General features: G+C 43.0%; 2 protein-coding genes across 3 annotated transcripts; both read left to right on the top strand.

Annotated features, from left to right (window-relative positions):
* Nucleotides 1-30992: 30992 nt before the first annotated feature.
* Nucleotides 30993-33649, top strand: LOC135975257 (uncharacterized). Its single transcript, XM_065565451.1, has 2 exons — nucleotides 30993-31967; nucleotides 32962-33649. Exons 1-2 carry the CDS (start codon nucleotides 31391-31393, stop codon nucleotides 33435-33437), a joined length of 1053 nt encoding a protein of 350 aa, XP_065421523.1. The 5' UTR covers nucleotides 30993-31390; the 3' UTR covers nucleotides 33438-33649.
* A 2227-nt stretch (nucleotides 33650-35876) lies between these two features.
* On the top strand, nucleotides 35877-61739 carry LOC101949272 (cytosolic phospholipase A2 gamma-like). Of its 2 annotated transcripts, none has more exons than XM_065565450.1 (14): nucleotides 35877-36094; nucleotides 37864-38014; nucleotides 39161-39277; nucleotides 44775-44917; nucleotides 48280-48478; nucleotides 49807-49924; nucleotides 51955-52095; nucleotides 53975-54028; nucleotides 55199-55255; nucleotides 55719-55775; nucleotides 57146-57208; nucleotides 58369-58464; nucleotides 60055-60209; nucleotides 61297-61739. In XM_065565450.1, the coding sequence occupies exons 4-14, from the start codon at nucleotides 44826-44828 to the stop codon at nucleotides 61675-61677; spliced, it is 1413 nt and encodes a 470-aa protein (XP_065421522.1). In that variant the 5' UTR covers nucleotides 35877-36094; nucleotides 37864-38014; nucleotides 39161-39277; nucleotides 44775-44825; the 3' UTR covers nucleotides 61678-61739. The 2 variants fall into 2 exon arrangements, with proteins under 2 accessions (XP_065421522.1, XP_065421521.1); XM_065565449.1 differs by lacking the exon at nucleotides 35877-36094 and adding an exon at nucleotides 36907-37405.
* The last annotated feature ends 10350 nt before the right edge of the window (nucleotides 61740-72089 follow it).

Genomic DNA, 72089 nt, shown 5'->3' with positions numbered 1-72089 from the left:
TTGTTCTCAGTTTGAATGAAACTTGATATTTCCCCAGAGTTTTTGGTTCAGCCCCTGAATTAGAAATTACATTATTTTCTCAGCTTTAGTGGTAAGAACTCTGAACTGAGATGCAGTGGTGTGGGGTTGTAGCTGGAGCCTGGGAGGAGAGGACCAATAGCTTCGTAAAGAATGTGAATAGGATTCAAGGAAAGATGTAAAGATGGGACAACATGGATGGCACGAAACTTTATTACTGTAGACACTGTTTGAAGCAAGCTCACATTCCACTGATACTTCCTGCCACCATTCCCCTGATACTCTATCTCCTAATGATGCATCTGCCATCTCAAAACTATTGCTGGGCTTCATTTTCAAACTCTTTCCTTTTATTCTTCAGCAATGAAGCAAGCATACCCATGGAACACTTTGGAAGTGAATACAAGAATGGGAAGCTAAAGAAGCAGAAAGAAGAGAAAAACATGAGTTACCTACAAAGTGAATGCTCATGCCTCTGCTTCTTAGCTGATGGAGATAACTGAGGCTGTTTAGATGGGTAGATATAGAAAGTAAACATTGTAATTATAAAATAAAGTGATATTTCCAAGTAGTATAGAGCAGCCTGGAAAGCATCCAGCTGCACAATCAACCAGCTCTCAATCCATCTACACATAATAGAATCAAAGAATATTAGGGTTCGAAGAGAACAGCCGAACTCCATCCTCTTTAGAACCCCTCTTCAGGTAGTTGAAAGCAGCTATCAAATCCCCCCTCATCCTTCTCTCTGGAGACTAAACAATCCCACTTCCCTCAGCCTCTCCTCATAAGTCATGTGCTCCAGACCCCTAATCATTTTTGTTGCCCTCCGCTGGACTCTTTCCAATTTTTCCACATCCTTCTTGTAGTGTGGGGCCCAAAACTGGACACAGTACTCCAGATGAGGCCTCACCAATGTCGAATAAAGGGGAACAATTACGTTCCTCGATATGCTGGCAATGCCCCCCCTACAGCCCAAAATGCCGTTAGCCTTCTTGGCAACAAGGGCACACTGTTGACTCATATCCAGCTTCTCGTCCACTGTGACCCCTAAGTCTTTTTCTGCAGAACTGCTACCTAACCGTTCGGTCCCTAGTCTGTAGCAGTGCATGGGATTCTTTCGTCCTAAGTGCAGGACTCTGCACTTGTCCTTGTTGAATCTCATCAGTTTTTTTTTGGCCCAATCCTCTAATTTGTCTAGATCCATCTGTATCCGATCCCTACCCTCTAGTCTATCTACCACACCTCCTAGTTTAGTGTCATCTGCAAACTTGCTGAGATTGCAGTCCACACCATCTTCCAGATCATTAATAAAGATATTAAACAAAACCAGCCCCAAGACCAACCTTTGGGGCACTCTGCTTGAAACCGGCTGCCAACTAGACATGGAGACATTGATCACTACCCGTTGAGCCCGACGATCTAGCCAGCTTTCTATCCACCTTACAGTCCATTCATCCAGCCCATACTTCTTTAACTTGCTGGCAAGAATACTGTGGGAGACCATATCAAAAGCTTTGCTAAAGTCAAGGAATAACACATCCACTGCTTTCCCCTCATGCACAGAGCCAGTTATCTCATCATAGAAGGCAATTAGGTTAGTCAGGCACGACTTCCCCCTGGTGAATCCATGCTGACTCTTCCTGATTCCTTTCCTCTCCTCTAAGTGTTTCATAATTGATTCCTTGAGGACCTGCTCCATGATTTTTCCAGGGACTGAGGTGAGGCTGACTGGCCTGTAGTTCCCCGGATCCTCCTTCTTCCCTTTTTTAAAGATGGGCACTACATTAGCTTTTTTCCAGTCATCCGAGACCTCCCCCGATCGCCATGAGTTTTCAAAAATAATGGCCAATGGCTCTGCAATCTCATCCGCCAACTCATTTAGCACCCTTGGATGCAGCACATCCGGCCCCGTGGACTTGTGCTCATCCAGTTTTTCTAAATAGTCCAGAACCACTTCTTTCTCCACAGAGGGCTAGTCACCTTCTCCCCATATTGTGCTGCCCAGTGCAGCAGTCTGGGAGCTGACCTTGTTCGTGAAGACAGAGGCAAAAAAAACATTGAGTACATTAGCTTTTTCCACATCCTCTGTCACTAGGTTGCCTCCCTCATTCAATAAGGGGCCCACACTTTCCTTGACTTTCTTCTTGTTGCTAACATACCTGAAGAAACCCTTCTTGTTGCTCTTAACATCTCTTGCTAGCTGCAACTCCATTTGTGATTTGGCCTTCCTGATTTCACTCCTGCACGCCTGAGCAATATTTTTATATTCCTCCCTGGTCATTTGTCCAATCTTCCACTTCTTGTAAGCTTCTTTTTTGCGTTTAAGATCAGCAAGGATTTCACTGTTTAGCCAAGCTGGTCGCCTGCCATATTTACTATTCTTTCTACACATTGGGATGGTTTGTTCCTGCAACTGCAATAAGGATTCTTTAAAATACAGCCAGCTCTCCTGGACCCCTTTGCCCTTCATGTTATTCTCCCAGGGGATCCTGCCCATCTGTTCCCTGAGGGAGTCAAAGTCTGCTTTTCTGAAATCCAGGGTCCGTATTCTGCTGCTCTCCTTTCTTCCTTGTGTTAGGATCCTGAACTCGACCATCTCATGGTCACTGCCTCCCAGATTCCCATCCACTTTTGCTTCACCTACAAATTCTTCCCTGTTTGTGAGCAGCAGGTCAAGAAAAGCTCTGCCCCTAGTTGGTTCCTCCAGCACTTGCACCAGGAAATTGTCCCCTACACTTTCCAAAAACTTCCTGGATTATCTGTGCACTGCTGTATTGCTCTCCCAGCAGATATCAGGCTGATTAAAGTCTCCCATGAGAACCAGGGCCTGCGATCTAGCAACTTCTGCTAGTTTCCAGAAGAAAGCCTAGTTGAAGGCTGCTATCAAATCCCCCCTCAGTCTTCTCTTCTGCACACTAAATCAGGCCAATACCCTCAGCCTTTTCTCATAAGTCATATGCCCTAGTGCCCTAATCATTTTTGTTGCCCTCCTCTGGACTCTCTCCAATTTGTCCACATCACTTCTGTAGTGGGGGGCCCAAAACTGGATGCAATACTCCAGATGTGGCCTCACCAGGGCCGAGTAGAGGGGAATAATCACTTTCCCCGACCTGCTGGCAACGCTCCTACTAATGCAGCCCAATATACCATTAACTTTCTTGGCTGCAAGGTCACACTGTTGACTCATATCCAGTTTCTCATCCACTGTAATCCCCAGGTCTTTTCTAAAGAAATGCCGCTTAGCCAGTCGATCCCCAGCCTGTAGCAGTGCACGGGATGCTTCCATTCTCTCTGCACTTGTCCTTGTTGAACCTCATCAGATTTCTTTTGGCCCAATCCTCCAATTTGTCTAGGTCACTCTGGACCCTATCCCTACCCTCCAGCATATCTACCTCTCCCCCCAGCTTAGTGTCACCTGCAAACTTGCTGAGAGTGCAATCCATTCCATCATCCAGATCATTAATGAAGATGTTGAATAAAACTGGCCCCAAGATTGACCTCTGGGGAACTCCGCTTGATACTGGCTTCCAACAAGACATCGAACCGTTCATCACTACCCTTTGAGCCTGATGAGCTAGCCAGCTTTGTGTCCACTTTATAGTCCATTCGTCCAATCCATATTTATTTAACTTGCTGGCAAGAATATTGTGGGAGACCGTATCAAAAGCTTTGCTAAAGTCAAGGAATAACACATCCACTGCTTTCCCCTCATCCACGGAGCCAGTTATCTCATTATAGAAGGCAATCAGGTTCGTCAGGCATGACTTTCCCTTGGTGAATCCATGTTGATTGTTTCTGATCACCTTCCTCTCCTCCAAGTGCTTCAAAATGGATTCCTTGAGGACCTGCTCCATGATTTTTCTGGGGACAGAGGTATGGAGTTCCCTGGATTCTCATTCTTCCCTTTTTTAAAGATAGGCAGTATATTTGCCTTTTTCCAATCATCCGGGATCTTCCCCAATCACCACGAGTTTTTAAAGATAATGGCCAATGGCTCCGCAGACAAATCAGCCAACTCCCTCAGCACCCTCGGATGCATTGCATCCAGCACCATGGACTTGTGCATGTCCTGCTTTTCTGTTAAATAGTTTTGGGTAAATATTAACCTGTTCTTTCATCACTGAGGGCTGTTCACCTCCTCACCATACTGTGCTTCCCAGTGCAGCAGGCTGGGAGATGACCTTGTCTGTGAAGACTGAGGCAAAGAAACTATTGAGTACTTCAGCTTTTTCCATAGCATCTGTCACTAGGTTGCCGCCCCCATTCAGTAAGTAATTTGTGTTGCCCTTCCCTATAACTTTTTCCAATTTTAATATATCTTTTTTGAGATGGGGCAACCAGAAATGCATGCAGTATTCAAGGTGTGGGTGAACCATGGATTTATACTATGGCAATATGGATTTTTCTGTCTTAACTATCACTTTCCTAATGGTTCCTAACATCCTGTTAGCTTTTATGACTGTCACTGCATGTTGAGCAGATGTTTTTAGAGAACTATCCATAATGACTGCAAGGTATCTTTCTTGAGTGGTAACAGATAACTTAGATCCTTGTAAGTATAGTTGGGATTATGTTTTCCAAAATTCATAACTTGGCATTTATCAACAATATCAAAATATTTAGTTTCTGTTTTGACCTTTTTTAAAATTTTTATTCTTTCTTTACTATAATTAGATTAAATTTTCAAAAGTGGTTTAAAAACCCCCAAAATTAGAATTTATAAAAAAGTCAAAATAAAAAAATTCATGTAAAGAGAAACATGAAAACTGACTCTTTCCTGGGAACCGTTTAGGTTTTGATGAATTGGAATTTTCTCCCCAAAAGTTTCAGCAGAAAATTTGCAACCAGCTTTAGCACTTTCATCCATAGTTCTCAAAACACTTTTCTGAGTATCAATATGTGCATTCTACAGATAGGGGATAGTGACAAAAGAAGGGAAAGTGACCACTCACAACTGAGACATCACTCAGTGCAGAAATGGGAGATAAAATTTAGGAACCCACATGTCATGACTCTCAGCTTGGTACCCAGTTCACTAGACTATTGTGCCTCCTTTTAGTTGATAACCAATGTCTGCGTTGAATGGCCATTTATGGTCCTTTGAAAATCTAACCTTAACCAAGGAGCTTGCCTTCAGATGTGTGATTTTAAAAGGAGTTAGGTGCCTAAACCTGAAATTTATCTTTTTCTTCTTATTTTCAGGTTTGTGGGGAAGTGCCATTGGGAGCAGAAAGGAAAATGAAAAAATCATAAAAGATATGCAAGTTTCTGTCCTCATACTTAGTGCTGGGTGGCATTCTCCTGAATGCCATGTTCATCATTTTCAGAACAAGCTTCCTAAACAGGTCTGAAATAACCCAGGTCTAGGGACTTTTACAGCACACTGCAAAGTGAATCTCTTTGTGTGTGCTGCTGTGGGTGAGGGTATTTTGTGTTCTGCAGACTGTTTTTATTTATTCTATTTTAATTCATGGCAGAGGTTCTTAAACTGGCTGATAGTTGACTCTTCTTAATTTTATTGAAGGAGATCAGAAAACCACAGATCTTGGTGGGAAACATGCCCAACTTCTTTAGTTGAAAAACAGTAAAATAAGTGTGAAAAAATGGGATTTACTCCACTTTTCTCACATCTTTTTATATCCTGCCCAGCACTTTATCCAATAAGTTTTTTAAAAAAAGAGGATGAGGAGTAAAAAAGGAAGAGAAAGGTTGTAAAATGCAATGAACATCCAAACACCAAAAATAGAAAAATTATATTTTTGTTTATAAAAACTGAAATAAAAGTCTTATTACATTGATTTTTGTTTGTTTGTTTCCTTTCATATTTTCCTACTGGATTTTTTTTTTAAAAAGCTCAAAACTGATATTTTCCTATGGAAAAAGAACAGGAGTACTTGTGGCACCTTAGAGACTAACAGATTTATTAGAGCATAAGCTTTCGTGGACTACAGCCCACTTCTTCGGATGCATATAGAATGGAACATATATTGAAGAGATATATATACACACATACAGAGAGCATAAACAGGTGGGAGTTGTCTTACCAACTCTGAGAGGCCAATTAAGTAAGAGAAAAAAAACTTTTGAAGTGATAATCAAGATAGCCCAGTACAGACAGTTTGATAAGAAGTGTGAGAATACTTACAAGGGGAGATAGATTCAATGTTTGTAATGGCTCAGCCATTCCCAGTCCTTATTCAATCCTTTGTTGATTGTGTCTAGTTTGCATATCAATTCCAGCTCAGCAGTCTCTCGTTGGAGTCTGTTTTTGAAGTTTTTCTGTTGTAATATAGCCACCCGCAGGTCTGTCACTGAATGACCAGACAGGTTAAAGTGTTCTCCCACTGGTTTTTGAGTATTATGATTCCTGATGTCAGATTTGTGTCCATTAATTCTTTTGCGTAGAGACTGTCCTGTTTGGCCAATGTACATGGCAGAGGGGCATTGCTGGCACATGATGGCATATATCACATAGGTAGATGTGCAGGTGAACGAGCCTCTGATGGTATGGCTGATGTGATTAGGTCCTGTGATGATGTCACTTGAATAGATATGTGGACAGAGTTGGCATCGGGGTTTGTTACAAGGATAGGTTCCTGGGTTAGTGGTTTTGTTCAGTGATGTGTGGTTGCTGGTGAGTATTTGCTTTAGGTTGGGGGGTTGTCTGTAAGCGAGGACAGGTCTGTCTCCCAAGATCTGTGAGAGTAAAGGACCATTTTTCAGGATAGGTTGTAGATCTCTGATGATGCGCTGGAGAGGTTTTAGTTGGGGCTGAAGGTGACAGCTAGTGGTGTTCTGTTATTTTCTTTGTTGGGCCTGTCTTGTAGGAGGTGACTTCTGGGTACTCGTCTGGCTCTGTCAATCTGTTTTTTCACTTCAGCAGGTGGGTATTGTAGTTTTAAGAATGCTTGATAGAGATCTTGTAGGTGCTTGTCTCTATCTGAGGGATTGGAGCAAATGCGGTTATATCTTAGAGCTTGGCTGTAGACAATGGATCATGTGGTGTGTCCTGGATGGAAGCTGGAGGCATGTAGGTAAGTGTAGCGGTCAGTAGGTTTCCGGTATAGGGTGGTATTTATGTGACCATCGCTTATTAGCACAGTAGTGTCCAGGAAATGGACCGCTTGTGTGGATTGATCTAGGCTGAGGTTGATGGTGGGATGGAAATTATTGAAATCATGGTGAAATTCCTCAAGGGCTTCTTTTCCATGGGTCCAGATGATGAAGATGTCATCAATGTAGCGCAAGTAGAGTAGAGGCGTTAGGGGACGAGAGCTAAGGAAGCGTTGTTCTAAGTCAGCCATAAAAATGTTGGCATATTGTGGGGCCATGCGGGTACCCATAGCAGTGCCGCTGACTTGAAGGTATATATTGTCCCCAAATGTGAAATAGTTGTGGGTGAGGACAAAATCACAAAGTTCAGCCACCAGGTTAGCTGTGACATTATCAGGGATACTGTTCCTGATAGCTTGTAGTCCAAGTACTCCTGTTCTTTTTGCGGATACAGACTAACACGGCTGCTACTCTGTTTCCTATGGAAGATTTCAACTTTGATGAAGCCACAATTTCAGAGAGGAAAAAAAAATTGGTCAAAATATTTACATCAGTTCTAATTTTATATATTTAAAAAACCTTAATCAATAAATCAAATGGGGGGGGTTAATAAGTTCTAGGTCAGTGGTTCCCAAACTTGTTCCACTGCTTGTGCAGGGAAAGCCCCTGGCGGGCTGGGCCGGTTTGTTTACCTGTCACGTCTGCAGGTTCGGCCAATCGCGGCTCTCATTGGCCTAGAGCAGAGAACTGCAGCCACTGAGAGCCGCGATTGGCCGAAACTGCAGATGTGGCAGGTAAACAAACCGGCCCAGCCCTCCAGGGGCTTTCCCTGCACAAGCAGTGGAACAAGTTTGGGAACCAGTGGTCTAGGTGATGTTTGAGCCCTATGGACAGTCAGGAAGGAATATATAAGCCACTCCGACTCCAACTGTCACTTTATCCCCCTCTAGTTCAACCAGAAACAAAGGTGTGGTGTGGACAACTTCTGTAAGGACACTTCTAGAGCGGAACCTGAGCCAGACTAAGCAAGTGTTTAACATAGCATGAAGAAAATAGTGACAAGATAGAGATTTAATGACAACATTGGTGGGGAGTAGACAGAAATGGATGTGCTATAATTTCATCAATATATTTTTTCTCCTAAATCATTGTGGCATAAAGGTTGTTTTCTAAAAGGACTGAATTATTGTCAATGTATTGTGTAATGACTGACTCTCCTAATTTTTTTCAGATATATTGTTTGGCTACTTTAAGGCGAAAAAAGAATCAAGCTCACCATTCCTGGAGGCTACAAAAAGTAGGTCATTACAGTCCATGGTATTCCAGTGATACAAGTGGAATTTCTTACCACATGTGCCTAAGTGATAAGGCAAGATATAAGTGAATGGTGCTACATAGTACTGCTGATGTCTGAAAAGGGCCATTCTCCCCCTCCCCTGGAAAGTCTTCTTTTTGTGTGTGTGGGGGGGGGGCGGGGAATACTGGATGTTAATTGAAATACCAGAAATCAAAAATATTTCACTACCAATTTTCTGAAAAATGATTGCTTTCATCAAAACCAAAATAAATTTACTGAAAAAAAAATCAGATCTCATATTCTGGTTATTCATCAAAACAATGGAAAAATTCATATATACACCCCCCAAAATGTTGCTGTGCAGAAATTTTCATTTGATCTATTTTTTATTTTTTTGGATGAAAAACTGTTTCCATTTAAAAAAAATGTATCTCATCTCATTTGTAACAGTTTCGTTCCTTATGAAATTTGAAAATATTGACTTGACCTTGATCACTGTAACCTGAATGTTGCTTCCTAGTTGATTATATGATTGTCTATGCCTATGTGAAATGACTAATAATCCTAATGGCATTTTCAGGTTCTCCGGAAGGAATAGTCAAGGGGTTTCCAGCATCTAACATTGAACCTGAAGACGGTACGTATATACATATGGTTGCCTGTTTTGTCCTGAGTCATTAGCCAATAGTTGGGGCATTCAGGGTCATTTTGTTAGGAGGAGGAATAGATGGTACAAGTCAGGAGAAATTGATCTAATCTTCTTTATTTACAAAAAAAAGTATACTAAATCTTCTCTCCCTGAACAGAGTAGAAAGAAAAAACTCAGCAGTCTCCTTGCTCAGAAATCCCAAAGTCTGCCGCTCCAATGAGCTCTGTGACCAAGAAGCTCTGTCTCTTTCCTTGCTCTTAGTGTCACAGTCACAACTCATTCTCTTGGCTTTCTGCCTCTGAGACGACCAGCCTTCAATGAATTTTGTAGCCTCTGCATCTGCAATCAGGGAAACCCCTCAGGATGCATGGCTTAACTCTTACCACAGGCAATACTATCATTGCTTGCATTTTTTTTTTCATAAAAAGGGTGTAATTGTAGAGCTTATTGGGAAATTTTTGAAAAAAAATTCCCAAAATATTTTTTGTCCCACTTGGGCAAAACTCACATTGTCCATTGGAAAGAGTTAATTTTAATTAACACCTCAACTAAAAAATAAATTGGAAAAAAATACTTTCAAAATTCACAAAAAATCCTGTGTTGACAAATTTAATTATTTTTTTCAGATTAAAATAAATTTTCATTTTGAATTTGAACTTAATTTATATTAAGAAAATGTTTAAAAGTTCTAAATTATTAAAATGAAATGTTTCATTTGATCTGAACTGATTTTTGGGGTGAGGTATGTCGATTTGCAAAACATTTTGAGATTTTGACTATTTTCCTCAATTGAAGACAGGAAAATTTTGGAAATCTCCAAAAATCTTGTGGAATGGGAAAACCATTTCCCAACTAGTCTTATTTATGTGAGCCTTGTGATGAGTTTGAAGGATGCATGGCAGACCCATTGGCATGGAAGAGGTCTGTGATTGCCTTTAGATCAAAGATATCTCTGATGGCAGTCATTATATTTCAGTAGAGCAAAATATTCCTGGAAACCTGTAACTCTCTTTACAACAGTAGCGTTGGTTCTGATTTGTACCTGGATTTGACTAATTGTGTACTGAGTATTGGTTATCCATTACAATAAATATTAATACTCATATTCTCTGTTTGAAACATGATGTCTCAAGAAGAAGCCATTTTGCAAATATATATATTTTGTATTTATTTGTGCTAATCAACCAAGCAGACCAGGTCATTTGTTTGTTTGTTTGTGTGTTTGTGTTTGTGTGTGTGTGTAAAAAATAGCTTTTGATTAAATGGAATGGAATCAATTAAAAAATATAAAATTTCAGTTTTCATTGAAATTTTTGGGATTTTCATAAAATAATCCCTGACAACCCAAACTCTCCAAAACCTACTTTTGCAGCTAAAAACAGTTTTGTCAGAAAACTTTCCAACAGCCCTAGTGCTGATGTCATCAATATTGCCAGAGAACGAGGAAGATGATATAGGTGTCAAACTTTGGACCGACCAGGGGTGGGATTCATGAATGTATTATGGAAGCAAGAGAGAAAGAAGATGCAGTAGTTGATAGGGGAAATTATATACTTTAGACACTGATTTTAGCCATGTGGACACACAGAAAAAGATATTTTTGATACATTGAAAGGAAAAGAAAATGCAAAATATGGAGACATCCCCGATTAAAGGAAGGAGAAGGAAGATTTTATTCTTCAATATTTCAGCTAATGTTTTTGTCCTTGGGTTTCTGGAGAATATATTCAATGTAATCTGAGTGTTGTTTCTCAGGGCTTGTCTACACTACTACAGATGCTACAGTGGCACAGCTATAGCGCTGCATCTGTGTCACTGTAATGACTCATTGTCAATATTTCCTACAGGGATGGAGGGTTTTTTTCCATCGTCGTAGTTAATCCATCCCCTCAAGAGGTGGTAGATAGGCTGATGGAAGCATTTTCCCATCAACCTAGGGGTGTCTATGCTAGGTCCTGGGGCTGGTTTTGTTCAATATCTTCATTAATGATCTGGAGGATGGCACCCTCAGCAAGTTTGCAGATGACACCAAACTGGGAGGAGTGGTAGGTACGCTGTACGGTAGGGATAGGATACAGAGGGATCTAGACAAATTAGAGGATTGGGCCAAAAGAAATCTGATGAGCTTCAACAAGGACAAGTGCAGAGTCCTGCACTTAGGACGGAAGAATCCCATGCACTGCTACAGACTAGGGACCAAATGGTTAGGTAGCAGTTCTGCAGAAAAGGATCTAGGGGTCACAGTGGACGAGAAGCTGGATATGAGTCAACAGGGTGCTCTTGTTGCCAAGAAGGCTAACGGCATTTTGGGCTGTATAAATTGGAGCATTGCCAGCAGATCGAGGGACATGATCATTCCCCTCTATTCGGCATTGGTGAGGCCTCATCTGGAGTACTGAAGCACTGGAATGGGTTACCTAGGGAGGTGGTGGAATCTTCTTTCTTAGAGGTTTTTAATGTCAGGCTTGACAAGGCCTGGCTGGGATGATTTAGTTGGGGACTAGGTCCTGCTTTGAGCAGGGGGTTGGACAAGATGACCTCCTGAGGTCCCTTCCAACCCTGATATGCTATGATTCTATTCTAAGTTAAAACTGAAATTCAATGTCATATGAGTGTTATAAACCATATTGATCCCAGTGATTTCCCATATGTCACATAGAAAGGCTTTGGTAAATCCAGGAGTAGAATTGACTTGAGTTAATTCCCAATCCACTGCCTGATATTGACACTTGAATACTGTGTCCAGATTTGCAAATAGGACATTGAGACTTTGGAGATGGATGCAAAGGAATGTCACAAAAATGTATTCCACGTCTTTTACAGTGAGAAATTTAAGGAGCTCAGTCTTTTTAATGTATGAAAAAGAAGTCCAAGAGGTGATTAGATTATGGTGTTTAAGTACCTTCACAGTAAGGAAATGCAGGCATGGTCTTTAATCTATCAGGGGAATGGCATAAAAAGAAGCAGTGGCTGGAAGTTAAAGTCAGTCTAATCAAAATGAGAAATAAGGCAGTTAGGATTAAGGATGAGGATGATTAACCATTGGAACAAACTCCCAAGAGAAATGGTGGATTCTCCATTTCTTTATGTCTTCAGAGTCTGATTGGATGCCTTTCTGGAAGAGATGCTTTAGTCAAACCCAAGTTACTGGGCTTAGTGAAGAGTAACTGGATGAAATTGTGTGACTCATGCTATACAGTAGATCAGACTAGATGATTAATGGTCCCTTCTGGCTTTAAGACATATACACCTCTACCTTGATATAATGCTGTCCTTGGGAGCCGAAAAATCTTACCGCGTTATAGGTGAAACCACGTTATATTGAACTTGCTTTGATCCACTGGAGTGCGCAGCCCATCCACCCCCCGGAGCACTGCTTTACCGTGTTATATCAGAATTTGTGTTATATCGGGTCGCGTTATATCAGGGTAGAGGTGTATATCTTTACAAATGTGTCTATAGAGGAGCAAAGCTTATAGGCTTTTGCATTCTAGAGTCATATGCTTTTCTCTGTGACAGTGGCATATACTGGAAAGAGGAAGTCATTGTAGTTACTATAGATTTACCCATCAGTAAATGAGGGAATAACTTAGCTTATTGCATTTTGCACAGTTCTCTGGATGTCATCTCTTTCAGTCCTGCAGAGCAAACAATAATTCTCACCCTCATTGTCTCTAGGTGACACATCTAAATCTCTATTAACACAGTTCCTGATGTTTTCTAGGACCAAATATCACAGCACACTCCCACAGCTTTAAAGTCCAATGGGGTTTTGTAGAGATTTCCTGTAAAGTGTGGCAGCCACCACTCAGTAATTGTGAGTTCCTGGAAATAAACACAAACTCCTTCTCTGTGGGGAGGTGGAATTGTCATTGTCTGGGACACTACTTCTAAAATATTTAGGAAGACCTTTCTTTGCACACAGATAATATGCACTCACAAAGCACATGGCAGGAGTGTGGTAAGCAAGAGAGAAGAAATAATACTTCCACTCTACTCAGCACTAATAAGTCCTCCGCTGGAGTACTGTGTCCAGTTCTGGGCAGCAAACTTCAGAAAATATATGTACAAATGGAGAAAGTCCAGAGAAAAGCATCACAAATGATACAATAGCTAGAAAACAGGATCTATGAGGGAAGATTGAAAAAGTTCACTTTATTTAGTCTGGAGAAGATAGGACCGATGGTTGTCAGGACAACTGTTTTAATGTGCATAAAAGGTTGTTATAAAGAGGAGGGTGATAAATTGTTCACCTTAATCACTGAGGACAGGACAAGAAGTATTGTTCTTAAATTGCAGCAAGGGAGATTTAGGCTAGACATAAGGAAAAAACTTCCTAACTCCCAGGGTAGTTAAGCCCCGGAAAAAAATTCCCTAGAGAGATTGTGGAATCTCTGTCACCGGAAGTTTCTAAGAACAGGTTAGATAAACACCTGTCAGGGATGGCCTAGATTAGTGGTTTTCAAATTTTTTTCTGGCAACCCAGTTGAAGAAAATAGTTGATGTCTGTGACCCAACGGAGCTGGGGATGAGGGATTTGGGATGTGGGAGGGGCTCAGGACTGGGGCAGAGGCTTGGGGTGCAGGGGTGAGGGCTGCAGGGTGGGGCCAGAAATGAGGGATTCAGGGTGTGGGAGGGGGCTCTGGGCTGGGGCAGGAGGGTAAGGTGTGGGAGGGGGTCAGGGCTCTGGGCTTGGGGTGCAGGCTCTGGGGTTGGGCTCAGGATGAGGGGCTTGGGGTGCAGGAGGGGGCTCCAGGTTTGGGGGGAGCTCAGGGCTGGGACAGGGGTACGGGCTTACCTCCGGTGGCTCCTGGTCAGTGGCGCAGCCGGGGTGCAGAGGCAGGCCTCCTGCCTGCCCTGGCACCGCAGATCATGCTGCACCCCAGAAGCGGTCAGCAGGTCCAGATCCCAGGCGGAGGCATGCAAGCAGCTCCACGTGGCTCTTGCTGGCAGGCACCACCACACCCAGCTCCCATTGGCCAGGAACTGGCCAATGGGAGTGTGGAGCCAGTGCTCGGGGTGGGTGCAGTGGATGGAGCCCTGTAGCCCCCCAGCCTATGAGCCGGACCTGCTGCTGGCTGCTTCTGGGTAGAGACTATTAGTTTTACTACTTGTTTTTACTGACCGGCCGCCAGGGTCCCTGGGTACTGAGCAAGGCAACCCAGTGCCTTGCATTCTGCAACCCAGTACTGGGTCACAACCTGAACTTTGAAAGCCACTGATATAGAACAGGGATGGGCAAACTTTTTGACCTGAGGGCCACATCTGGGAATATAAATTGTATGGTGGGCCATAAATTCTCACAAAATTGGGGTTGGGATGCTGGAGGAGGTGAGGGCTTTGGTTGGGGGTGCGGGCTCTTGGGTGGGGCCAGAAAGGAGGAGTTCAGGGTGCGGGGCAGGGCTCTGGGGTGGGGCAGGTGGTGAGGTGTGGGGGGTGAGGACTCTGACTGGGGGTGCGGGCTCTGGGGTGGGGCTGGGGATGAGGAGTTTGGAGTGTAGGAGGGTGCTTCAGAGTGGGACCAAGGGATTTGGAGGGTGGGAGGGGGATCAGGGCTGGGACAGGAGTACTTGAAGGCTGGATTAAAATGGCTGGCAGGACAGATCTGGCCTGCACACCTTAGTTTGCCCACCCCTTGCCTAGATAATACTTTGTCCTGCCTGAAGGCATGGAACTGAACTAGATGACCTATTGAGACCCCTTTCTGTCCTACATTTCTATGATTCTATGTAAGTAGCCAGGGCTAAGTTTGACTTTCCAGTAGAGTGAGGGTAATACAGGAGGAGGGTAATAGAGGAGGAGCAACTGAAATGAGACCTCCCTGTACAAGGGCCAAAGTTCTGTGTATTTCCTTTTTTCCAGACCCATCTACCTCAGAAAGCTCTGCCAAGTCATAAGGGAATGTTCCCAGAATGGGTGAGTATGATTTTCACAAGTTATTTCCAAACAGCTCTCAATTAGCACAAAGTGGCTCTGGACAACAAGAGGCAAGCATTCCCCTGTTGCTTCAACTTGCCTCTATCAGGTCCTTAGTGAATAGGGTTCATAGTGGCAGGGTTTTCAAAGGCCCCTAACAGAATTAGGTATCCAAATTCCATTGGGATTAAATAAGATTTGAGCACTTAACTCCCTTTGAAAATCCAAGCTGGTGAGTATAGTTTCATTATCATTGTCTGGACTGGAAATGGTCATGGTATCTTTGTGCTATGGCAGCCATGTACCAAGTGAGATTTCTGCTTCTGGATTCCCTAATCCTGTCCAAGTAGTCAATGATGAATTTGTGAGGGGCATTGAAAAAAAGGAAGAGAATTTTTGTTTCTGTAATATGCGAGGCAGCTGCAATGGAGAGATTCAAGGAGGGCAACTACGAAACAGAACCACAAGCAAAGGAAGGTCATTTTAGCAACTGAAATGTGGATGGATTGGAGTGTAGTGGGTGCAGACACTCTCTGTGCATTAGGGAAGCTCTAGAGAAGCTCACAGTGACTGCGAAGAGAGATGGTGGAGACTGGGAAAAGGCTTTTAGGCAAATGGTAAGTTTAGAAGGGATACACTGTAGATATATTGTGAGGAAGAAATTGGCAAGACATTGACACAGCCTAGTACAGGAATGGAATCTACTGTATATTAGATTGTACATTTCTACCACATCTTTACTTTCTTATGATACTTACAACCTGCAGGAAATGTTAACTTGGCCTTAATCATTGTATCCTGAATGTTGTGTCCTAGGTGATTGCATTATTGTACATGAGAGTATGCAGTGACTGATAATCCAAATATATTTTTCAGATACTAAGAACAAGTCAATTACTGAAAACATTAAAGGCAGAGTAGGTAAGTCATTTTAACCCCCCATGCATTGAGTTTGAATCTCCTCTTGCACACTGGTTTCATAAGGAGTTATTGGCATCTTTGTGAGAAGAGACTTTAGCCCAATCTACTTCAGAAGTAAACAAATCCTTCAGCTCTGGTTCATCCTGCATCACAAATAATAATTCTTATGTTGTCCTTTTTTGACAAATGTCTGCTCTGGACAAAGCCATTCGGGACTAGCCCTATATATGCTCAGGGTTTTCTGTCGTGCCCTTTATGAAAGTTTCTGAGCCCCTTCACCAATATTGTGTAACCCCTTTGGGGTTTAGAGAGCATGGCCCTTTAAATCTTTTTCCTAAGGGGGAGGGGGAGAGTAAGAAAAAAGGAGGGAAACTCCAGGGGGAGTGCTGGAGCTCCAGGGAGAGGGAGAGGCAGCCTGCAGGCCCTGGAAATGTGAAGCAGCAGAGAACCTGCCTGAAGCCTGGGCAGGACAGGGCTGATTGGGGACCCCCCAGGACAGGAGCCAGGAGGAGCACTGTGCCAGGGAGGAATCGCCTGAGAAGGACAGGCCGGAGCTGGACCCAGTATCACTGCTGCCCAGAGCTGCATGGGGCTGTGAGTACCTGGGCTTGTGACTCTGCATGGGGGACAAGGAGGGAGGTTGCTAGCTAGTTAAGTGGGGAGGTGGTCACTCTGTGTGGCTTTGCAGAGAGCGGCAGGAGAGGGCACCGGAGGGGTTTGTTGGGGGGAAGTTCACTGGCACCGAAGACGACCAGGAGCACCCAAGACTCACCACTGGACTGGAACTTTGCTCAGGACTCCTGAACTCTGTGTGCAGACACATTGCTCAGTGTCTGCCCTTCCAGACTGTGCTACCACTGGGCCTGTGGGGCCTTCGCTTGGATGCAGCCCTGTCTTACTGCTCCCCCTATATTTCCCCTTGTTGTTTTTCTCCTCTCATCCCTCTGTAAATAAATATTTCCCTTGTTATATCCACTGTACTTTTCCTGTGGGTGTGTGTGTTCACTCTGGGGGGTTTGGAACAGGTGCCCCTATGGTGAAAGGAATTTCTCCTGCTGCATTCCTGCGCACGCCTTCTCTTGGCCAGAGCTGCCTGCAGAGCAGACTCCATGTTGGCCACCAGGGCGCTAAAGTTACAATTAATTAATGTGTTTTCAGAATGTCCATTTCAGCTGGCGCAATGTGATTATTCCTGACTTACAGATGTGGATCTGAGGCACCATGACAGATGTATATGTTTTCAAAGGGCTTTTAAAGGAGGTCAGATAACAATCCCTGTTGACTTGCAGTGGGATTTATGTACCTAAATCACTTAGCACCAGATTTGTAAATGTATCTAGGTGCCTAGTGGTATTTTCAAAAGCACTTAGGCATCTAAAACCCATTTTGTATTGACCAAAATGTTTAGACTGTCTCAAAATGACTATTTGTGGGTCGGGTTTATTTTGATTTTGACCATTTCAGGTGTTCTGGCTCTGTCGGAGAAAAACAGAGTTTTCACTCTTTGGTTGGGTGCAGCAAAGTCAGATACTTTATTATCTCTAGCAATTGCATGGAGGGAGAGAGCTAAACAGGTCTCTCTATAGGTAAACAATTACAGCAAGCTTTTATACCTTTTGTTACATAAAATAATAAGCAACAGCTGCATGTTGTTTATACATAGATCATCCTGATATCTTATTTTTCTCACTTCTATTTAGACTATAGTCTACATTCCATATCTAACACAAGGTCGCAACAACTTCTCACACAGTTCTTTCCCATTCACCTCACACAGTTCTTTCCCATTCACCTCACACAATCCTTGCTTCTACAAGTCTCGCATTATTAGGGTTACAGCTAGCCTGACTCTTGCTCACAGAAGGGACTGTTTGCATTGAAATCCCCTTCAAATCCCTGTCAGGCCTTGCTCTACTTCCACAGCTGTGTGTTTGTGTGTGTGTGTGTGTTTGTGTGTGTAGAAACTGGCCAGACTTAAAAATGAAATGCCGTTTCAGATCAATGGATTGAAATGAAATATTTTGACTTTTTCAAAATCATACAACCTCAATGAAATATTTTGAAATGGACAAAATAAAATATTTCATCTCTTTACATTTTTCCCCAAGAAAAACTATTTGCCAAATTCAATCTGAATTCAGCAAATAATTTGGGGCCATGAAAAATACATTTTTCAATGGGGGAAAAAAACCCAAAATTTGCTGTAAAACGTTTGCGCAGCTCTATTTAGGAGTCTTCTTCCTCTAAGCTAACACAGCTGACCTTTAGCAACAGCTCTGTTTCAATTCACTTCTCAGTAATTCCAGTAAGTATTGAGTCGTATATGTGGGAGAGTCCTCAAAATTTCCAAACATCTGTGATAATTACTGATAACAATGGAAAGCTTTTGTTTCCTCAGTTCAATCCAATTCCAATGGGAGTGAAGGGAACTCAGCACTAGAAGTGGGTGAAATTTTTCAGAGGATTTTTTTATTCTTGAAAAATGTAGATTGGCTCAGCCACAACATTTCATGAATATGTGTTGAATTTGCTGAAACAACAACAATTTATTTACAACAAAAACAAATTAGGGGAAAAAAACCCAAAACATTTCATACAGAAATTTTCAAAGTGAAAATTTTTAATATTTTGGTTTAAAATAACTTTTAATTTAGAAATTTAGTTCAATTTCACTTAAAAAAATAAAAACAAAAAATAAAATGCAATGTTTCATTGTGAGTCAAACCAAACATTTAATTCTACCTATTTTTTTTTAATTTTCTGTTCACTGAAATTTTTAAAAAAATCATTTGGGGATTTTTTTAATTTATAATTTTTTATTTAGCCATGGAACCAAAAAATTAGTTATTCACACAGCTCTACTCAGCAGCTAAAAGAACTGGGCCACATAGCTCACATGGTGTAATGTAGGAAATGTTTTATGACTTCCATCAGTTGTTCTGTGCAGGGGAGAACTTGGCAGCTGACACATCTCAATCCAGAGAACCATGTGTGGGTCATTCTGTGGCATAGTGGGGGAATCCAGGATGCTGAAAGTATCACAGCTTCTGTCTGACTCTGTCAAGGCTGTATCCCCACTTTGAAATTTAGGGTACAAATGTAGGGGCCTGCATGAAAACTTCTAAGCTTAACTACCAGCTTAGCTCTGGTCCCGTTGCCACCATCCCAATGGATTCCCTCCCTGGGAAGCCTTGAAAAACCTTCACCAATTCCCTGGTGAATACAGATCCAAACCCCTTGGATCTAAAAGAAGGAGAAATTAACCATTCCCCTCCTTCCTCCCACCAACTCCTGGTGAATACAGATCCAACCCCCTGGGATCTAAAACAAGGAAAAAACAATCAGGTTCTTAAAAAGAAGGCTTTTAATGAAAGAAAAAGGTAAAAATCATCTCTGTAAAATCAGTATGGAAATTAACCTTACAGGGTAATCAAACTTAAAGAGCTCAGAGGACTCCCCTCTAGTCTTAGGTTCAAAGTACAGCAAACAAAGATAAACACTCTAGTAAAAGGTACATTTACAAGTTGAGAAAACAAAGGAAAACTAACACGCCTTGCCTGGCTATTTACTTACAAGTTTGAAATAGGAGAGACTTGTTTAGAAAGATGTCGAGAACCTGGATTGATGTCTGGTCCCTCTCAGTCCCGAGAGCGAACACACTCCCAAACAAAGAACACAAACAAAAACCGTCCCCCCTCCCCCAAGATTTGAAAGTATCTTGTCCCCTTATTGGTCCTTTAGGTCAGATGCCAGCCAGGTTACCTGAGCTTCTTAACCCTTTACAGGGAAAAGGATTTTGGAGTCTCTGGCCAGGAGGGATTTTATAGTACTGTACACAGGACAGCTGTTACCCTTCCCTTTATAGTTATGACAGACTCAAGTAAAGAATTCCCTTTACTTTCCTGACAATCAACTTTGCTTTGCAGTTTTTGCTCCATTTAGAAGACACACTGGGATTTTCCGCACAGCTCCTTGTCTGCATTAGCAAATAAGAGATAAGAGAAACTCTGCTCATTTTCAGAAGTTCTTGAACATATTTAAGTATTTAGATCTGATATTTTAATTCTGCATTGTGCCCTCTAACAAGCTTGGCAGTGGATTTAGCTAGGATGTGGCAAAAAACCACTCAATATTTCTTGAACTGGAAGTGGGGAACCAACAGTAACTTTCTGTATGAATGTTGTAAGTAAAATACAGGTTAGTGAGTCTGTGCTGTGCATGTCTCCTTTTCCTAAGGTTTTGTTTTGCCAACAAATACATCACACAGAAACTTATGGGAAAGGTATATTTCCTATAAGGTATTTTTAGGATGGAAGGATTCAATTTTTTAATTTTGACAGACAATATCAATGCTTATTTTAAGCATTTTAAAGATTTGTTTTTAATTTAAAATTTCACAGTTGCATGGAATTATCATTTTAACCATTTTTTATTTATTTTGATTTAAATCTGAACACTTAGGGGAGAATCAAATGATAGTTTGATGACAGCAGACACTGAGAGTCAAAAAGTTAAACTTTAGAAACCATTAAAACACAAATTGTCAACATCACATGTCAAAATATACAAATTAAATATCCTTAAATCAACAAATCATAACTGTTTTTAATATTCATTCACTAGTCTATTTTATAAATACCCTAATTCAAAAGGCTAAGTCACTGAATTTTGACTTTTATTTCTCAAGAAGCATTTTTCTTATTTTGCTCATCAGTGACTTTTGATTATCAGTGGAAATAGTTTTTTATTGGTTTGACTATATAAGTGAAATCCCTGTTTACTGATCAATAAAAATATAATACATCCAAGCCAAAGTATTATGTACTAAATACTATGTTACAATTGCAAAGGCAAGCACTCAAAGGTCAGGACAGATCCGAATTAAGCTTCCCCATGAAACTGTCATAAAGATGCCTTCATAGGCATTATGATATAGCTTTAATTACATGATTACTCATTTCTTCTCCACAAGACTCATAAGAAAATTGAAAACAGGGTAATGGGAAGTGTCAGGCAACGTTAATTATAGGTATTGATTCCAGTTGTGCCTATAATTATGGCCCATAGATGAAGGCAGAAGCTCAGGAATGAGAAAGTTGTGGTTGGATGGATCAAGAATAAGATGGGGTGAACTATACAGTATAACCATCATTAGGAGCAGCAGTGAGTGAGAGAGAGTGGTGGGAAAGGGGCAGTTATACTGTATAATAGGCACCAGGGGCAGCAGAGAGTGGGGGTGGGAAAGGGACGGCTATATTGTGTAACGGGCACAGGATACAGCCTCTTTGCCAAAGCACAGCTGAAGTGAATAATGTTTATTAATCTTGTCCATGTGCCACTGGTCAGGTGCAGATTCTTACTAGAACTGTATTTGTAAGTAAGACAAAGTAAGTCACCAAGCAAAATAAAATAAAATGCACAAATCTATGCCTAATCAAACTGAATACAGATAATCTCACCCTCAGAGATGCTTCAGTAAGTTTTTTCTCAGACTGGACACCTTCCAGGCCTGGGCACAATTCTTTCCCCTGGTACAGCTCTTGTTGCAGCTCAGGTGGTAGCTAGGGGATTCTTCATAATGGCTCCTCTCCCTCTCTGTTCTCTTCCCCCCTTTATATATCTTTTGCATAAGGCGGGAACCCTTTGTCCCTCTGGGTTTCCACCCCCCCTCACTGGAAAAGCACCAGGTTAAAGATGGATTCCAGTTCAGGTGACATGATCACATGTCACTGCAAGACTTCATTACTCACTTGCCAGCACACACATATACAGGAAGACTCACAGGTAAATACAGCCATCTGCAGACAATGGGAGTCATCAAGATTCCAAACCATCATTAATGGTCCACACTTTACACAATTACAATAGGCCCTCAGAGTTACATTTTATATTTCTAGTTTTAGATACAAGAGTGGTACATTTATACAAATCAGATGATCATACTCAGTAGATTATAAGCTTTGTAATGATACCTTACAAGAGACCTTTTGCATGAAGCATATCCCAGTTATGTTACATTTGCTTATTACCGTATTTTCTCTAAAACTATCCCAGTTACATTATATTGACTTATTATCAAGTTTTTATAAAACCATATAGACTGCACAACGTCACACCCTCCTCCTGAACTTACTGCCAGAGACTTGGACACTGACCATGGCGGAGGCAGTATACCTAAAATTCGTTTTTGAGCTCCCCTATGGGGCAGACACTCCTGTGTCCCCCAAAAGGGAAAGAGACCCTGATCCAGCTGTAGGCTCACAGCTACCAGCTATGAGGGACCTTTCGCTGGCCAGCCAAATCCCCCCCCTTTCACTCAGGTTGGGTTTGCTTCCAGCTAGAGTCCTTGAGGTTTGTTCCCACCGCATCAGTCACCAGGACCCCAACTTCCAGCTCCAGGATACATGTCTCTGTGCACCTCTTTCACTCCATTACAGCCAGGTCATGCTTCTGGGTTTTACTTGCTTTGTCTCTTAAGTCCAGGCTGGTGGGCAGCCTTTCCTTTTTCCAGGTCAGCCTTTTCCCAGGCAAATTGTACATCAATTTCCATTTGTCTTCCCTTGAGACCATCACTTGATGAGCTGGGATACCACAGAGAACACCCTCCTGCCAGAACAGGCACCCCTCCACTCCTGTCTTGCTAAATTAGACACCCCAGTCAGCTTCAGCACAGACAGAGGTTGGGCCACACCCAGATGCCCTGCATATGTTAAAGCCACCCAGTAGATTTTGCAAACTACAGAATTGTTACTTGGTTGGAAAATGTCATCATTTGGGATCACAGTGCGGAGGGGAGTCTTAGCTTCTGCTATGAAAGCACTAGTACCTAGATCATGAGTTAACCCCATAAATGGACTGTACTTTACTTCAGCAATTCCGACTCTTCGCATGAGTCAAAGAAAAATTCTCTCTTGGTATTCTTTGCTTGCTGTTTTGAATTATTGCTCAATCTGTCTCTGTTCTGTGTGATGCCAGATGCCTTTGTCTCCTGATGCACAATTCATGTTCAATCAATAAAGCCTATAAAATCACATCATTTGACACAGTGCCTCCAGCCTAGAAATAGTCTGCAAATGCACAAACACATAAGATCTGTGGTAAAAGCCATCTGCCCTAGCTCTTATCACACTATAGTTTTGTGTGTGTGTGTGTGGGGGGGGGGGGAGCGGGGTTGCCCAGAGGGAAATCCTCTGTGGTTTGAATCTGATTGCCCTGTGAGATTATCTTCCATTCTAAATTTACAGAGGTGCTTCTTCACCATCCTTAGAGGTTTTTAAGGCCCTGCTTGACAAAGCCCTGGCTGGGATGATTTAGTGGGTGTTGGTCCTGCTTTGAGCAGGGGATTGGACTAGATGACATCCTGAGGTCTCTTCCAACCCTAATATTCTATGAGTCTTTCATAATTAATAAACTTCTAGACTTTGACAATGATTCTAGAGCAGGGGTGGGCAAATTATGGCCCGGGGGCCACATCCGGCCCTTCAGACATTTTAATTCGGCCCTCCAGCTCCAGCTGGGGAATGGGGTCCTGGGCTTGCCCCACTCCATGCATGCTGGGGCTCCACCTATAATTAAGTCAGTACAATATTTTGAACATTACACATTTCCCATGCATTACACATACTGGGTTGGATTTCCAAAGAAGTCTAAGGGAATTTATCATCACTCACACTGAATTTCACTTGAAATTAGGCATTAATTTCTTTATCCCATCCATTAGTTAGAGTGAATCAACACAAGAGGATAAAATCAAATTGCTGGCTATTTATTATCCTGAATGCATGGCAACATTTTTAGGATATATGACACAGACTTGTTGAAATTCTTAATATTTCAATCTGTTATTATTCATATGGGAAACCACCAGACACCAATTTATCCATCAATTCCTTTATTAAATCTAAAGGCCAAATGGTATTTTACACAATTGTTCTTAACATGCGCACCCACCTAAAAATAAGCAGTCACTACCCCCAAACAGTAAAAAAATATTTATAAGCATTTGACCCGTATTGGTCAGCTCCAATGTGTTTGTGAGGGTAGTGGCAAGAAGCCTTTAAGAGTTGAGTTTTTATACCTTTTAACAAACAAGGCATGTAATTCTGACTTCAGCTAAAAAACAACTTGAGACAAAGCACACTTATTTCCAGACTTAAGAGAGAGAAGATTTACAACCTCCTTTCTTTCCAAGACCTTTCCTTCCTATCTCCTCCCCTTCTTCTTGCTTTCCTTTACCCTAGGGTTCATGTAGTCCCTGATGTTTGAGATAACATTAGTATGTGGAGGGGGAAGGGATATGTTGGCTCATTTTAAGACCAATTCTTTTTGTGTTATTTAAAATAATTTGCATCCATGCCAACCTGTCAGAGGCCTTCTTTTTAGAAACTGCCCTTTATTTCATTAGTTAATCTTTGAACCAGAAATCCTCACTATTTCATTCCTTCTGGCCTTACAATGTATTATTTTCAAGGCCTTCCTTCTACTGGCTAGTCAGGGCCTCTCTTTACAACACATATTTCTTTAACCAAGCTTACACTAACTCTAATTCTTTAATTTCATAATTATCCTACAAGAGTCGTACAGTTTAAGGCTAGAAGAGACCACCACATCATCTTATCTGATCCACATGCATATCACAGGCCATCACTCAGCACCGGCACATGAAACCAAACAACCAAAATCCGACTAAAGTATCACAACCCTCAACATTATTGTGTGCCACAGGCAGCGAATAGGCAGACAATAGGAGGGGATTTTATATTAATTTAGTTGGAATATATGGGCCCAAAGAGTCAAAGATGTTAACATAACCCTGTAAATAACCAACATTAAACAGTTTTTAAAACGTTCAAGGATTGGTACACAGAGACATCAACCTGCTTAGCATCATGGCAAACTCACCATTAAACATTCCCTTAACCCTTTATTAAAGATTTGGAAAAGAAGGAAAACCAATTAAAGTATTTTAAATGTAAAGTATTAAATAAGGCTTTCATGCTAACAACATCCGTTGTTCCCTTTCCTTTTAGCTATAAAGAGACTTTAGTAGTAAAACTCCTAATCTGACATTCTTTTAGATGCTACTTAAGATGGTAATAACTATTCTTTTCGGGAAAAGAGAATAAGTTTAGTTGAGGTGGCTGGGACTGTCATGGCAGCTGTTTTTAAAGTGTGATTCCTTTTCCGAGAAACCAAACATGACAAATACACACAAAAGAGGAGAGAGAAAAACAGCAAACGGAGAAAATGCAGCTTCTCTCTGTGGTGTTGACGCTCCCTTGCAATATTACTGCTGGAGAAACACAAGCCCAGCATGTGGACTTATCAGCCACTTTCAAACAGGGCAAACTTGTACCAGGTTGTACTGTTTGGATCACTGCTTTTAGCTGCCTCTTTCTGGTCATAGGCTCACAGCAGTGTTGCAAAATATACATCCTGTGCTGGCTAAGCCAGATTCTTGGAGAAGGAGAGAGATAGGAAAGAGAAGAAATAAGGCAGGGAAGGAAAAAGGATGTAGAGGGGAAAAGGGGAGTTGCAAATTGTCACATCCCAGGTGGTGGTAGGGATTCAGCCAGAGCTGACAGAGGTGCGGTGTTATCTGGATCCCTCTTCCTGGCCTGGTTTCATCAAGACTTCTCTCAGGTTCATGATGACAAAGGCCCAGCAATGTCACAGTGCACCCTAAAGTCCCAGGAGATTGTCAGGGTGGCTGCCATGATGGTGACACTCAATCCTCCCTCCTTCCCCCCATTTCAGTCAGCACTTTTTGCTCTCACATTTCTCTCCAAAATCTTTTTTTTTTTTAAGGACCCCAAAAGGGACTGATGGGTGGAAAATTTCACTCTTTGGTTATTTACTTATGTCCAGCATTTCTTAAGCCTATGGCCTAGTATAGCTAAGCTAAAATCTTACAGGCCTCAGCCTGTGGGCCTTGCATTTCAGCCGTGATTTACCTAGCCGTGCTTTACTAGATACCTAGTGCATACTTATCACTTCTAAATACTTATCAATCCTATCCTTCTATAATCCAATAACTTATATGTATTTAGCATACAATGGTAATATATGACATAGCATATGAGTTGATTATAGCATCTCACAACACCCTGTAAACGAATATTAAAATAAATGTAATTGGCTACAGCTTCCCCCTTGACAGGGTGGTTATTATGAAACAAATGAAGCATAATAAGAACCCAGTCACGCACATATTACCTAATTATAAACAGCAAATGTAATTTGTATAATAATAAAACATATATGTAACTTAAATCTATGTGTAACTTTATTGTTTTATACTTATTAGGGATTAGTTATTTCTCTAGGGATCATGTTAAGTGATGGCTCTATTGTTTCCCTGGACATTGGTGCAGCTGCATATGCAGACTTTGGAACTTGATGTGGGTTTATGCAATACATATCCTCATAAAGTGTTTAGTCTCTTACAGCAGTTCTATTTGATACTGGTGAGTTCCCTGTAGATAAAAGGACCATGGAAATAGGTTGGACTGAACAAGACTGGGTTTGACCCTTTATTTCCTTATGGTTCTATGTTTTTCTGTATAAGATAACATAAAAATAATACCCGCAGTGAGGATACTATGGATAACAATCCATTCCTTCCATCCAATTTCCATCCCTCTAGGAGTCGTGAATATTCCATTTGAGCTGCTACTCTCCAAATTTTATGTGCTTGTCTGCCTTATTCCTGTCATCACTAATTTCAATTTAATGTGAATTTCTTCTAACAACTGTTTTAACTATAAAATTAATGGTGGTATAAATGCACGAAACACTGGAGTACTTTGTTTGATAAGATTTTGATAATCCAGGTTGCTAAGAATAACCGTTTCATTTTCAAAAAACAGTACTGGGAATTATTGTTGTGTGCCTAAAAATTGTAGGTACTTGTGGCTTAAAACAAACATTTGGATTTATGACCACACATCTAAATTGACCATAATAAAATTACTTCTGATTTGATGCTACACAATAGCGTTCCTGTCTGTCATAGGTCTCCCGTTACATCTGAGATCTCCATTTGGTTAGTTGCAACTGGACATGATTCCACAGTTGTGTTGACTTACAGTAGATTCATTTGGTGCCTTTCCAGCTGGCTACATCGGGGAAGTGTTACCTCAAACACATTGCACCTGCAGATCCACTGAAGCCCCCATTGAGAGCAACAAGTCATCTGTGGGACTTTCTGTGTTTGGGCATTGTGATGATATATCGCCAGCGGAAGTACTTTCATTCATTCTCTGTAGATGTTGTCTTTTAGGTGACCCATGGAATGGACAGCAGCTAATTGATTAAAGCGACAAAAAGTCCTGTGGCACCTTATAGACTAACAGAAGTATTGGAGTATAAGCTTTCGTGGGTGAATACCCACTTCGTGTTGACATGCGTCTGACGAAGTGGGTATTCACCAACGAAAGCTTATGCTCCAATGCTTCTGTTAGTCTATAAGGTGCCACAGGACTCTTTGTCACTTTTTACAGATCCAGACTAACACGGCTACCCGTCTGATACTAATTGATTAAATACATCCTTATTTGGATCAAACATGGGTAATGATAATTTGAACGAGACATATAAGGATTTTGAAATAGCACAGGTATTCTTTAAATAACATGTCATGATTTGGATGTGGTATCCCAGATTCCAAATTTTTAATTGAACCAAATGATATTTTTTTAACATTTAATTTGACATTTGACTTTTACTTCTCTGTGTTTTTGAATACTGATTTGAAATCTATTTACCTTTAATTAATTCTGGTACTTTTCTTAATTTCAAGAATTATAAGGTATTATCAATAGTGTTTATTACATATTCACCATAAGCTGAACAAATGATTTCTTTTACAAAATAGTTATTTTTTCCTAATCATTATTTGATTGTATTTTATCAATTGATTCATCTGATTTTGAGTTTTATTAAACAATTTGGTTATTTCATGCATGTAAATCGTTCTTGAGTTGCTAAATCATACATTTCTTTCAATATTGGGTCAACTACTTGATTAGTTTCTTCCTCAACCACATAATGGATATGTCTCTTGATTTTTTCAACAACCACCTTATTTCATATTGACATTCCTGTACCAAAGAAACCTGTAATATTGTTAAAATTCCAAAAGGATTAAGCCCTCATTTTCTTCTGGGAACTGAAAGGTTGTTTTTTATATTGATACTTAAATAGGTAATATTTTGTACTTGTTGCTCATAAAAAGTAAGCTTACTTATAAGGAGTACTAGGAGTACTGAAAAGAAAAATCCAACTTTAGAATCCATGCAATAACTGAATTTATTCATTTGCCAATTAGATACATTTCACACATCAGTGATATGCATAAATTGCACTTGTTTAATTAGTACCCCTGGTATAGACATGGCAGTAAGAACACTAACAAGGCCTTCTTGTAGAACTGGACATTCCACAGGACCAGCTGTTCAGCAACCCATAGTCCTTTTTCACTACTATTGCCTGTACCTCTATTTTAAAATATTTGTTAATAACTTTTACACTACTCAAAGACTTAATTTGGATACAGGTTTCATATTCTCCTTTATTTTTATATTCTAAGTTATATATGGTCAATGCTCCATTTTGTTTACTGAGCTTTGGCATTTCGTTTTGTTTTTCCATGATCCATATGGGATTTCATCACTTGTTGGTGAAGATTTATCTTCAGTTGTAACATATGTTTTATATCCTCCCCGCTCTGGATTGCTTTTAAGGGAGAGATTTTTTCCTTCAATTTACCAAAGTCGTTTGATCATTTTTTTCTATGCCATATTCAAGAACAAGTTTCTCACCTATTACTCCTTTAACCTTTTGATTACATTTGTTATGAGCAGTTGGAAGAAGTGTTTGACCAACTACATTTTTTTGGAAAGTAATTTACATAGCTTCCTCCAAATTTCTGGACCTCCAATGGAAAATCCTTCCACAATATAAACTTTTGCTCATCTTTCAATGCTAGATGTACTGCTATCTATACAGACTTGACAAATGACTTTGCACCTTATGTATTTTTTAAAGTTGTACCATTAGCCCATGTGGTAAACAGTATTTTATCCCAAGTCTTAGTTATAAATTGTTCTTGTGCTGATTGATATCCCATTCAAAGAAAATTTCAGTTGAAAGGTGTGGTGTAATCCCTTTTAGTCCTTGAGGATGGAGCTCAGCTGTTCTGAGTAGTGGCAGATGACAGAACAAGGAGCAATGGTCTCAAGTTGCAGTGGTGGACGTCTAGGTTAGATATTAGGAAACACTATTTCACTAGGAGGGTGGTAAAGCACTGGAATGGGTTACCTAGGGAGGTGGTGGAATCTCCATCCTTAGAGGCTTGACAAAGCCCTGGCTGGAATGATTTAGTTAGTGTTTGTCCTGTTTTGAGCAAGATGTTGGAGTAGATGACCTCCTGAGGTCTCTTCCAACCCTTATATTCTATGATTCTATCTTGGTGTATTCGTTCTCGTGCCCAGATCACTGTTATCTTTGGATTCTGAGCCTCAAGAGGCAAGTTTGAGGCTTGTCCCAACATAATCCTCATTTGCCTTGGTGGTTCTTGTTTTACTGGAACAGTCTGTGGTTGTTTGGTTTGAAGTGCAGCGTTACAGCAGTAATGCAGCATCAGTGTTGTTATGACATGCATTTCTTTTTCTTTTCCTGCTACTAGGCTGTCTGTTTCTAATCCTCCACTTCCTCTTTTGCAGTCAACGTCTCTGGTTCCTCTGCCTGTGCAAATATATTTCTTTTATGGTACAATCTTAAGTGATTAGCATGATAGAATGTATTCACCTTTCTTTTCTCTTTTGTGATCCTAATTCTGAATATAGAGAGGAACTGAGTTTATCCATAATATAGTGTGGCCCAGTTCATTGGTTACATAAATTGCATTCTGGTACAACATATGATAGGAGCATCATCTGATCTCCAATTTTCCAAGTGTTCTCTCTTTCGCCTTTATCAAAGTAGCCTTTTGTCTTTTATTTGGATTTTCCCAATTTAAGAGCTACCAGCAAGTGAATCTGATTAAATGTTCCTTTAATGATTGCAGATAGGTCTCCAGTTTGACTCCCTCTAACTGTGTGCCACTGGCATGCCTCAAGAGATGCTGCAGCATTCACATGGTTGGCCCAGTCATTACCTCAATGGTTGTATGGCCTGTGGAGGGAGTTGGATTTGCCCTGAGTGTCATTAAAATGAGTGGAATTAGACTGTCGCCATTGCATTCAGTTGGAATCTACCCAGTTCCACAGCATTAGTTTGATGGTGCAATTTGTTCACTCTACCATCCCTGATGATTTAGGCCTATTTGGAATGTGCAATTTTTTTGCACTCCCAAGAACTGCAAACCCATTTGGAAGACTTGCCCAGTAAAATGTGATCCTTTGTCTGGCTCTGCCCAAGTGTGGAGTCTCCAGTGAGAGAAGACTACTTCCACTAAGATCGCTGTTGTGGCTAAAGCAGCATTTGCTTTAAGGGGAATTCATCCACCTATTTAGAGAGTGGATCAACAATAAGGCTATATTTTAGTCACAGGTGTTTTTAGTAAAAGTCATGAACAGGTCACAGGCAGTAAAAAAACAATTCACAGACCGTGACCTGTCCATGGCCTCTACTATATACCCCAGACTAAATCTTGTGGGGGGTGGCAGTCCATAGGGCAACACGTCTGCTTGGGTGGGAACAGCCTGGGAACCCCGGTGGTTGTGGACGGGGTGATTGGTGCAGTTGGCAGGCTCCCTACCCAGCTCATTGTGTCACTCCCTGGAAGCGGTGACATGACCCTCCCTCCACACGCTGTCCCTACACCAAGTGCTGTCTCCACAACTCCCATTGACAGCTGCAGTCACTTACCATTGGACAATATAGGTCACATAACCAGAACTGAGCATAGAATGAGGCACAGCCACAAAGTGTTTCTAGATGGAGCAGGCCAAGTAGAAGGTTCTCATGGTTATTAAAAGTCATTAACAAAAAGTCAAGGGGTTCCAAGCTAGCGCTTTGACAAAAAGCTCATTAGGGAAGGTCATAGCTCTTAAGGAAACAACTGTAGTGAGCATGTGGGAAATGTTGACAGTATCCAAGGATGAGTTAATGCCTGACAGTGAGCATGTGTTATCTAAGGCCTGGTCTACACTAGGCGTTTATGTCGAAGTTAGCGCCGTTACATCGAATTAACCCTGCACCCGTCCACACTGCGATGCTATTTAGTTCGACATAGAGGTCTCTTTAATTCGACTTCTGTACTCCTCCCCGACGAGGGGAGTAGCGCTAAATTCGACATGGCCATGTCGAATTAGGCTAGGTGTGGATGGAAATCGATGCTAATAGCTCCGGGAGCTATCCCACAGTGCACCACTCTGTTGACGCTCTGGACAGCAGTGCGAGCTCGGATGCTCTGACCAGCCACACAGGAAAAGCCCCGGGAAAATTTGAATTTGAATTCCTTTTCCTGTCTGGCCAGTTTGAATCTCATTTCCTGTCTGGACATCGTGGCGAGCACAGCAGCACTGGCAACGATGCAGAGCTCTCCAGCAGTGATGGCCGTGCAGTCTGTGAATAGAAAGAGAGCCCCAGCATGGACTGATCGTGAAGTCTTGGATCTCATCGCTGTGTGGGGCGATGAGTCCGTGCTTTCCGAGCTGCGATCCAAAAGAAGGAATGCAAAGATCTACGAGAAGATCTCTAAAGACATGGCAGAGAGAGGATACAGCCGGGATGCAACGCAGTGCCGCGTGAAAATCAAGGAGCTGAGACAAGGCTACCACAAGACCAAAGAGGCAAACGGACGCTCCGGATCCCATCCCCAGACATCCCGTTTCTACGAGGCACTGCATTCCATCCTCGGTGTGGCCGCCACCACTACCCCACCAGTGACCGTGGACTCTGAGGATGGGATACTGTCCACGGCCGGTTCCTCGGACATGTTAGGGGACGGGGAAGATGAGGAAGGAGATGAGGAGGGCGAGGCAGTCGGCAGCTCTCACAACGCTGATTTCCCCGACAGCCAGGATCTCTTCATCACCCTTACAGAGATCCCCTACGAAGCGTCCCCAGCCGTTACCCCGGACACAGAATCTGGTGAAGGATCAGCCAGTAAGTGTTGTAAACATCTAAACATTTATTTTTAACAAAACAGGAATATTAACAATTAAAAGAATGGGTTGTTCATGATTAGTGTGCCCTAGGCGCTTAACGGTTTAGTAATGGGCAGTGCAAATTTTGAAAAGAAATCTAGCAATGTCCGGTTTTCAGTGATTGTCCTGCACAAGCCGCTCTATTGTTTATTCCCTGCTACTGCAGCTACAGTAAAATGCGGTCTATATGTCCGGGGATAGAGCAGTAATCCTCCTGGGACATCTCGATGAAGCTCTCCTGGAGGTAATTTGAAAGCCGTAGCATGAGGTTCTTGGGGAGAGCGGCCTTATTGGGTCCTCCGAAGTACGACACGTTGCCGCGCCACGAGATTATCAAGTACTCGGGGATCATTGCTCTGCACAGCAGGGCGGCATACGGCCCTGGTCTTTGGAGGCTTTCCCGGAGCATTCTCTCTTTGTCGCTCTCGGAGATCCTCATCAGGGTGATGTCGGCCATGGTGACCTGCTTTTAATTAGGTAGGGGAATGTTAGTGTTGGGACTGCTTTCCCGTTCCTTTACAGAACTGTAACCGCTGGTTTGCAGCCACGCGGTGGAGGCGGGAGAGGGGCAGCCAAAAGGGATCGTTCCCGGGGACAGCAGCGAGGGGGTGGGACAGGGGCAGAGTTCCCGCTTGCCGGATTGCTGGCAGCAGGGACTGACATTACTTTAAATGTGAAATGAGGCCAGTGGTAATATAAAAGTTTTAAACTGCCACAAGTGTACGGCTTACCATGTCTGCCTGCAACAGAAATTCCGTTGTGCTGCCTCGCTTCTCAAATGTGCTGTTCAAGACCCCAGGCACTGAATGCGAAGGCCGAGAATTCGACCTTGTGCTGAGTGCGCATGTGAAAGGTGCTGTGCATGGTCTTGTTCACAGAGAAAGACTATGTTCTTTGTTCACAACTACATTTATCTTTCTGAGGAATTCACTCCCTTTTTCCCATTTCCACAGCCCCGTCTGCGACTGTCTCACAACCTAGCCTGGAATCACACTCCCAGAGGCTAGCGCGGATTAGGCGTAGGAAGAAGAGGACACGGGAGGACATGTTCTCTGAGCTTATGGCCTGTTCCCAAGCCCAGGCAGCACAGCAGACCCAGTGGCGGGAGAACTTGACCCGAATGCACCAAGCCAACATGGATCGGGAGGAGAGGTGGCGGCAGGAAGACCAGCAGGCGACTCAAACGCTGCTTGGACTACTGAGGGAGCAAACGGACACGCTCCGGCGCCCTGTGGATGTTCTGCAGGAACGGAGGCAGGAGGACAGAGCCCCGCTGCAGTCCATCTCTAACCGCCCTCCCCCGCCACCAAGTCCCATACCCACCTCACCCAAAGTGCAAAGAAGGAGAGGCGGCAGAGTCCCTGCTAAGTCTCACTCCACCCCTGCAAAGAGCTCTAGTAGCAGAAGGCTCTCATTTCCCAAAATTTGAAAAGTTCTTTCCTTCCCGCCTGACACAAGCCCACGTCCAAGTTTCACCTCCCAATGCCATGTGTAGTTGATAATAAAAAATTCGTTTCTGTTAACTACTGTTTCAATCATGTTCTTTTGGAGGAGGAGGGGAAAGGGGGTTGGTAATTGGACAGGACAGTCTCCTTTGGCAGGGTACATAGTCGGGGGCAGGCACAGCAGCAGGGCACATAGACAGTGCAGTGATGCAGTGACTAGTTACCCCGGTTACTCTGGGAGGTTGTTTTGATATAATGTTGGGGGGGGGGTGGGTTGCTCTGTGACTTTGTGGCGGGGGAGGGCAGTTACAGATCTTAAGCGCCGGTCCTTAGGCAGGATCATAGAGCCACACAGCATGGGATCTGTAACCGTCCTCCCCCTGCCACAAAGTCACATAGACCCCCCATACACACAGTCCCGATCAGGAGGGGTGACAGACTCCGTTGAAACAAGCATCCCACCGCAGCGGAGCCTGTCAATCCTTGAGTTTAGAAGCTGCATTCGCGTCACAACACTACACCCGCTCCGCACCACAGTCTGTGTCCCAGTTTTAAAAAATTCCCGTGAAAACAGTATTAAAGAAAACGGTGTGCTTTAACAAAGTAGAACTATTTTTATTTCGACACGTGTGTTGGAGGGGGGGTGAAGGGGGTAAGTAACTGGATAGGATAGTCAACATTAACTGGGTAAAGAAACGGGGGCAGGTTTAGCTTCTCAGTACACAAACTATAAAGTCACAGGTTACCCTGCTCACTCAGGAACTTTGCTTTCAAAGCCTCCCGGATGCACAGCGCTTCCCGCTGGTCTCTTCTAATCGCCCGGCTGTCTGGCAGTGAGTAATCACCAGCCAGGCTATTTTCCTCAACCTCCCACCCCGCCATAAAGGTCTCCCCCTTGCTCTCACAGAGATTGTGGAGCACACAGCAAGCTGCTATAACAATGGGGATATTGGTTTCGCTGAGATCACAGCGAGTCAGTAAGCTTCTCCATCTCCCCTTGAGACGGCCAAAAGCACACTCCACCACCATTCTGCACTTGCTCAGCCGGTAGTTGAAGAGTTCTTTTTCAGTGTCCAGGGCGCCAGTATAGGGCTTCATGAGCCAGGGCATTAGCGGGTAGGCTGGGTCCCCGAGGATGACTATAGGCATCTCCACATCCCCAACAGTTATTTTGTGGTCCGGGAAGTAAATACCTTGTTGCAGCCGTCTAAACAGACCAGAGTTCCTGAAAACACGAGCGTCATGAACCTTGCCCGGCCATCCCACATAGATGTTGGTAAAACGGCCCCTGTGGTCCACCAGTGCTTGCAGCACCATGGAAAAGTAGCCCTTTCGGTTAATGTACTGGGTGGCCTGGTGGTCCGGTGCCAGGATAGGGATGTGAGTTCCATCTATGGCCCCACCGCAGTTTGGGAATCCCATCGCTGCGAAGCCATCTATGATCGCCTCCACGTTTCCCAGGGTCACTACCTTTGGCAGCAGTACATCAACGATTGCCTTCGCTACTTGCATCACAACAACCCCCACGGTAGATTTGCCCACCCCAAACTGGTTCGCGACTGACCGGTAGCTGTCTGGCGTTGCAAGCTTCCAGAGGGCTATGGCCACTCGCTTCTGTACACTCAGTGCAGCTCGCAACCGGGTGTCACTGCGCTTCAGGGCAGGGGACAGCAACTCACAAAGTTCCAGGAAAGTTCCCTTCCGCATGCGAAAGTTTCGCAGCCATTGGGATTCATCCCAGACCTGCAGCACTATGCTGTCCCAGCACTCAGTGCTTGTTTCCCGTGCCCAGAATCGCCGTTCCACGGCATCAACATGACCCATTGCCACTGTGATGTCCTCGGCGCTGGGTCCCCTGCTTTCTGACAGGTCTGTGCTACTCTCAGACTTCAGGACATCACCGCGGTGCCATAGCCTCCTCGCCTGACTTTTCTGCATCTGCCTCAGGGAAACCTTTATGATAAGCTGCGAGGTGTTGAGAGCGGCCACAACTGCAGCGATGGTCGCAGCGGGTTCCATGCTCGGAGTACAGTGGCGTCCGCGCTGTCAATGACTGGAAAAGCGCGCGAACTGATTTCCCGCCGGCGCTTTCAGGGAGGGAGGGCGGGAGTGATGGACGGATGACGACAGTTTCCCAAAAGCACCCTCGACTCATTTTGTTACCCAGAAGGCATTGCCGGCTACACTCAGAATTCCAATGGGCAGAGGGGACTGCGGGAACTGTGGGATAGCTGACCACAGTGCACCGCTTCGAATGTCGACACTTTCACCGTTAGTGTGGACGCACAAAGTCGAATTACTGTCCTTAGTGTGGACACACACGTTCGACTTTGCAATATCGATTACAAAAATTCGATGCAAGTAAAATCGAACTACTCTCATAGTGTAGACAAGGCCTAAGGTTAAGAATAGATCGTATAAAAGAACTGAAGGCTAGGACAGTATAAAAGGCAGACCATCGACAGGCAGAAGACAAGCAGGTGCTGGTCAGAAGAGCTCTTAGAAAGAAGTTAAAAGCTGCCGAGAGACCTCACCGCAGACAGAGAAGCAGAGCTGATAGGCCAGAGCTGACGAGGAAGAAGCAAAAGCTGCAAGCAGCAGACAGCAACAAGCAAATAATACGCCAAAGCCAAAGGACAGAGTTGGCCTGTTAGATTTTAATTATAGTATTTCATGAAAGTTAAGAACTGCTGTCTGTGATTTGTTATGGCCTGGCCATCTGTGGCAAAGTGCACCACTTAGAATCATTTAACCTGTGCACTCTTGTGGTCCAGGTGCTCTTTAATTTACAATAAGGGAATTTTAGATTACACTGTAGTAGGAATTATTAGATACATTAGGTTGGCTTGAAAATCGCAGGATGAACAATCTATCTATCTATCTATCTATCTATCTATCTATCTATCTATCTATCTATCTATCTATCTATCTATCTATCTATTTTCTGCTGTCTCTCTGTCTGGCTTCTATTTATCTATCTTGTATCATCTATATCTTCTATGTGTTTATTTATATTTCTTTATAATTAACGTTAAACAAATTGAAGGTGTATGAATGTAGACATTCTATGTTCTTTTGTAGCAAGAGGGCAATAAATTACTAATATGGCTAGAATTTTCTGCAGAACCATGAGAGTTGGGTGCCCAAATCCGATTGAAATTCAAAAGTAGTTGGGTGTCTGAAAAAAAATTGGCTGCCTTCTACATCCCAGGATCTCTCTCTCTCTCTCTTTCTCTCCCTCTCTTTTCTATCTCTCTATCTTCTATCTGTCTATTTTCTATTGTAGACAATTATTTTCGTTTATTGTTCATTTATTGCATGATGTTATAATTAACTAACGTATTATATCATATATTATCATTATATGCTAAATTGAGTTAAATTGTAGGATTATAGAAGTATAAGATTGATTAGTAGTTAGAAGGGATAATTATGTATTAGGTATTTAAGTAAGTAGGGTTGAAACAGAAGGCCTGTAGGCTCAGGCCTACAAGATTTTAGCTTAGCTATTTTAGGCATTGGAGCTAAGAAATGCTGATATAAGTAAGTTACTGAAGAATAACCCGATGCCCTAAGATTATGGGGAAAGAGGAACCAAGTGGTAATGTTGCAAAACATTACCTGGAAGATTAATTTTATCTGTTTCCGACATGCCTTAACCACAGGATACAGGTTGTGCGTCAATGCTAATGAGAATAAAGAGAACCTACACAACCTATAGAAATCAGGGTCCCTTAGGTTTCTAGGGGTCATCAGACAATTAAGGAAAAAGAGGGTTGACACTTTTATGGACATGCACAGAATGTAGGTATAGACAGACTCACGTTAGAAAAAAGAGGGTGCCAAAAGCAGGAAAATTCAGCTCCCTCTGGGAAATTCCAGCATGAATCAACCCTCTGCTGATGATCAATCCATGAGACACCCACCAGACCCGAACACTATTGTTAAGACTGTGAGTATAACTATATTTGTAACTTGTGCATAAGTCTGTATAGAATTTCTATATGCTTGCGTAGTCATAGCTTTACTTGTAACTTTAACAAAACTTGTAAAAGAGACTAGGCCTTGTACTTGTGAATATCTGTGTAGTCACTACCGTTGGTATCTATGTGTTCCTAGAGACTCTAAATCTCAAGCAAGTAGCAGAGGTGACTTTCACTCTGTTCAGCTTGAAAATGTAGCCACTAGAGCCATTACCACATTACAAAAATAACTTTAAATAAAAGAAAAGACTTCTCTCTCCTGCCCGCCCATCTATCCCCACACACTCTGAAATACTCTGAAATACATCTGGTACTGACCAAGGTCCATGGTAGCAGTCAGAGCTAGATGGACCTAGAGTCTGATCCAGTACTTCAGCACTTCCTATGTCACTATATTAAATGTTCATTTTCTCTTGTATACTTTAAGGCAAGGAAGAATAAATTAGATGTTGGCCTGAGCTTTTGGAAGTCCTGAAAGAGGTGGAGTTTTCCTTTTTCACTGACGGAGGAATTTGAAATCACAGGGCATCTCACAGAGAAACAGGAAAGCAAAAATGGAAATATTTCATAAACACAAGGTATACCATTCCTCTTACATTTTGCAGTTTCACTTCCTATTGTTACTTGGAAATGCTGAAATGCTTCAAAACACTTCATATTAAAGGTACATTCACAAACAGTTTATAAAAAGTTCATAAATGATGAATAGATTTTGTTAATAAGTGGCTATTCAATTATTATAGGGTCCAGCAGCTCAACAGGTTGTTTTAGTCATAGGGTATAAGCAACCATAATATCTTTTACTGATGTGCTTATCTATAATGTGTCTATAATGCACACTGCTCCTGTCTGCAATGATCTTATAACATCTATTAACCATTTATTAACTAATTATAATATGAAAGGTGACCAAGCAATTTCATCTCCAGTTTTTTGTGTGCAATTTTTTCTGAAGTTCATGTGTTCCATTTACTCAACAACAATGCCACATTGCTTCATAGCAGCTATGTAATACAGACTCGGGCCCAATCTTGCTGTATTTGGTGGCACCTAAAATACATCTTAAACTCTGAACGGTAGGGTTAACCTTGACCAATACTTATTTCCTATTTACCCTCTGTGATGGGGTGTATCAACCCTGCACCGGCGATGCAGGAGTTAAGAAACTGTTTTGGGCCCAAGAGGCTCCACCCCTTCACCCTTGCTGGCATGCTTCCAATGAAGGGAGCATATGAAAGGAAGCAGCTCAGCTCCCTCTGGGTTGGCTGAGGAGAGATCAGGTGTTGGAAGGTGTCCATGAATTTCTCAGCTGTTTTCATTGTACTTGTAGCCGTGTTGATCCTAGGATATTAGATTTTGAATGATTGCTTTCAACATGTGTTAACTCCTTATGCTTAACAAGCTGTTCCACCTTGTATTTAGTTGTGACACTGAGTATTGTTCCCAGATCTGAAGAAGAGCTCTGTGGAGCTTGAAAACTTGTCTCTCTCCTCAATAGAAGTTGGTCCAATAAAAGATACCTTCTCACCCACTTTATCTCTCTTTCTCCTCATAGAGTTTTCCCCCCTGTTGTTCCAGTGTAGGAGAGATGTGTGAAATCTTTCCAAACAGGGTTTGGGTTGCCCCTTGAATACGCTTTAATGGATTGTCTGGATCTCTGTACATTGTCCATCCCTGACAGATTTTTGAGAGATGATACATTCTCTTGACGTTTTTTTCCCCAGGGTGAAAGTAAAATCTGAATTTCCCGTGAACTCTCAGAAGGGGAAAAATTAGGAACAAGTAACAGAAAGGTGCGGGTGAAGAAATGCCTGGATAGCCTTGGGATTCCCTGTAATCTGGTAGGAGTCTATAAATGTCTTATAGAATTATAGAAACATACAGATCATTGACAATGGTAATGATTACTTATGCAGAGCTGGTGAAAATGTGCTCATCAAAAAGGTTTTTGTTTTCTGGGTTTTTTCAAAGCTTTTAGAATAAAACAAACTGAATCCAATGGGACATAAGTGAATGGCTAAAATTAAGTGCATGGTTAAGTGCTTTGCTGATTTGGGATGAACTTAAATACATGTTTAAATATAAATGTTGGAAAGAACAGGTTCTGAAAAATGAAGAAAACATTTTTTTTCATTTATGTAGAATTATTTCACAATTCTTTTAAAACTTCAAACCTGATCTTTTCTGTTTCCTAACACCACATATATTGTGGTATTGAGGTCTCTCTCTCTCTCTGTGTGATATATATATATCAGTTTTGATTCTTAAACAATGATTTTTTCCAGGTTTTGGGGAAACCCCTAAAAATATCAGTAAAAAAATTCCTTTTAAACCAAAAGCTGTTTTTATCACCAAAATCCCCCCACAAAACAAAAGGAAACAAAAACCCTGATGAAATATTTTCCAGCAGTTCTGATAATTAACAGTATTAATGCTACATGGATTACATAATTCATACAAATGTCATATATTATAGCAGCTATTGGAGTTATTCTTTAGATGAAGAGGTAAAATCAGGCCTCATTACTGCAATCAGGAAAGCTTGTGAGTAAAGTTACTCATGGGAGTTGTCTCATTTCAACCCGTGGAAATAAAGACACTTAGGCCTCGTCTACACTACGACTTTAATTCGGATTCATCAGCTTTAATTCGAATTTACCCTGCAACGGTCCACACAACGATGCTATTTATTTTGATGTAAAGGGCCCTTTAAATCGATTTCTGTACTCCACCCCGACGAGCGGAGTAGCGCCAAAATCGATTTTAGCATTTCGAATTAGGGATAGTGTGGCCGCAATTCGATGGTATTGGCCTCCGGGAGCTATCCCACAGTGCATCATTGTGACCGCTCTGGACAGCAATCTAAACTCGGATGCACTGGCCAGGTAGACAGGAAAAGCCCCGCGAACATTTGAATTTCATTTCCTGTTTGCCCAGCGTGGAGAGCACAGGTGACCACAGATAGCTCATCAGCACAGGTAACCATGCAGGCTGATAATCGAAAAAGAGCACCAGCATGGACCGTGAGGGAGGTACTGGATCTGATCGCTGTATGGGGAGAGGATTCAGTGCTTGCAGAACTTCGTTCTAAAAGACGAAATGCAAAAACTTTTGAAAAAATCTCCAAGGGCATGATGGAGAGAGGCCACAATAGGGACTCTGAGCAGTGCTGTGTGAAAGTCAAGGAGCTCAGACAAGCCTATCAAAAAACAAAGGAGGCAAACGGTCGCTCCGGGTCAGAGCCGCGGACATGCCGCTTCTACGCCGATCTGCATGCAATTCTAGGGGGGGCTGCCACCACTACCCCACCTGTGATCGTGGATTCTGGGTCGGGGATAGTCTCATCAGCGACGCCTGAGGATTCTGCCGATGGGGGAGAGGAGGAGGATGAGGATGAGGATGAGCTTGCAGAGAGCACACAGCACTCCGTTCTCCCCAACAGCCAGGATCTTTTTCTCACCCTGACTGAAGTACCCTCCCAAGCCTCCCAAGCCAGTACCCAAGACTCTGACCCCATGGAAGGGACCTCAGGTGAGTTTACCTTTTAAAATATAAAACTTGTTTTAAAAGCAAACGGTTTTTAATGATTACTTTGCCCTGAGGACTTGGGATGCATTCGCGGTCAGTTCAGCTACTGGAAAAGTCTGTTAACGTGTCTGGGGATGGAGCGGAAATCCTCCAGGGACATCTCCATGAAGCTCTCCTGGAGGTACTCCAAAAGCCTTGCCACAAGGTTCCTGGGCAGTGCATCCTTATTCCCTCCTCCATGGTAGGACACTTGACCACGCCATGCTTGCAGCAAGTAATCTGGTATCATTGCCTGACAAAGCCTGGCAGCGTATGGTCCCGGTGTTTGCTGGCATTCAAGCAACATCCGTTCTTTATCTTGTTGTGTAATCCTCAGGAGAGTGATATCACTCCTGGTAACCTGGTTGAAATACGGGAACTTAATTAAGGGGACAGAGGTGGCCGTTCCTACTGGGCTGTTTGCCTGTGGCGGAAAATAAATCCTTCCCTGCAGTTAGCCAAGCGCAGATGGGAAATTGGCCCTGAGTTTTTCGCGTTTGGCTAGCAGGGATCTTCCCTGTTACCAGTCACGCAGTGGGGGGAGGGGTACCGTGATCATCCCAGAGAATTCATGGCGGGAGGGGGGCGGCGGCGGGGTGTGTGTGGTTAGTTTCAGAGTAGCAGCCGTGTTAGTCTGTATCCGCAAAAAGAAGAACAGGAGGACTTGTTAGTCTCTAAGGTGCCACAAGTCCTCCTGTTCTTCTTTTTGTGGTTAGTTTGGTGCCTGCAAGGATCTTCCCTGATACCAGCCACGCGGTGGGGGGGAGGGGTACAGCGATCATCCCAGAGAATTCATGGTGAGAGGGCGGGGGGTGGTTAGTTTGTTTTCTGCTGCTGCTGAATGTTAACAGAAAAACCGCAGCACTCTACAGGCTATGCTTGGTATGTGGGAAAGGAGGGCGCAGAAGCTGTAAAACAATGGCTTACCATGGCCGCATGCAAGCCGAATTCTGTTGCCCAGACCTGTGATCTCTAGCAGCAAAGCCACAGGCACTCAGCATTAAGAGGCAAAATGCGACCTTGCACAGAAATCACATGTGCTATGTAATGTGAATAGTGCTGGTCACCGTGAAAGAGTATAAGCATTGTTCTGCAAAATGTAGCTTTTTAAACAAGTCTCTCTTTTTTCCCCTCCCTACAGCAGCTGCAAATTCCTCAAGCCTCCCTCCTCCATCCCGAAGGTTATCACAGATAAGGCGTCGTAAGAAGAGAACGCGAGACGAGATGTTTTCTGAAATTATGGAATCCAGCCGCAGTGACAGAGCTCATCTGAATGAGTGGAAGGAAACAGTTTCAAAGTATAGGAAAGAAGCCAGTGAACGTGAGGACAGGAGGGACCAACGTGAGGACAGGAGGGACCAACGTGAGGACAGGAGGGACCAACGTGAGGAGAGGAAAGACGCTTGAGATGAGAGGTGGCGGCAGGAAGACCAGAGGAGGCAGGATGCAACGCTGGGGCTGCTGCGTGAGCAAACAGACATGCTCCGGCGTCTAGTGGAGCTTCAGGAACGGCTGCTGGAAAACAGACTGCCGCTTCAGCCCCGGTTCCACCCTCCCCCCTCCCCATGTTCCGTATCCTCCTCACCCAGACGTGTAAGAACGCGAGGGGGGAGGCTCCGTACACCTTCCCATTCCACCCCAGTAGACAGCCCAAGCAAAAGGCTGTCATTTTTTTAACCTTTTCTTTGTGGCTTTTTCCTTCCCAGCAATCCTCCTCCCAAATACCACCCGGGTTCCCTCCCTCTTTTTCTAATCTATTAATAAAGAATAAATGATTTTTAAATGATAGTGACTTTATTTGGTTTGAAAGAAAGCTGTGGGAAGGGGGAGGGTGGGTTCCTTACAGAAAATCAGTCAATAAAGGGGGCGGGTTTTCATGAAGGAGAAACAAACAGATATTTCACACTGTAGCCTGGCCAGTCATGAAACTGGTTTTTAAAGCTTCTCTGATGCACAGCGCTTCCTGGTGTGCTCTTCTAATCGCCCTGGTGTCTGGCTGCGCGTAATCAGCAGCCAGGCGATTTGCCTCAGCCTCCCACCCCGCCATAAAGGTCTCCCCCTTACTTTCACAGAGATTGTGGAGCACACAGCAAGCAGAAATAACAATGGGGAGATTTCTTTGGCTGAGGTCAGAGCGAGTCAATAATGAACGCCAGCCACCTTTTAAACGGCCAAATGCACATTCTACCACCATTCTGCACTTGCTCAGCCTGTAGTTGAACAGCTGCCTGTGTATGGCTTCATAAGCCATGGCATTAAGGGGTAGGCTGGGTCCCCAAGAATAACTATTGGCATTTCAACATCCCCAACGGTTATTTTCTGGTCCGGAAAGTAAGTCCCTTGCTGCAGCCCTTTAAACAGAGTAGTGTTCCTGAAGACGCGAGCGTCATGAACCCTTCCCGCCCAGCCCGCGTTGATGTTGGTGAAACGTCCCTTGTGATCCACAAGTGCTTGCAGCACCATTGAAAAGTACCCCTTGCGGTTTATGTACTCGGTGGCTTGGTGCTCCGGTGCCAAGATAGGGATATGGGTTCCGTCTATCGCCCCACCACAGTTAGGGAATCCCATTGCAGCAAAACCATCCACTATAGCCTGCACATTTCCCAGAGTCACTAACTTTCGTAGCAGCACCTGAGTGATTGCTTTGGCTACTTGCATCACAGCAGCCCCCACAGTAGATTTGCCCACTCCAAATTGATTCCCGACTGACCGGTAGCTGTCTGGCGTTGCAAGCTTCCACAGGGCTATCGCCACGCGCTTCTCAACTGTGAGGGCTGCTCTCATCTTGGTATTCTGGCGTTTCAGGGCAGGGGACAGCAAGTCACAAAGTTCCATGAAAGTGCCCTTACGCATGCGAAAGTTCCGCAGCCACTGGGAATTGTCCCAGACCTGCAACACTATGCGGTCCCACCAGTCTGTGCTTGTTTCCCTTGCCCAGAATCGGCGTTCCATGGATAGAATCTGCCCCATTAACAACATGATCTCCAAAGCCCCGGGGCCCGTGGTTTCACAGAATTCTGTATCCATGTCCGTGTCCATGTCAATGTCAATGTCCTCATCATGCTTGTTGCTGCGCTGCCGCCGCCGCTGCCTTCTCGCCTCGTTTTTCTGGTCCTGGCTGAGCATAAACTCCACGAGAATGGGCGAGGTGTTTACAATGTTCATGACTGCTGTCTTGAGCTGAGCGGGCTCCATGCTTGCCGTGGTATGGAGTCTGCAGTGTTCACCCACACAGGAAAAAAGGCGCGAAAATGGTTGTCTGCCGTCCGTTGCTTTCATGCAGGGAGGGAGGAGGGAGGGAGGAGGTGAGGCTGTACCCAGAACCACCTGCGACGATGTTTTTTGTCCCATCAGGCACTGGGATCTTAACCCACAATCCCAATGGGCGCGGGAGACTGCGGGAACTATGGGATAGCTATGGGATAGCTACCCACAGTGCAACGGTGCAGAAATCGACGCTAGCCCCGGTACTTGGATGCACACCACCGAATTAATGTGCTTAGTGTGGCCGCATACATTTCGACTTTATACAACCTGTTTTTCAAATCCGAATTATATAAATTCGGATTAATCCCGTAGTGTAGACATACCCTTACATGGGTGAATGCTTGCAGAATTGGGTCCTACAAGATATTCTTTTAAATTACATGATGGGGGATATCCTAGGTGAGAATGGCAGGTGTTTGACTGCAGGTACCATGAAAGTAATTTAGACAAGCAATTCCTCAATAATCCCAGTTTATACATTGTCATCTCTTTTCCTTTCCTCAGGATGATGTGCCCAATATCGCCATCCTGGGAGCTGGTGGAGGTCTTCGAGCCATGATCGCCCTTCATGGAACCCTGCAGGAGCTACAAAAGCATGGTCTCTTGGACACCATCATGTACTTGTGTGGGGTCTCAGGTTCAATTTGGTAGGTGCATGTCAAGAGTGAATGAAATTGTGCCCTTCTATAGAACTGACAGCCAGGGGAAATTATTGCTATTGTTATTATTAACAAAAGACATGCTGAGTACTTCATCACCAATAGGAAAACACTGTCTGTCCATTTCCTGAGGAGGTGAGAATACACGTTACCAGCACAATCTAGGGCACCCCACCTTTATCCTACCATGGGCTCAAGGCACAACCCAGTTAATTTAGTCACCCCACCCTTTCCTGGCATGGGCTCGGGGCATAAGGCACTCACCCTTACCAGTCCTGGGCCCAGGATGTAACCTGCTGGGGGTTCATGGGCTCTTTTATGAGTAAAAGAACCTTACACAGTAATATCCTTAACCTCTATTTATTAACAGTTACCAAAACAGAATACACATGCTACATATACAATTCTCACTACTCCTAATAAGGCAGATAAACTTTACTCAATGGCCAATCAAGATTAGATCTTCCAGGGCTCCAGCTTCTGCATGGTATTTTTGCCAGGTGCTGAGGTCTGTCAGCTCTGATCTTGAGCTGTGTCTTGGAGTGAGGATCCAAAGAACTTCCCTTTGGACTCGAGTTTATATAGTTAAAACTGGATTCTACTTAGCTATACCTTAATCAATCATTTTAAACTAAACAGTATTTTTCACCAATCCTAGCCCATTATGAAACAATTCTTTAACCAATCATACTCCAACACCTTAGCTGATTTAAATCTTGCAGAAATTATTTATGCAATGGACAGAAACAATAAAATAATTACACAGGGACCATACAAGCAATAGAGAAGTAGGGGCCATAATGGCAAATCAATAGAACTATAGATTTAACCATCACAACTCTTGATAAGTGGTTTCCTTGCAAACAGAATACTATCAAACAAAATTGTCTATAAACATCCTAAGATCTGTTTCTTTATCTGGTGATGGTGGGTACTATTAGGACAGGAGTGCCTTCTTAACTGCCTGATATTATATTGTTTTGATGCAAATTAGATGGGACGTTACTCCCTGCTTCTTAGCTCCTGGTGGCTATTGTCCTATGGCTTTTGCTTCTTACTGCAGAAAGGCCTTGGCCTGCATACATTGCAATGTAAATCCAAGGTTCAAACTCAGGCTAAAACTCAATACCTCTTCCATCTACACACAAATCATGCAAACCCAGAGCTTAGACCCAGGGTCCCAGGACTCCATGAGGGTAGAGGGTCTGAGCCTGAGTCAGGCCAGAACCCAGGGTTCAAGATCTATTGCTTTGCAGTGTAGACACAGTCCCACTGGACTCATGCTCTGGGAGTCAACCAAAGATGTCCCACGGGATGATTTCCTTTTTCCTATTGACAGTCAAGTTTTCCCACACTGCACCACAAACAAAGGCCTAATGCAGCCACATTTTGGGAGGGCTCTAGAAAGTCTGGGATATGGGTGGCAGAATATGGTCCTGCAGAATGCAGTGTAAACTCTGGAGCCCCAGATTGGGACCCAGAGTTCAACAATTCCAAACCTGAGGTTACAAATGAGTGTAGATGCTCAAGTCCTAGGTTAGCAGACCCAGAGCCTGCTAACCTGAGTTCTACTAATCCTGGGCTTACATTGCTGTGTGGACATGCCTTTTAGGTCTGACCCTCCTAAGATTTCTACATGAGCAAAAATAATAGGGGCCAAGCCCTATACTTCTAATTTAATATTTATAGATCTTGCAGTGTCATTGTGAATTGCTTGATATCTGGTATTTCCCTTAAAGGCCAAAATCCTTCAGTCATGGGTCTTTTGTGAGTTTTATGGCTTATTTGCCCTTAAAACGCTACAGCTGCTGCAGTTACGCCATTGTAATGCTTCATTGTAGACACTAGCTACACCAGTGAGAGGAGTTCTCTCGTCAACGTAGGTAATCCATATACTTGAGAGGCAATAGCTAAGCCAGCAGAAATATTCTTCCATTGACCTTGCATTGCCTACTTAGGGACATAAATCAGCTTAACTATGCCACGCCAGAGTGTGTATTTTTCACACCCCTTGAGCAACAGTTATGCTGGCCAAACAGTCTAGTGTAAAACAGGCTTTAATTATATTATGAAGCGTAAGTGTCTAGCTCTGGTGGTTGTGGAGAAAAGCTTGGAAATGTGAACCCTACCAGCTCAAATGCCAGAAGGCAAGTAAAAAGAACCCATGTTTTTAAAGGTTTCAGAGTAGCAGCCGTGTTAGTCTGTATCCACAAAAAGAACAGGAGTACTATTTTAAAATAAATCTCATGATTTTTAAGCCAAACTCAGGATCTTCTGTGACCTGACCTGTGATCTTTGGCACACTTGTTGTTGGCATTAGTGCTGAAAGCAGGATAGCAGAACGGTGCCTACTACCTTCTGTTGTCCCTTTCTCTCCAGTCGAGGGCCAGCTATGTTAGTTGTCGTTGAAGAGGGGCAGAGTGTGTACAATGGTTTGGGCCATGGGAATAGTGAGAAGTGGACATAACTGGGGTTCGGTAAACTGGAACAAGTGACAGGGTGTAACACAAGATGGAGATATCCAGGTGGAAAAGAGACAACAATGGTTGTAAGGTTGTAGGATAGGGTGGAGAGTTAGTTTCTCAATGGAAAAGGAGACTGTGTCCTTCAGAACATCCAGCTAATCTGACAGGGCCACATACTGATAGCCTTACAGTGCGTAGCAATTGACACAGGAGCCTAAGGGAGTTAGGCACTCTGTTGTTGATGCAATTCAAAAGGAGACTGATACCAGTGGGCGACTTCCTAATTACCGTAGTTACTTATCTGCCTCACATTAACATAGTATCTGAGCACCACTGCATTTATTTTCAGAAAACCCCTGTGAGGTAGGAAAGTGTCTGTATCTCCCTTTTCCTATGGAGAACCAGGGCTACAATCTCTGGGAGAGCAGGGAGCGGAACCCACATTTCCCAAGTTCTAGACAAGTGCCCTAAGCACTGAACCATCATTCCCTTTCCAATCTTTCTGCACAAATAGTCCCACCGAAGTCAACGTTAGGGCAGCAGAGTCATGATGGGCTGGGCAGACCTGTGGATGTTACAAATGTCCTGAATGTAACCAGAGCTGTTCAAACTCGGTGTCAGGGACCCTGTGTATTGCTAATGGAGATTCTCCATTTGCTCAGCCTGGTAAGGACCTGGGGGATTTGGATTTTATCTCTGCTGATGCTGTGGCTTTCAACAGCATCTATCCAGCCAGCCTTGTGATCCTTGCGGGTTACAAATGCATTGCAATGATGGAACTATGAGTGAGAATATTCTAATAAATAACTATGCAGATATTGAAATGGCTGGGGAAATAGCCCATATCCTGTTCTCCTTACCATCTGTGTTTTGTCTCTGTAATAGGTGTATGTCGTCTCTCTACAAAAATGGGGACTGGACAGAGAAATTGCAGGCCTTGGAGGAAAGTATGTGTGCTAGACTTTCCAAATACACCTGGAGTGTCCCAAAGGCAACAAAAATGCTTCTCGAGGCAGCTAAAGATGAAAATTACTCCCTGACTGAGTTCTGGGCCTACATTGTGGTCTATGGAATGTTACATGAGGTGGGTGAAAAACTTTCCCTTTTGTAACTTTCTAAGGTCCTTGTCTGGCCCCACTCACCAAAGTACCAGGGTGCTTCGTTATCTTTTACTGTGTTTAGCCTCACAACATCTCTGTGAAGAGGGGAAGTGTACAGAATGGAAACTGAGGCACCGAGCACCCAAAGGCCAGATTTTAAAGGTATCACCTTGTGGGATGAGCACGCAGGCACCTAGCACCCATTGATTTCAATGGGATTTAGGTGGCTACATGCTTCTGAAAATCCACCAGGGTGCCTAAATAACTTTAAAAAACTGGCCCTGCTTGATTTGCTCAAGACCACATATGGTATGTCTACACTGCATTGTAAATCTGGGTCTGGTGTACCTGACATTTCCAAGCCTGGGCTGGAGTGTCCACACTGCAGTGTAAACCTGGGCAAAGAATAACCTGCAATGCTGAGTCTCAGGGCCTGGATCAATTGACTTGGACTCATGGAGCTCAGGCTTCTGGGTTAAAAATAGTAACATAGGTTGGGGCTGGAGCTTGGGCTAGAGCTGGGCTCTGAAACCTGGTGATGGGGGTGGGTCTCAGACCCTGGGCTCCAGCCCACAGGAGAACGTCTATACTGCCGTGTTTAGCTCCACCACTCAAGCCCCGTGACCCAAGTCAATTGACCCCAGGCTCTAAGACTTGATGCTGTGGGTTTCGCTTTGCAGGGCAGATTTACCTACAGCTGCTGGACTAGGTGTCACAGCCATGCTAATGCGGTCCTATTGTAGTACCCAACCTTCTGACTCGAGACTGTGGCTTGATTTGAGTCCACACAGGAAAACAAGAGGGCTTGGACCCGAGTCGCTGTGGGACACTGGCTCTGACCCAACCCTCTATTAAGGACCTAAGACCTTGGGTCCTGAGTCCATGCTGAGCCAAGTCAGACTGATTTGTGTGTGCACAGAAACAAGTCTTGGGCTCACACCTGAGTCAGACGCCGGGCTTAGTGTAGAGTGTAGACATACCCTCAGGGAGTCCGCAGGGGAAGTGGGGATTAAGTCTTAGGCTAATGGCTTGACCACTTAGTCTTAGAGGAAGTTTGGTCTCATAAATACATAAATGCTGAGTGGCTCCACTGAATTCTGCAGAGTTACTTGAGTTACTTCATGTATACCCCTGGGTGACTGAGGGTCAACTCCACATCTGTCTAGCTATCATCTCAGCATGTGGATATGTATTGGCTCCTTGAGCTCAGGCTTGGACTGAGCTGTCAGGGCAGGGACTATAGGCAATGTTACAATCATAGTTTTAAATTAGGAGTGTGTTTGTCTGAACCTATAAAATCTTGTCTTTACAGCTGGACAAGGGACACTTGTCTGAGCAGCAGAGTACTTCTGAGAATGGAAATAACCCCTACCCCATCTATGCAGCAGTGGATGAGCGAAGTTTTTCCAAAGTAACTGAATACTCTCCAGGTAAAAACAAACAGCCAAATCTGCAGGTAATGTCAGTGGAAAGAAGCCTGTCATTTATTTCATCTACATGCAACTCCTCGAGCCAGCAGAGATGTAAAGGTTGTCTTTAGAGGTGACTGAAAATGAAAAAACAAATTGTGAAAAAAATTCAAAACATTTAAATCTTTTTTGTTCAGCAGGATTATTAATGGGCCCCTTTTTCACATTGCATAACATTTTCTGTAATATTTGTTTCCTGTGTTTCCCCTAGAAATTTTATCTAAAACATATTTTCATTTGATTTTCTTTAGCAAAAATCTTGATTTTCAGTAAGAAAGGAGTAAGTGAAACAAAACCTTAAAAAAAATTCTTAAAATATCAGTAAAACTATGGCAGAAAATTTCACAAAACATGGAAAATCCAGGTAAGATCTACTACTGCTGGGAATAAGTTTTCTTCATGCAAAATCTTTTTTATTTTTAAAAAAATTCAAACTCACTATTGTTTTCTTTTCCCCTTTGTCCTAGTTTAGTATATCCTTTTAGGTGGAGGCACACTTTATTTATTATTTTATTTACTTATTTAGATTTAACAATATAAAATTATGCATCTTGAAGCTAACATCATTAATAACACAATAAAATTCCTGGAGCATGAAAGAATAATTTCACAAGAAACTCACCAGCAATCGCTCCATTCACTTTTAGCTATAACTTGAGCTGATCAAAAATGATCCAACAAAGTAAAAACTTTCCATGAGTATAGGTCAGTTTTGACCCCCAAAAAATCATGTAGAAAAATACCAAAATGAAGCCTTTCAATTTTTAGATTGAAGAAGACATTTTGCTTCAAAATTAATTTTACAAAAAATAAATGAACATGAAATAAAAAGTCAAAATCACAATGAAACTTTTTTGATTGACCAAACTAAAATTGTCTTGAACACTTCTTTTTGCAGGGAATTTTTCATTTTGTTTTGTTTTCATTCCAATTCAGAACAAAACAAGATTTCACAAATGTGGAGTTTCCCTCCAAATGGGAAATAACAGCTTCTGCACAGCCCTAGATGTGCCAAGAATTACTCTTATAATTTGGACATGGTTTAGAACCAGGTGGTAGCTCACACATTTTGGGGAGGTGCTAAGGGACTAAGATGCGGTGAGAACCAAATGGAGGAATTGTAGATGAATTAGAGGATCACATGGGCCTTCTGGAACACTGAGAGAACTCTGCATGATGGGGCATCCTGGAAGATAGCATGAAGTTGATAATGGGAGAAGGTAAGGTAGGAGGTGAGGAGGTAGGAAATTCAATGGTGGAGCAAAGGGGATGATCAAGTCAAGCTGGGAGAAATATTTTCAATAAATAGTTTTTTTTCCCACTAAAAATGCATTTTCAGACCCCTTTTTGTTGAATTCAAATATAATGAATAGTTTCAGTTGGGGAAACAAATTTTAAGTGTAAAGCATTTTGTTTTTACTGTTTGATTTCAAATGGTCTTTTAATTTCAAATGTGGTCATTAAGAAAAGTGAAAACCGATTAATCAAGGAGGAAAGAAATGAGTCAACTAAAATGTTTTGTGGGACTTGAAATGAATAAAACAAAACAAAGTTTCATTTTCTGTCAACTCAAAATGATTTATTTATTTACTTTTTAATTTGGTGAAAAATTAGTGTTGTTTTTTTCAGTTTGAATCAAACTGGATATTTCTCCAGAGTTTTTGGTTCAGCCACTGAATTAAAAATTACATTATTTGATCAGCTTTAGTGGTAAGAACTCTGAACGGAGACACAGGTGGTGTGGTGTTGTAGTTGGAGCCTGGGAGGTGAGGACCAACAGCTTTATACAGAATGTCAATAGGAGTCAAGGATGGATGTGAAGATGCGACATCATGGATGGAAAGAAATATTATTAATGTAGACATTGTTTGAAGCACGCTCACATTCCCCTGAGTTATGCATACCTCATGCCACCCTTTCCTGCTGATTCATCTGCCACCTCAAAACTGTTGCTGGGCTTTGTTTCCAAACTCTTTCTTTTTATTTTTCAGCAACCTGGTTTGAGTTCACCCCCCATGAAGCCAGCTTCCTTGGCTATGGAGCAAGTGTACCCATGGAATACTTTGGAAGTGAATACAAGAATGGGGAGCTAAAGAAGCAGAAAGAAGAGAAAAGCATGAGTTACCTACAAGGTGAATGATCATACCCCTGTTTCTTAGCAGATGGAGACAACTGAGGGTGGTTAGATGCATAGATATCGGAAGTAAACCATGGAATTCTAAAATGGAGAAATATTTACATATATTAGAGAGCTTTTATGTAGATAGTTGAGCGGGGTAAAAAACAGTTTTCATAAGCCATAAAAGATTTTGAGTTATGAAAAGAAATTCCTTTCCTGAAAAAGAACAAAAAATCAAAATTAATTTTTTTTTCATAAAACAAAAATAAAAAAACAGTTTTGTTTCAGGTGAGTTGAACTATTTCATTTCAATAAGAACAGCCACAATGGGTCAGACCAAAGGTCCATCTAGCCTAGTAGGTCCATCACGCCTAGTATCCAGGCTTTCAACAGTGGCCAATGCCAGGTGGTTCAGAGAGAATGAACAGAACAGTCAATCATTGAGTGATTTGTCTTCCTATTTTCCACACCCAGCTTCTGGCAATCAGAGGCTAGGGACACACAGAGTATGGGATTGCATCCCTACCCATCATGACTAATAGCCATTGATGGACCCATCCTCCATGAACGTATCCAAATCTTCTTTAAATCCCATTATACTTATGCTCTCCCGCCGACATAGCTACCGCTGCTTTTTGGGCATGGTTTATGCTGACGGGAGAGAGCTGTCCCATCAGCATAGAGCAGCTACACGGGAGACCTTACAGTGACATGGCAGCAGCAGTACAGCTGTGTCTCTCTAAGGTCTATAGTGTAGATATAGCCTGAGTTGATAACCAGTGTTTGTGTTGCTCGGCCTTTTATGCTCCTTTGAAAACCCAGCCTTAACCAACAAGCTTACCTTCTAGGGATTTTAAAAGGAGTTAGGTTCCCAAATCTCAATTTCATTGGGAATTGGGCATCTAACTACCTTAAGCTCCTGTGTAAATCCCAGCAGTATTTTTTTCTTGCTCTCTAGAGGATATGGGCCAATTTCTACTCTGTTACACCTCAGAGTAACTTCATTGACTTGAACAGAGATTCTTGTGGTTTACTCTAGTGTAATTGAGATCAGAATTTGACCCTTTGCTACATTTTGGGCCATCTGGAGGACAGTCCGTTGGATATTGGTGAGGAATCTAATTAATGAATAACCTTAATTACCACACTCCTACATGTGGTGGTAATATGGAACCATTACATGTTATCACAGTTCAGTCTTCTGAGGATTGTGATACTTTAGTTTAATTATGGTTGCTGGATTTAGTGGGTCTTCGGTAGTGTTTGTGGCATGTGGTTTGCAGGAGGTCAGATTTGATGATCTCATGGTCCCTTCTCCCTCAAGGTCTACGACTGCAAGACTTTAAGATCTTTGGCATGTGTTTCCATGGTTCTATTTCTTGACCCAAACTAGAGACCGCCTTACATAGCAGAATAGGTTCTTAACATGGAACTAGTAATGGTGGGAATTTCTCTCCCCCGCTCTGGAAAATGTGATAATATTTTTTTTAATTACTGTGAAAATGTTCAGTGGAAAAATTTTGCCTTTTCAGAAAAGAAAGGAAAAGATAACCTCCTCACAATAAAAATGTTCAGCGCAAAAGCAATAAAAACCAAAACATAGTTTTGAAAACCATAGAAAACCAAATCCTTTTGAAAACCAAAAAAGTAAATAAATTCAGTTTTCAACCAATAAATTCATAAATGAATACCTAAAATAAAAATTAAAAACGTTTCTAATGAAAAAAACCCTTTTCATGAAAGCAGATATTTTACCTGGCATTTTCATTTTGACAAAAACCCAACTTTCTCAAAAAAATAACGTGAAGAAAACACCTTGATCAACCCTAAGTAGAACCTGTGTAAGTAAACAGAGTCACATCCTTTTATACTCTTTTGCTTCTTGTTTTCAGGTTTGTGGGGAAGTGCCATTTGCAGCAAAACGGAAAATGAAAAAGTCCTAAAAGGTATGCCAGTTTCTGTCCTCATAGCACAATGGAGTCAGAGCTCGGTCCTCAACTTTGTGCTGGATGGGACTCTCTAGAGTGGAGTCTTCTTTATCAACTCCAGAACAAGCTTCCTGCACTGCTCTAAATAAACCCAGGTGTAAGGACTTTTACAGACCACTGCAAACTGCATCTCTTTGTGTGTGCTGCTGAAGGTGATGATGTTTCATGTTCTGCAAACTTTATTTATTTAGCTAGTTATTCTATTTTAGGTTCTATCAAAGGTTCTTAGACTGGCTGTTTTTAATTTTTATTAGAGGAAGTCAGAAACCCACAATTTTCGGTGGGAAAAAAAGTCCAACTTTTTCTACTTGGAAAATAGTAAAATAAGTGTGAAAAATTGGGATTTACTCCACTTTTCTCCCATCTTTTTATATTTCTCCACCTGCCACTTCCCCCAGTGAGTTAAGAAAAAAAAAAAAGAGGATGAGAAATACAAAAGGAAGAAAGAGATAGTAAAATGCAGTGAAAATTCAAACACCAAAAATAAAAAAATGATTTTTTTTGGTTTCTAAAATGAAATAAAGTGTCATCTTACATTCTTTTTTCTTTGTTTGTTTCCTTTTATGGTTTCCTACTGGAATTTTTTTTAAAAACAAAAGAAGATCAAAACTGATATTTAATGGAAGTTTTCAACTTTGATGAAGCCACATTTTCAGATAGGAAAAAATGTTGGTCAAAACATTTATATCAGCTCTAGTTTTATATATTTAAAAAACCCTTAATAAGTCAATATGTCAAATGGGAAGTAACAGGTCTAGATGATAGTTTGAGTCATATGGGCAGACAGAAAGGGATATATAAGCCACTCCCACTCCAAGTGTCACTTTTTCCCCCTTTAGTTCAATCACAAATAGAAGTGACATCAACTTCTGTAAGTGTCCCAGGCACCTCTAGAGGGGACACAGCAGCACACTAAGTGAGTGTTCAACATGGGATAATGATAAGCTAGATATTTAGTGACAAGATTGGTGGGGAGTAGACAGAAATGGGTGTGGTATAATTTCATCAATATATTTTTTTCTCCTAAATCATTGTGGCCTAAAATTTGTGTTCTAAAGGACTGAATTATTGTCAATGTATTGTGAAATAACTGACTTGCCTAATTGAGGGGTTTTTTTTTTCTTCCAGATATATTCTTTGGCTTCTTTAAGGGAGAAAAGGAATCACATTCACCATCTAAAGAAAGTAGGTCATTATAGTCCGTGGTCACTCCAATGATACAAGTGGAATTACTTACCAGATGTGCCTACTGCTGATATCTATAAAGGGTCATTCCCTTCCCCTCCGCCGGGGGGAAAATACTGGTTGTTCACTGAAATACCAGAAATCAAAAATATTTCATTAACAATTTTCTAAAAAATGATTTTTTTTATCAAAACCACAACAAATTTACTGGGAAAAAAATCAGTTTTCTTATTCTAGTCATTCATGAAAACAATGAAAAAATTCAACCCCCAACTTTTGTTTTTGGTTGAAAAACTATTTCAGGTAAAAAAACTTGGATTTCCTCTACTTTCTTCCAATTTTGTTCCTTATGAAACTTGAAAATCTTGACCGTGATCTTTGTAACCTAAATGTTGCTTCCTCAATGATTATGTGATTGTCCATGGGTATATGAAATGACTGATAATCCTAATGGTATTTTCAGGTTGCCCGGAAGGAATAGTCAAGGGGTTTCCAGCACCCACCATTGAACCTGAAGCTGGTAAGTGTATCTATCTATCTATCTATCTATCTATCTATCTATCTATCTATCTATCTATGGCTGCCTGTTTTGTTCTAAGTCATTAGCCAATAGTTGGGGCCTTCAGGGCCATGTTATTAGGGGGAGGAATAGATGATACAAGTCAGGTACATTTGGTCTAATCTTTATTTACAAAAAAAATGTACAGTAAATCATGTCTCCCTGAACAAAGTAGGAACAATAAAACCAGCAGTTTCCTTGCTCAGAAATCCCCATGTCTACCACTCAAAGAGTTCTGTGCCCAAGCAGCTCAATCTCTGTGCTTCCTTTTCACAGTCACACTCACAACTCCATCTCTTGGCTTTCTCCTCTGTGATACCCAGCCTTCAATGAGTATTGCAGCCTCTGCACCTGCAACCATAGTTTGTAAATCTGTACATTTTTATTTATGGAATTCATTATAGTGCTAATCAACACACTAGACCATGTCCTATGTGTGTGCGCATGTGTGTATGTGTGTGAGAGAGAGAGAGAGAGATAGAATAGCTTTTTGATTAAATGGAATTATTTTAAATATATAAAATTTCTGTTTTCATTGAAATTTGGGGGATTTTCTTAATAATGTCGGTAACAACCCAAACTTCTCACACCCTTATTTTGCAGCTAAAAATAGTTATGACAGAAAACTTTCCAAAAGCGAGCTGATGTGGCCATATTGCCAGACAATGGGGAAGATGATATTAGGGGTAGAATTTGAACTGACCAGAGGGGGATTAATGAATGTTTTTGTGAGGCAATAGGGGAAGAGGCTGTAGTAGTTAAGAAGGGAAATAATAAAGTCTGGACACTGATTGTAGCCATGTGGATACACAGGAAGGGATAATTTTTTGATAAGATTAAAAGAAAAAAAACCTGGCAAAATGTGGAGACATTCCAGACTAGAGGTAGGGAAGGAGAGGGAAGAATCTATCCTGAGGTATTTAAACTAACAACTTTGTCCTTGGACTATTAGAGAATATCTCCATTGTTATCTGTGTGTTGTTTCTTAGGCCTTGTCTATACTACTACAGCTGTTACAATGGCACAGCTATGGCACTGCAGTTGTGTCACCATAGTGCTGTCTTGTCAATACTTCCTGCAGTGATGGAAGGGGTTTTTCCATCATTGTAGTTAGTCTACCCCCTTGAGAGGAGGTAGCTAGGCTAATTCTTCCATCAAACTATACTGGGGCTTCGGTCAGCTTTACTAGGTCTCTCAGGGGTATGAATTTTTCACACTTTTGAATGAGGTAGCTAAATTGACCTAAGTTTTCAGTTTAAACCGGCCCTTAGATATTTGTGTTATTGTCTGTGGCTGTGTGAAATGACTGGCAATCCTTATGACATTTTCAGGTGATATGGAAGGCTCATTGCAGAGTGAGCCGGCAGGAGCTTCACCAGGAGGCTTTTCACCAGGTAGGTGTATATAATCCTGGATCTCTCACTCTGACCCTATAGCTGTAACTGCTTTTATGTTCATAGCATTCAAACAGGGAAGTTGGATAAAACATTAAATACTCTTGCTAGAAGGTTGCAGTGTAATATTACTTTATTTGTTTAAAAAATCCAGAACCTTAATACTCAGTAAATAAATATATATAGAGAAAAAGCAGGCTGCCCCCTAAGACAGAGAGGCAAAACTCTCCCCACCTTGATCTAGGCTGGCTTTATTCAGAATGACTTCTTAAAAACCTAGATCACATGCCTCCCTTAGAGCCCCATAGCCTACAAGCCGGATCAGGAAACCTCTTACAAGTAAAGTGATTGCTAACACATATTCAGACTAGCACCACTGCATTGACAGCAATGGAATTGCTTCTGATCTACTCCTGTTTGAGAAGATAATCATATCCAGATTGTTAATTACATAGTCTCATGAGTAATTCTCATGTTCTCTGTTTTCTGAGTGTGTGCTCAGGACCGAAGCTTCCTGGGAAGCTCCTGTTTCTTAAATAATATAGGCAACTCTTTGATGGTCACTACTGAAGTATCTGAGAAGCTTTCAAAAATTCAGGATGGGGAACTGAGGTTCAATGAGAAATAAAGTGGGGAAATTCAAAGGAATCTCAACATGTTAAAATTGATATTCAGTGGGATATGAGTGTTTAATACCTTACAAATCCCAGCCTAAGTGACTTCTCAAATATCACCTAGAAAACTTTTGGCAAAGCCAGGAGTAGAACTGCCTTGAATTGATTCCCAATCCATTGCCTGAAATTGATACTTGAATACTGTGTCTGATTCTGGTGTCCATATTTGAAAATGGGACATTGAGACATTGAAGCTGAATGCAGAGATGTGTCACAAAAATGATGTGGCACAATGGGGGAATCCAGGATTCTGAGAATACTACAGCTTCTGTCTGTCTCAGTAAAGAATGACCTTTATTTCCTCACAATCAGTTTTGCTTTTTAATTTTTGCTCTATATACAAGACACGCTGGTATTTTCCCCCACAGCTTCTTGTCTGCACTAGCAAATAAAAGATAAGAACATCTCTGCTGATTTTCAGATGTTCCTGAATATATTTATATATTTAGATCTGATATTTGAATTCTGATTTGTGCCCTCTCACAGGCTCAGTGGTGGATTTCGCTAGAATGTGGCAAAAAACCACTCATGGTCTCTTGACCTGGAAATGGGGAACGAATAATAACTTTCTTTACAAATGTTGTAAGTAAAATATGGGTTACTGACTCTGTGGTGTGGATGTCCCGTTTTGACAGTAAATACATCACACATAAACATGAGGTTTTTAAGGTTGGAAGAATTAAATTTTTATTTTTCAATTTTGACATATGGTGTCAATGCTTATTTTAAGCATTTTTTTTATTTAAATTTTCAGTTGCATGAAAATATAGATTTTAAGCATTTTTTATTCTTATCAATTTAAATACTAGCAGCTGATGAAAATTAAGAGGAGAATCAAATGAATATTTAATGACAGTAGACACAGAGATTAAAAAAATAAAACCTTTAAAAACCATTAAAACACAAATTGTCAACATCATATGTCAAAATATACAAACTTAATATCCCTAAATCAACTAATGATATCAGTTTTTAATATTCATTCACTAGTCTAATTTATAACTATTCTAATTTAAATTCTCAAGAAGCATTTTTCTTATTGTGCTTATCAATAAATTGTGATTATCAGTAGAAACAGTTTTTTATTGGTTTATATAAAGCAGGGGTCAGCAACCTCTGGCACGCAGCTCGCCAGGGCAAGTACCCTTGCGGGCTGGGCAAGTACCCTGGTGGGCCGGGCCAGTTTGTTTACCTGCTGCGTTGGCTGGTTCGGCCGATCACAGCTCCCACTGACAGTTCCAGTGACCCAGAGCGTCCTCTGCAGGCTGGTGCCTCGCTGCCACTGGCCCCAGTGTCCCTCCTGGAACTGGTGGCCCTTGTCCTCGGGCGCTGCCCCACGGCAGTTCACCCGTTCTCTAGGTCTCCCCACCCAGGGGAACTCCCACCCACTATCCCCACCTCGCCTCAGCCTTGGGCTACTGCCAGTCACCGTCTAGCCCCTGCTCACTGGGGCAGACTGCAGTGTAAAAGCCACTCATAATAGGCAAGGGGGGGTTGGACCAGCTACCCCTGCCTACCCTGGGCTGCACCCTTGCACCGTAGTACCTTTCTGGCCTTTGACAAGGCCGCAGCCTGGGGCTATTCCAGGTGGGAGCTGGCCAGCTCCCTTGCCCTATTCCCCAGCCCTGCTCCACTCAGGTACCCTGTTCAGCCTCCCAGCAGCCAGGCCATTCTCCTTCTAGAGACTGTCTGCTCCTGGCCCACTGCCCTCTTATAAGGGCCAGCTGGGCCCTGATTGAGGTGTGGCCATAGCTGAGGCAGCTTCTCCATTCAGCCTTCCCCAGCCACAGCCCTTTAAGGCTGGAGCGAGTCATCACTCCACTGCAGCCTATAATGATGCCCTGTAAATGGCAGGAAGGGAAAGTGGTGGTTGTACTGTATAATGGCCAGTGGATGGAAGGATCAAGTATAAGAGAACTATATTGTATAATGGGCACTAGGGGCAGCAGAGGGCAAGAGGTGAGGAAAGGGCAGCCATATTGTACAATGGGCACTAAGGGAAGCAGAAGGTGAGGGGTGGGGAAGGGGTGGTTCTACCTTATAAGGGCACAAGACACAGACACTTTACCAAAGCACAGCTGCAGTGAATATTATTTATTAATCCTGCCACTGGCAAGGTGCACATTCTAATCTCTTAGTATGATAATTTTATCTTTGGATACATTCCTTTAGCTGCTCTTGACTCTACTGAGCTGGTGAAGGATAAAGTCATCTCCTTGGTAGATGCTGGAATAGCCATAAACTGTGCTTTCCCTCTGGTTCTCCGCCCGGAAAGGAAAGTGAAACTGATCCTCTCCTTTGACTATGGCCCTTTTGAACCATTTAAGGTAACTCCTATCATTGTTACATTTTTACAGTCAATCAAATTAGTAATAAAGGGCCCGTTGGTCCAGGTGATATTTGAACACAGAAAAATACATTGTCCCTGACCCCAAGAGATAAGAATCCAACAAAGAAATTTACAATCTTTAAAAAACAACCAAGCAGTATTTTCTTTACTTTATTTCTGGAAAACAGTTCAGGATAGGAAGGGAGCAAAGAATCCCATCCCCTTCTACCCTGCTGGGGGAATGTTTAGTGGAAAGAATCCTACCATCCAAGTAGCAAGTTGGTCAGCCAACTTGAGTCAACACTAATACTTTTGTGAGGTGTCCCAGGGCCCAATGGATCTCTGCAGAAGATTTTCAAATGCACAATGGACAGTTCGGTGCCTTAATCAATGGAAGTTGGACAACAAATTCCCATGTGTGCCTTAGAAAAAGTACCCCATAGTGATCTCAAGGAAGGAAATCTGTTTTTCACCTTAACTGAAAGATGAACCTTTGGTAGCCTTGAGCTTTCATGTGTCGAGTATGGGGGATGAATGTTGACCCATACAGGAAAATATCTCCTACTGAACCAAGGTGGGTGAGGTAATTTCTTTTACTGGACCTACTAGCGTTGGTGCGAGAGACAAGCCTTTGAGCTTACATGGAGTTCTCCTTTGGGTCCTACTGAACCACTCAGATCTATCCCTATTGAACAGTTATGGGCTGCTGTGAACCTTCTAGCTCTGTTCTTGTGTACTGGACTCAATGCGCCATGTTTGATCTATGCTTATGGTTGTGGGCTGAGATATTTAAAGGCACTTAAGTGAGTTAAGCCAACCCATATTGACTTTTCCATGGAGGTAAATTCTTGCTCCTTTAAGCTTCTTTGGAAATCCCAGCTCTTTATAGACAGTCATGTGTTGTTACACAAACATTCTTCCTATCCCAAGAGCAGAGGGTATGGTTTCCACTGGAGGTTTTCTGCTTAGCCAATTAGCAGAGGACTCAGAGAGAAAGTTTGGTTTTGAGTTATCTGTTTTGAGCTATCTGGTCTTGTGGACAGAAGTTCTTTTAAATAAAATAATCATGATTCCCTCACTTACAGGCCCTCAAGCAAACTGCCAAATACTGTAAAGAAAACTGCATCCCATTTCCTGAGATAGATGAGAAATTGCTCCAAGATCCAGATAATCCCTCTGACTGCTACATCTTCAGAGGAGAGGGTGCTCCAACAGTCATGCGCTTCCCACTTTTCAACAGAGTGAATTGCCCAGGTAACTTTCATAGAGAACCTGATTCAATAGCTCTGAGAAGTGCAAAGTATCCATTTCAGTTCAGGAGGTTGCTGACTCTGAATCCTAAAGATGAGAGTTCAACTATATTAACTATGTCACTGCTGATCGCTGTAGACAAAACATCCATATGCTTTGGGATTGGGAGTAAAGCATTTGTGAAACCCTTTCCCCCATACATGAGCCTCACTTGATTCTTCTCCTTAAGTCTCGAAAGCAAGATATTCCTCTCACGATGGCCTGGGAATCCTAGAATACAATCATAATAATAGTTCTAACTGTTATTGATACTACATTAGTAATATTAATATCCTCATCCTAAAAATGTATTCACATCTTTTCTCTCTTTGCTTTCAGCCTATGTGACAGAATGGAGAATTAGATTCACCCCTGTTCGCTGTCTCTACCATGTGGGAGACATCACCAAACTCCTTCAATCATCCAGACTGAATGTATTGAACAACAAAGACAAGATTCTACAAGAGATCAAATACATTGTGGCTCACTCCAGGAAGGAGGCAAGCTCTTAGGAAGACTTTTTCATGTATGCCTCACATACGTTAATGCCACCCAGTAGATTTTGCGAACTACAGAATTGTCACTTGGTTGGAAAATGTCATCATTTAGGATCACAGTGGGGAGGGGAATCTTAGCTTCTGCTATGAAAGCACTAGTACCTAGCTCATGAGTTAACCCATAACTGGACTGCACTTTAGTTCAGCAATTCTGATTCTGTGCATTAGTCAAAGACAAATTCTCTCTTCGTATAAATCATTCTTTGCTTGCTGTTATGAATTATTGCTCATTCAGTCTCTGCTCTGTGTGATGCCAGATGCCTTTTGTCTCCTGATGCACAATTTATGTTCAATGAATAAAGCCTATAAAATCACACCATTTGCACACAGTGCCTCCATCCTAGAAATAGATTGCAAAAACTCAAGTATCTAACACCTGTGATGAAAGCTATCGCCCCTTGCTCTTATCACTCTATAGGGCATTTGATACATAGAAGCAGTGGTCCCCAAACTTTACCTTGCACCCCCACTTTCCCCTGTCTGTGCCACCCCACACAGAGCAGGGAGTGGGGCCGTGGCTCTGGGAAGGGAGGACGTGGACAGGGCTAAGGGGACCAAGGTTGGGGCTACAGCTGGGGGTGGGAGTGGGAGCAGACTCTCAACCGGAGTGCAAGGCCGGCAGCCCTGGCTAGGCGCGGAGCCATGAGCACAGAGCAGACAGCTGGGACTCCAGGGTCAGGAGCAGAGCTGGGTGGCATTCCCTCTCCGCCCCCTGTGGAGGATAGACTGGCCCCCAGCTCTGCCCCCGATCATAACCCCACGTCCTTCTAGGGTGGTGCTTCCCACAAATTTAAGACCTTCACAGGGGTAAAAAATGATAAACTAGTGGGGAGGCACATTTTTGATTCAAAGGTATGGAGGGGGGGTTGTGAAAAAATTTTCACAAAAAAACCCACACACACCTTTGAATAAAAAATTATCTACCCCCCACAACTAATTTATCATTTTTACCCCTCTATACGGATGTCTTAACTTGGGGGGGGGGGGGGCACCACGCTAGAGGGAATATTGAAAATGTTATTGAAATAATTATTAACATTTTTAACCTAAATTAATATTTTGGATTAATGCAACAACAAAAAGGAAGAAGAAGAATTAGTAATTATTAGCTTTCTGTTCCAATCCAGCATGGCTCCATTTGAGCCATATAATCATGGAGTATCAGGGCCTGCGATCTAGCAACTTCTTTTAGTTGCCGGAAGAAAGCCTCGTACACCTCATCCCCCTTGTCTGGTGGTCTATAGCAGACTCCGACCATGACATCCCCCTTGTTGCTCACACTTCTCAACTTTATCCAGAGACTCTCAGGTTTTTCTGCAGTTTCATACCGGAGCTCTGAGCAGTCATACTCCTCTCTTACATACAATGCAACTCCCCCACCTTTTCTGCCCTGCCTGTCCTTCCTGAACAGTTTATATACATCCATGACAGTACTCCAGTCATGTGAGTTATCCCACCAAGTCTCTGTTATACCAATTGCATCATAGTTCCCTGACTGTGCCAGGACTTCCAGTTCTCCCTGCTTTTTTCCCATGGTGTGGCCCACAGCAGGGGATGGGAAGTGGAGCACAGGCTGTTTAGAGCTGCTGACCATCCTGGAGTCTAGACCTGTGGGGTATTACAGACAATCTCTTAGTGGTTGTTCTGTCTCTCTTTCTGGCACACAGGCATTTTATTTATCCACAGTGGAGTAGCTTGAAAAGGAGAGATTATATTGGATGTTGGATCACAGCCAAGGTGAAAGGAGAGCCACGGCCACTGGTTTCAGTGAAGTTAACTACTGGTTTATTTATGTCCAATGAAAAGAGTCTCACATATGCTCCATTTTACTGTTTTATGTTTTCTCCTGCTCACTCTCACCTTCTGCTTTACTTTGAGGAACACAATGCCAGCAGGGCTCATCCAGAGGGGAAGGGATCTGGGGCCCCCCAGAGATCAGTTTAAAATAAGATGAAATGCCAAGGTCTTGAGAAGAATCCTGAACCTTTATTCATTGGCTTTTCAAACAGATTTCATTCAGTTGACAGGGTGCTTCTGAAAGATCTATAGTGGCCCACCAGTGCCAGATCTGTAAGCACATGCTATACTGCTGGTGCTGAAGAACCAGCTCCCACAGCTGAAAGTCTGCAGAAGACTCATCAGTTCTATGTGATCTAGTCACTAGAGGGGGACAAACAGCCAGGCAGGGCTACCATGAGATATGCAATTCTCCAACGGAGGAAGCTTGTCCCAAGCAGCACAGATTAATGTTAGTTCAAATCCCTCTAGGACCCAGCACTTTGTCACTCCGCTTGTTCCTTCTCAACCAGATGGATTAAGAGAATCAGACTTGAGAGTTTGCAACATGCGGCTCTTCACACCATGAATATTTGAGTCTTTATGTTCATATTGGAACCCAGCTCCCATAAGAAATTGAACATGTTGGAAGAAAATATTGGACAGGATCCTGTTCCCTGTTACACCTGTATGAAACTGGACTGACTCCAGTGACTCCAGACTAACAGAGGGAGTTTGCCTGGGATCTGTCCAAGAGGAAGTACACTAAGTGCTGCATTACAGGGGCTGTGTTGGTGAGTATCAGAGTGTCTGTTGCGGGGAGAGTTTGTCAGTTTGACCGTGTGCTTGATTGTTTGAAAAGTGTGAATTGGGAGTGCTTTATTCCATGTGAGCCTTTAGTGGGCCTAACTGTTATAAAAAGGCTGTCAGCAGCGAATCAGATGAGCGGTGAACAGCAGAGCCTAACAGAGGGAGTTTGCCTTGGAGTTCACCTGGGGAGAGCGCACTGATGCTTTCATCTTGCAGGCTTCTCTGAGTAGTTACTGCAACAGCTGAGGAAGCTCCTAGAAGAAGGTAATATAGATGGTGAACGTTCAGCTGTTGTTACCTGCATAGGATGTACCATGTTTGTCTTTCTTCCACAGGACAGAATTGACTTTGTCTGTACGAAGTGCAAGCTGGTCTCCATATTGGAAAAGAAGGTTCGAGGTCTGGAGAAATAAGTATTGACCCTGCATTGCATATGAGAAAATGAAGATTTCCAGGACAGACGTCAGGATATGCTTCTACAGGCACAACGTTCTGAAGAATCAGAGTAGGCTGCGCATTGGGACAGAAGGACGGTGAAGAAATGTAGCAGCATGAGACCTCCAGAAGAAGAAAGAGGAGCTTCCATGTACCAGCAATGGATATACAGATGAGCAACCATTTTCATGTTCTCTCCACAGGTACTAATGTGGAGAGTGGACTAGATGATACATCTGAGGGAAGGGAGCAGAAGGAGACTCCACCGATTGGAAGGCATGAGATGCACTGTCCTAGGGATGGGGATTCCATGACCACCGCTCCCAAGAGAAGAAGACGAGTGGTGGTGGGGGGGTCTCCCTCCTCAGGGGGACTGAGTCATCTATCTGCCGGCCCGACTGGGAAAACCGAGAGGTCTGCTGCTTGCCAGGAGGTAGAATTCACGATGTGATGGAGAGACTGCTGAGACTCATCAAGTCCTTGGATCGCTACCCCTTCCTGCTTCTCCATGTCGGCTCCAATGATACTGCCAAGAATGACCTTGAGCGGATCACTGCAGACTATGTGGCTCTGGGAAGAAGGATAAAGGAGTTTGAGGTGCAAGTGGTGTTCTCGTCCATCCTCCCTGTGGAAAGAAAAGGCCTGGGTAGAGACTGTTGAATTGTGGAAGTCAACAAATGGTTATGCAGGTGGTGTCAGAGAGAAGGCTTTGGATTCTTTGACCATGGGATGGTGTTCCAAGCAGGAGGAGTGGTAGGCAGAGATGGGCTCCACCTAATGAAGAGAGGGAAGAGCATCTTCGCAAGCAGGCTGGCTAACCTAGTGAGGAGGGCTTTAAACTACATTCACTGGGTGAAGGAGACCAAAGTCCTGAGGTAAGTGGGTAAATGTGATACCGGAAGGAAGCATGAGCAGGAGAGCGCAAGAGAGGAGGACTCCTGTCTCATACTGAGAAAACGGGACAATCAGTGAGTTGTCTTAAGTGCCTATACACAAATGCAAGAAGCCTGGGAAACAAGCAGGGAGAACAGGAAGTCCTGGAACAGTCAAGTAATTATGATGTGATTGGAATAACAGAGACTTGGTGGGATAACTCACATGACTGGTGTACTGTCATGGATGGATATAAACTGTTCAGGAAGGACAGGCAGGGCAAAAAAGGTGGGGGAGTTGCATTATATGTGGGAGAGCAGTATGACTGCTCAGAACTCTGGTATGAAACTGCAGAAAAACCTGAGAGTCTCTGGATAAAATTGAGAAGTGTGAGCAACAAGGGGGATGTCATGGTCAGAGTCTGCTATAGACCACCAGACCAGGGGGATGAGGTGGACGAGACTTTCTTCCAGCAACTAAAAGAAGTTACTAGATCACAGGCCCTGCTTCACATGGGAGACTTTAATCACCCTGATATCTGCTGGGACAGCAATACAGCGGAGCACAGACAATCCATGAAGTTTTTGGAAAGTGTAGGGGACAATTTCCTGGTGCAAGTGCTGGAGGAACCAACTAAGGGCAGAGCTCTTCTTGACCTGCTGCTCACAAACAGGGAAGCAAAAGTGGATGGGAACCTGGGAGGCAGTGAGCATGAGATGGTTGAGTTCAGGATCCTGACACATTGAAGAAAAGAGAGCAGCAGAATATGGACCCTGGATTTCAGAAAAGCAGACTCTGACTCCCTCAGGGAACTGATGGGCAGGATCCCTTGGGAGAATAATCTGAGGGGGAAAGGAGTCCAGAAGAGCTGGATGTATTTTAAAGAATCCTTATTGAAGTTGCAGGAACAAACCATCCCGATGTGTAGAAAGAACAGTAAATATGGCAGGCTCCCAGTTTGGCTTAACTGGGAAATCCTTGCTGAACTTAAATGCAAAAAAAAAATCTTAAAAGAAGTGGAAGATTGGACAAATGACCAGGGAGGAGTATAAAAATATTGCTCAGGCATGCAGGAGTGAAATCAGGAAGGCCAAATCACACTTGGAGTTGCAGCTAGCAAGAGATGTTAAGGGTAACAAGAAGGGTTTCTTCAGGTATGTTAGCAACAAGAAGAAAGTCAAGGAAAGTGTGGGCCCCTTACTGAATGAGGGAGGCAACCTAGTGAGAGAGGATGTGGAAGAAGCTAATATACTCAATGCATTTTTTACCTCTGTCTTCACAAACAAGGTCAGCTCCCAGACTACTGCACTGGGCAGCACAGTATGGGGAGAAGGTGACCAGCCCTGTGTGGAGAAAGAAGTGGTTCAGGACTATTCAGAAAAGCTGGACAAGCACAAGTCCATGGCGCCTGATGCGCTGCATCCCAGGATGCTAAAGGAGTTGGGGAATGTGATTGCAGAGCCATTGGCCATTATCTTTGAAAACTCATGGTGATTGCGGGAGGTCCCGGTTGCCTGGAAAAAGGCTAATGAAGTGCCCATCTTTCAAAAAGGGAAGGAGGAGGATCCGGGGAACTACAGGTCAGTCAGCCTCACCTCAGTCCCTGGAAAAATCATGGATTATGTCCTGAAGGAATGAATTCTGAAGCACTTAGAGGAGAGGAAAGTGATCAGGAAGAGTCAGCATGGATTCACCAAGGGCAAGTCATGCCTGACTAACATAATTGCCTTCTATGAGGAGATAACTGGCTCTGTGGATGAGGGGAAAGCAGTGGATGTGTTATTTCTTGACTTTAGCAAAGCTTTTGATACGGTCTCCCACAGTATTCTTGCCACCAAGTTAAAGAAGTATGGGCTGGATGAATGGACTATAAGGTGGATAGAAAGCTGGCTAGATTGTCAGGCTCAACAGGTAGTGATCAATGGCTCCATGTCTAGTTGGCAGCCAATATCAAGCGGAGTGCCCCAAGAGTCGGTCCTGGGGCCGGTTTTGTTCAATATCTTCATTAATGATCTGTAGGATGTTGTGGATGGCACCATTCACAAGTTTGCAGATGACACAAAATTGGGAGGAGTGGTAGATACGCTGGAGGGTAGGGATAGGATACAGAGGGACCTAGACAAAATAGAGGATTGGGCCAAAAGAAACCTGATGAGATTCAACAAGGACAAATGCAGAGTCCTGCACTTAGGATGGAAGAATCCAATGCACTGCTACAGACTAGGGACCAAATGGCTAGGCAGCAGTTCTGCAGAAAGGACCAACGGTTACAGTGGGCGAAAAGATTTATATGAGTCAATAGTGTGCTCTTGTTGCCAAGAAGACTAATGGCATTTTGGGCTGTATATTAGGGGCATTACCAGCAGATTGAGGGACGTGATCATTCCCCTCTATTCAGCATTGGTGAGGCCTCATCTGGAGTACTGTGTCCAATTTTGGGCCCCACACTACAAGAAGGATGTGGAAATATTGGAAAGAGTCCAGCGGAGGGCAACAAAAATGATTAGGGGTCTGGAGCACATGACTTATGAGGAGAGGCTGAGGGAACTGAGATTGTTTAGTCTGCAGAAGAGAAGAATGAGGAGGGATTTGATAGCTGCTTTCAACTACCTGAAAGGGGGTTCCAAAGAGGATGGAGCTTGACTGTTCTCAGTGGTACCAGATGACAGAACAAGGAGTAATGGTCTCAAGTTGCAGTGGGGGAGGTTTAGGTTGGATATTAGGAAACACTATTTCACTAAGAGGGTGGTGAAGCACTGGGATGCCTTATCTAGGGAGGTGGTGGAATCTCCTTTGTTAGAGGTTTTTAAGGTCAGGATTGACAAAGCCCTGGCTGGGATGATTTAGTTGGGAATTGGTCCTGCTTTGAGCAGGAGGTTGGACTAGATGACCTCCTGAGATCCCTTCCAACCCTGATATTCTATGATTCTGTGGGAAATCCCACCTTAAGGGTTTGACAGGCAGCAGCCCCATGACTCCTGTTTGGCTTCTTGCTCTATAAACCCAAGGGGCTTTCTGGGAAGCATCAAGGCAACAGTGTGGATCTTCTGTTGTTGCTAAGACTGTTCCTTCTCCTTGCTCTAGAGCTCCTGGCCTGACCTGATCTTCTTTCAACTCTGCCTCCTGACTCGAACCCTGAAACCTGAGTTGGACTCTGACTCTTGTTATCGATACTGGCCTGGAACTAACCAGAAACTCCTCAGCTACTCCTAGCCGCAGGTTTGCCCCGGCTCTGACCCTTGGTGCTGACTGCTCTTGGAGTGAACCCGGTGAACACTCTGTAGCCTAGTGCTTAGATCACTGAGGTGGGAGACTGGAAATCCAGAGCCTCTACACCAGTGATTTTCTTTTCAAAGTATTTTTCCACTGTGGAACAGCTTCAACAGGAGAGACTGAGAGAGACCCTTGCCCACTCATTTGGGCACTCTCCGGAGAGCTTTTAGATCCCTGTTCAAATCTTTCTGTCTCCTTATGCAGTGGAGGACTGAGCACCTCACTGCAGGGTTAAAAGTAATAAGAGAGTTTCTCCTCTTCTCTCCCACCCTCTGCCTCCACCATGGGCCTGTTTTGTGTGAGTTTGCATCCAGAGCCCCGTCTGCTAAGCATGCTCTGAGCATGCCTTCCTCATCGGGTCTCGCAGGTGAATTAGGGGGAGGGACGCCAATTTTCCTTGGGTTCATGCATCACTGTGGGGCTTTGGTGTCCAGGAGCCTACAGTGCAGGCAGAAACAGGAGTCCAGCTAGATGAACCATTGGTCTGATGTCGTATGGCTGTTTTAATGATGAGTGCAAGCTACAATTTCATGTGGTGGAACATTCTCCTTATGAAATGGAGATGCTTGCTCATGTTTGTACCTTTTCAGGAGAAGGCTGTGTCTTCCCTGACAGTGCTTGTCAAAGAGATTTAAATGACTGAGTCTGGAGAGTAATTCCTGTGTCTTCTGTGTTGATGGCTCAGACAACAGCCCTGATGCAGACAATTTGCTAAATCACATGAGATCTCCCTGCTTACACCTCATGGGGCTTCAGAGGGAATGAACAGAACAGGGCAATTTTTGTGTGATCCATCCCAGCTTCCGGCACATGGTGCTTTTTAGCACAACAATCCAAGTTGTGAAGAAAAGTCAGAGTTAAATCTGAGCTCTGGCACCTGAATCCTGGTCATCAAACCCTGAGAAATGAGAGGTCATCACTTCAAGCTGCAAACATCCTGGATTTTCATGTAGGCACTATGCTCCCTACTGCTCCTGCTTAGCAATGATTTTTGCTCCTGGCATCCATGGCTACCAACCGTTATTTTTTTTCCCATTTAGATTTTTAATTTGTCCCAAACCCACCTTATTTTGCATTAAGCAACAGATTCTAATCCTTATACAATTCTCCATGGGTTCTTATGTCATGGTCATCACTGTAGCATCTTTTAGAAGTCAAGGCTTGAGTTAGCCCAGCTCTCCAAATTGTGTAACCATCTACCTCCGTGTAAAGTGAGTGCAGAATTGTTGTAAAATGCTACTCCCAGCACGTAGACATGGGAAAGTCTGACCTGGGAGCATTGTACAAGGGCAAATAACTAAACACTCCCTTCATGTCTTGCTCCCTCCTGCTCCTGGCTCTTGAAGACCTTGATCTATATATCTCATGCTGCCACTGCACCTGCATTCTCTCTCTTACACCTTCTCTCAGACTGTCCATCCTGAATCAAACTGTGGTGGGAGGGCTGAGATTCTCCTCTCCATTCCTGCCACTTCCAACCCCTCCCTCTGCCCCCTTCCCACTCTTCCTCCTCTTTTGCACAGCCCTGCATCCCACTGCTCTCCCTCCATGATGCTGTCATTTCCTGTCCACCCAGCTCCTCCCCAGCAGCCTTCATCTCTGAGATCAACTGCTGGCTCTCCCTCTTCTTCTCCTCAGTCTCATCCCGGGTGACCTCATCTTCCATGTCAATGATTCATTGACCCCTTAGCTACATATTTCCTTTCCCTCAACTCTTCATTCGATCCGCAGCTCTAGTTCAACTCTCCCACTCACCAAGAGGGCTATTAACTTGCCATGGTCTTCACCAAGCTCTAGTATCTCTGCTGAGTCCCCTACCTCTTGAGCATTAACAGCTCATTTTTCAGCATCACCCCACATCCCCCTCTCCTATCCCCTGTCACCCAGCCTCGTGATTTCAGTCCATCAGCATTGTTGAGTTCTTGTCTTGTGTCAGCCCTCTCCTCCCTACCCTCACTTCCATCAGTATGGTGGCAGATCCTCTCCATGATTCACCATCTTCCACCCTTGATTCTTTTAGCCCTCTGTCCCATCCCATCCCCTGCCAACTCCCACCTGCCTCCTGTGCTCCTGGTTTTGCACTGCAGAACCCTTCTACTGGAAGCCCTGTGACCAAGCTGACTTCCTCTGCTTCATATTCTTTCTCCCCTCCTTCATTACTACTGTCTTCCTCACTAAACACATCTGCTTCTTGAGCTTAAATGAATCCCACATTCACCATCACTGGCCTCCTCACCACCTTTGTCTCTCTCAAGAGCTCTCCTCCTCCAGCCTCCACTGGTCTCTTCACTAAGGGTCTTGCTGATTTCTTCCAAGAGAAAATTGACAAAACACATCTTCCCCCTCTCCTTGGCTTGTCTTCCCTTCCCACCACCCTACAATTCTCTCCTCCTTCTCCTCATTGCAGACATAGAGGTTTCTTATCTGCTCTTTTCCTTTAATCCATCTACTTGCCCCAGAGATGCCATCCCATCTCCTGATCTCCTTCATGCCCACTCTCATCCGCACTCTTACTCTTCTCCTCTCTGCTCTGGCTCATTCCCCTCACAGTACAATCATGCATTCATTTCTCCAATCTTAAAAACCCAACCCTTGACTCTACTTGCTTATTCAATTTCCACCATATCTCCCTTCTTCGTTTCATTTCTAAGCTTGTTGAATTCACTGTTTACAATCACTGTCTGGAATTCCTCTTTCCTAAGACCATAAAATCATAGAACTGTAGGGGACCTTGAGAGATCATCTAGTCCAGTCCCCTGCACTTGTGGCAGGACTAATTATCTAGACCATTCCTGACATATGCTTGTCTAATCTGCTCTTAAAAATCACCAATGATGGAGATTCCACAACTTGCCTAGGCAATT

Source organism: Chrysemys picta, chromosome 13 (assembly GCF_011386835.1).
Source record: "Chrysemys picta bellii isolate R12L10 chromosome 13, ASM1138683v2, whole genome shotgun sequence".
NCBI classification, from domain to species: Eukaryota; Metazoa; Chordata; order Testudines; family Emydidae; genus Chrysemys; species Chrysemys picta.
Note: the sequence above shows the minus strand (reverse complement) of the source record. Positions and strands in the feature narration are given on the sequence as shown.

Bases quoted from the DNA above. Each gene is read 5' to 3' on its own strand.
- LOC101949272 (XM_065565450.1), top strand. From the start codon at position 44,826: ATGATCGCCCTTCATGGAACCCTGCAGGAGCTACAAAAGCATGGTCTC. The intron at 52,096-53,974 runs GTGAATGATCAT...TCTTGTTTTCAG, and splicing joins AAGCATGAGTTACCTACAAG to GTTTGTGGGGAAGTGCCATT. The intron at 55,256-55,718 runs GTAGGTCATTAT...TGGTATTTTCAG, and splicing joins ACATTCACCATCTAAAGAAA to GTTGCCCGGAAGGAATAGTC.
- LOC135975257 (XM_065565451.1), top strand. From the start codon at position 31,391: ATGCAGAGCTCTCCAGCAGTGATGGCCGTGCAGTCTGTGAATAGAAAG. The intron at 31,968-32,961 runs GTAAGTGTTGTA...CCATTTCCACAG, and splicing joins ATCTGGTGAAGGATCAGCCA to CCCCGTCTGCGACTGTCTCA.